This window comes from Otolemur garnettii, unplaced genomic scaffold (genome assembly GCF_000181295.1).
Source record: "Otolemur garnettii isolate 467f Iridium unplaced genomic scaffold, OtoGar3 scaffold00023, whole genome shotgun sequence".
Lineage (NCBI taxonomy): Eukaryota > Metazoa > Chordata > Mammalia > Primates > Galagidae > Otolemur > Otolemur garnettii.
The window spans coordinates 22,720,290-22,788,079 of NW_003852418.1; the positions used below are offsets into that span (position 1 = coordinate 22,720,290).

General features: G+C 54.0%; 5 protein-coding genes and 1 pseudogene across 9 annotated transcripts; 2 read left to right on the forward strand and 4 right to left on the reverse strand.

Moving 5' to 3' along the window:
- The first annotated feature begins 6,165 nt into the window (after positions 1-6,165).
- TCEA2 (transcription elongation factor A2) lies at positions 6,166-15,416 on the forward strand. 3 transcript variants are annotated; one of them, XM_023511985.1, is made up of 10 exons: positions 6,166-6,314; positions 9,908-9,970; positions 10,350-10,455; positions 11,427-11,517; positions 12,749-12,879; positions 13,140-13,211; positions 13,701-13,855; positions 13,930-14,076; positions 14,969-15,040; positions 15,244-15,416. In XM_023511985.1, the coding sequence occupies exons 2-10, from the start codon at positions 9,917-9,919 to the stop codon at positions 15,250-15,252; spliced, it is 837 nt and encodes a 278-aa protein (XP_023367753.1). In that variant the 5' UTR covers positions 6,166-6,314; positions 9,908-9,916; the 3' UTR covers positions 15,253-15,416. The 3 variants fall into 3 exon arrangements, with proteins under 3 accessions (XP_023367753.1, XP_023367752.1, XP_003787843.1); XM_023511984.1 differs by lacking the exon at positions 6,166-6,314 and adding an exon at positions 6,698-6,948; XM_003787795.3 differs by lacking the exon at positions 6,166-6,314 and adding an exon at positions 6,698-6,948 and having other exon boundaries at positions 13,155-13,211.
- A 1,146-nt stretch (positions 15,417-16,562) lies between these two features.
- On the reverse strand, positions 16,563-22,211 carry RGS19 (regulator of G protein signaling 19). 2 transcript variants are annotated; one of them, XM_003787796.3, is made up of 6 exons: positions 21,707-22,211; positions 19,215-19,312; positions 18,909-19,030; positions 17,646-17,720; positions 17,330-17,564; positions 16,563-17,236 (listed from the first exon to the last, which is right to left on the reverse strand). In XM_003787796.3, exons 2-6 carry the CDS (start codon positions 19,242-19,244, stop codon positions 17,045-17,047), a joined length of 654 nt encoding a protein of 217 aa, XP_003787844.1. In that variant the 5' UTR covers positions 19,245-19,312; positions 21,707-22,211; the 3' UTR covers positions 16,563-17,044. The 2 variants fall into 2 exon arrangements, with proteins under 2 accessions (XP_003787844.1, XP_023367754.1); XM_023511986.1 differs by lacking the exon at positions 21,707-22,211 and having other exon boundaries at positions 19,215-19,560.
- A 3,610-nt stretch (positions 22,212-25,821) lies between these two features.
- On the reverse strand, positions 25,822-26,641 carry LKAAEAR1 (LKAAEAR motif containing 1). Its single transcript, XM_012803833.1, has 3 exons — positions 26,240-26,641; positions 25,955-26,077; positions 25,822-25,881 (listed from the first exon to the last, which is right to left on the reverse strand). Exons 1-3 carry the CDS (start codon positions 26,639-26,641, stop codon positions 25,822-25,824), a joined length of 585 nt encoding a protein of 194 aa, XP_012659287.1.
- Positions 26,642-33,698: 7,057 nt separating this feature from the next.
- Positions 33,699-38,345, forward strand: OPRL1 (opioid related nociceptin receptor 1). 2 transcript variants are annotated; one of them, XM_003787797.2, is made up of 3 exons: positions 33,699-33,979; positions 37,046-37,401; positions 37,519-38,345. In XM_003787797.2, the coding sequence occupies exons 1-3, from the start codon at positions 33,735-33,737 to the stop codon at positions 38,040-38,042; spliced, it is 1,125 nt and encodes a 374-aa protein (XP_003787845.1). In that variant the 5' UTR covers positions 33,699-33,734; the 3' UTR covers positions 38,043-38,345. The 2 variants fall into 2 exon arrangements, with proteins under 2 accessions (XP_003787845.1, XP_012659319.1); XM_012803865.1 differs by having other exon boundaries at positions 33,726-33,964.
- Positions 38,346-43,923: 5,578 nt separating this feature from the next.
- NPBWR2 (neuropeptides B and W receptor 2) lies at positions 43,924-45,662 on the reverse strand. The gene is given in 9 exon segments (XM_023511998.1): positions 43,924-44,033; positions 44,036-44,068; positions 44,071-44,119; positions 44,122-44,176; positions 44,178-44,218; positions 44,220-44,272; positions 44,275-44,582; positions 44,584-44,770; positions 45,647-45,662. Coding segments are annotated over 9 exon segments (852 nt in total).
- A 548-nt stretch (positions 45,663-46,210) lies between these two features.
- Positions 46,211-46,441, reverse strand: LOC111724470 (annotated as a pseudogene).
- Positions 46,442-67,790: the final 21,349 nt, after the last annotated feature.

Consider the following 67,790-nt stretch of genomic DNA (forward strand, 5'->3'; position numbering starts at 1 on the left):
CCTCTGGACCAAAGGTGTATCCAGCCCAGTGAGCTGGGCTCTGGGGTTTCCCCCCAGATCCATGCTAGGGTCATGGCTGCCCCTATAGACTTTTAAGCTGGGCAGATCCTGTGTCTCTGTCCATGAAGACAAGTATGGAGGCCCCTGGAGGAGTGGACAAAACCTCTACCAAAGCAGTCTCAGCCCCAGGAAGATGAGGTTCCTGGTAGAGGGCCTGGTGGGGGCTTGACAGTGAGTCTAGTGGGTGATGGCTCCTGTCAGGGTCTCCCCCCAGCAACAGGTCACATCGTCCCAGTTCCCAATCTCGGCAAGCTGGGGGCAATAGGCCAGGTGGCATGGAGTGTCCTGCAACCTGTAGGCCCTTCCTCCCTTAAGGCTACTGAGCACCTAGTAGATGCCTGACTCTGTTCTCAGGGCTGAGAATGGAGCAGAGAGGGGAACACACAGGCCTCCCCCTCTGAGTACATCTGTTGGGAGATAGACAACTCACTGACCAGTCCTCAGCGGTTCCATGGGTGTGCAGGTATGTGTGTGTACAGGTGTATGCCCATGCATATGCAGGTGTGGGGTGAACAGGCATGTGTGCATGAGTGCAGGTGTGTAACTGTGTGGGTGTGTGCATGTGTGGATGCTTATATGTATGCATGTGAATGTGCTGTGAGGGTGTGTGAGTGTGTTTAGGTGCATGGGCATGTATGTGCATGTACAGGTGTGTGCATGTGCAGGTGTGTGGGCATGCATGTACAGGTGTGTGCGTGTACAAGTGCATGCATGTGCAGGTGTGTGTGCATGCCAGAGATGCATTAGAGAGGAAGGGGCTGGGATCAGTTCTAGGGACAGCAGGCTATTGCAGGTGAATGCCCCAGGGAGAACCCAATGGTCCTGATGTTATCACCTTGTTTTATTTTTTATTTTTTTTTTTGAGACAGAGCCTCAAGCCGTCACCCTGGGCAGAGTGCCGTGGCATTACAGCTCACAGCAACCTCCAACTCCTGGGCTCAAGCGAGTTCTCCTGCTGCCTCCGCCTCCCAAGTAGCTGGGACCACAGGCGCCTGCCACAACTCCCGGCTATGTTTTGGTTGCAGCCGTCATTGTTGTTTGGTGGGCCTGGGCTGGGGATTCGAACCTGCCACCTTAGGTGTATGTGGCTGGCGCCTTAGCTGGTTGAGCTATAGGCGCCGAGCCCTGATGTTATCACCTTTGAGTGCAGCTTCCTGAGGGCGCAGAAGGGTCTGGTGGCTCAGTCAGCTTGTTGGGGAGAACTCCTTGGAGGAGGAAGTTCCCAAGGTCTGTAAGGTCCAGGAGTCCAGGATGTGAATGCTCTGAGCAAGTCCTCACAGGTCAGGAGCTACTAAGGGATCCTAGGACCAGAGATTTCTAAGGTGTGGCGTTGGGAGTTTTGAGGTTGGTCAGTGCCACAACCCCCACAAGCGAGGGCCTCTTTCCCTCCAGAACCAGCTACATTTATACCCTGGTGCTCTGTTGGGAATCATTTGGGAGACATGGAAACCTGGCCAGCAGGTTAGTGGCTCGCTCCTGCCACCTAGAGGCCACTGTTCCTCACAGGCCCTGGAGCGGGGTCACCAGATTCCATGCTAGCTGATTACCCTAGCTGAGTCTAATCCCTTTCCCTTGCAATGGCTGCTTCTACTCAGTGCTGTACCATGTGAGGGCTGGGACTCCTGTGATGGGGGCTGTGGCAGCCAAGTGGGAAGCCCCCCTATGTCCTGTCCACTATTTTCTCTACATCATTGCCTCTACCATGAGCCAGGCCACCACTGACCCTATCCACACCCATCTGGTCAGGCTCTTCAGACACCCTGATGCATCCCCAGAGGCTGGGTCCACTGCGACACCTGCCTCCACCCCTGGAGGTATCCCCTGACCTCCCACCTCTTGTCCTCAAGGGGCTACAGCATCTTGGTCTTCCTGTCTGCAACCTGAGTGGGCCTCGCTGGTGACCCAGAGAGACATAGCAGGCCCTTTCCCAGCCCCAGGAGGTGGCAATGACCTGGCATCTCATGGGGAGGAAGAGGGCCTATGGCAGGGTTCTGGGACCTCCACTCTGGCTCAGCAAGGCAGAGTCCTACTTCTGTAATGGAGGCTCCCCTCAACACTATGTCCTTCTGTTGGCTGTGCACACCGTAGAATTTATGGGATGATAAAGGAAACCAATTATCCTAACACATGGTTATAAAAACTTATGATATAGAAACCTGAGTGCTTCTTTATTAGCTCACTAGAAAGCGAGCTGCACACCTATAATCCCAGCACTCTGGGAGGCTGAGATGGGTGGATTGCTTGAGTTCAGGAGTTCGAGACCAGCCTGAGCAAGAGTGATACCCCATCTCTAAAAATAGCTGAGTGTTGTGGTTGGCAGCTATAGTCCCAGCTACTCCGGAGGCTGAGGCAAGAGGATTGCTCGAGCCCAAGAGTCTGAGGTTGCTGTGAGCTATGATGCTACGGTACTTTATCAAGGGCAACAAAGTGAGACTTGTGTCTCAAAAACAAACAAACCATAACAACAACAACAAAAACCCCCAAGTTGTGGTGTTGGGCTGAACGCCCACGCAGAGTGCAGCAGCAGTGAGTTTGCGCAGTGTCAGACACAGCAGTTGCTGGTGTGAAGCAGCTTTGGCTTATGCTGTGTTGGTCACAGGCCCTGATGACCAGAGGTGGCTTGTGGCTTTGCTCATAACTGAAGGAGTGATATGTTTCCCCTAGAGGCCAGCAGACAGGAGATGGTGATTTCTTCCTGCACAGTTTTTTTCTATCAGGATATGGTTACTGACCGCTTGGACCATTGAGACCCCATCCCACTCCTCCCTTTTGCCTTATCCAGGCCCCCCACAGCTCCTAGACCCTGTCTCTGTCTCACTCCCTATCTCAACAGACAATATTCTGGAGGATGTTTGTCCCTCTCCACAGCTTGGGTGAGGTTGTTGGGGCTGGGATTTACTATCATCCCAACTACCACCCGCTGGGAACCCTCTATAGCCCTGAAACCCAACTTCCAGCCCTCCTGAGCCTCTTCCCGCCTCTGGGCACAGTTCTTCTCATACCCCAGCTGACCTGTGTCCAGTACCTCTAACCTACATGTAAGTACTACCAAGGACAAAAACCCCAGGGCCCACCCAAAGGGGCAAGGGTATTTGTTCTTGACCAGCTCCCCAGATCATGCTTTGAGAGTCACTGTGCTAGGGCATCTTTGTGGATTGAAATGTTTAAATGAGCCAAATATTTATTTATTTATTTATTTATTTTTGAGACAGAGCCTCAAGCTGTCCCCCTGGGTAGAGTGCCGTGGCATTACAGCTCACAGCAACCTCCAACTCCTGGGCTCAAGTGAGTCTCCTGCCTCTGCCTCCCAAGTAGCTGGGACTACAGGCGCCCACCACAACACCCGGCTATTTTTTGGTTGCAGACGTCGTTGTTGTTTGGCGGGTCCGGGCTGGGGATTCGAACCCGCCACCTTAGGTGTACGTGGCTGGCGCCCTAGCTGGTTGAGCTATAGGCGCCGAGCCATGAGCCAAATATTTAAAAGCATCCCTCATGGAAAGCCCTCTCCCTCGGTCAGATGATACAGGCAGGGTCAAGAGTAGGCCTCAGTCTTATTTTCCAGTTATTTCATGTGCTCCCTCTGTAGAACTCTATGCTTTTCACACAGAGACCAGCCTCAGTGCTGGCTCCATGATAGCAGCTTGGTCAGGGATGTGTGTGCTGGCATCAAGCCCCCATCCTCCTGGCACCTCTCACAACCTGCACAAATCTGTACAGACTCCTCTCACAGCGTGGGGATGCTCCAGTGAAGCCTGTCCTGGCCCTATTCCCTGACTTTAACCTTAGGGACAAAGCTGTGTTGAGATCACCTGGACGCACACTTGCCTGCTTCGTTCTCCTCCACACTGAGTTCATCTTCCTGCCCAGGAGAGGCCATTTCTGTGCCCTAGCCTTTTTCAGTGTCTTAGACTTCCAGCCTGGTATTTGGAAGTCTCCCCCAGCTTAAGGGTAGAGTTGCTACCCTTAGGGTGAATCAACCCAACCCTGTCTGTTGGAGGGGCCTGTGGGCTGCCTCCATGGATATGTCAGCGTCCCCATAGATGACAGGGAACTGGCTTTGAAGCCTTGCAGCCTGGATCTTTTTCTTTTTTTTTTTGAGACAGGGTCTCACTATGTCACCCTTGGTAGAGTGCCGTGGCATCACAGCTCACAGCAACCTCCAACTCTTGGGCTTAAGCGATTCTCATGCCTTAGCCTCCCAAGTAGCTGGGATTACAGGCACCCACCACAATGCTCGGCTATTATTTTTGTTGCAGTTGTCATTGTTACTTAGCTGGCCTGGGCCACAATCGAACCCGCCAGCCTCAGTGCATGTGGCCAGTGCCGTAACTACTGTGCTGTGAGCACCAAGCCAGCAACCTGGATCTTTGAAGCCATGTTTTCTGGGGTTCCTTCTGGTTCCTGCACGAGGCCAGCTCCTGTGCTGGTTCTGTGGGACCCTGGTTGGTTAGTTATCAGCCATCCATAGAGTGGTTGAAGAGGGAGTGGTTACAGCTTCTCTTAGTCTCCTTGGTGTGGCTGGACCCCAAAGGCTTCACATATGCTCCAACCATGGGATTCTGGCCACAAGGACTTGCTTGGTTGATCTGGGATCAGAGCTGTGGCCCCAGTCCGCAGTGAGGGGACAGAATTAGAATCAGTATCAAAACTAGAGGTGTTGTGTTCACCCATCATAGAGTCTGTGTCTTGGAGAAGTATTACTCTCTGTAAGGAATTCCATGCTTTTCCTTATGATTAAGATGAATCTCTTTTGGTGGCACCTGTAGCTCAGTTGGTAGGGCGCTGGTCACATACACCAAGGCTGCTGGGTTTGAACCTGGCCCGGGCTTGCTAAACAATGACAACTACAACAAAAAAATAGCCAGGTATTGTGATGAGTGCCTGTATCCCCAGCTACCTGGGAGGCTGAGGCAAAAGAATCACTTAAGCCCAAGAGTTTGAGGTTGCTGTGAGCTGTGATGCCACAGCACTCTACCCACGGCCACAGCTTGAGACTCTATCTCAAAAAAAAATGTGCTTCTCTTTGATTTGGCTTGGTGCCTGTGGCTCAGGGGCTAGGGCGCCAGCCACATACACAGGAGCTGGCGGGTTCGAATCCAGCCTGGGCCTGCCAAACAAGGATAATTGCAATAAAAAATAGCTGGGCGTTGTGTGGATTGCCTGTAGTCCCATCTACTTGGGAGTCTGAGGCAAGAGAATTGCTTAAGCACAGGAGTTTGAGGTTGCTGTGAGCTATGTCACAACATCACAGCACTCTACTGAGGGTGACATAGTTGACACTCTATCTCCAAAAAAAAACCCTCTTTCATCAGTAATAGGGGGAAAATTAACTTCATAACTGACCATATTTCCCTTTTCACCTTGGCTGCTGGGAAGCTCAATCATATTTAATGTTACTGAGAGCCTAAGGCATGGTTAGCCTCAGTCATCTGGACATCCTACCTGCCTCATGTTTGGCTGGTTTTAACTTCAGTGACCAGGGGGCCCCACAACACTATAGACATCAGTCCCTTGGTCTGCACCAACCCTAGCATCGCACTCTGTCCAGCAAACCAGCCAGCATCTGCTACATTACTGAGGAAGTGGCAGGTATCTGGGGGGATGTTGGCCCTGCTCCCTTCCTTTTCCCCAACCCTCCCAGGCAGGAGAAATTCCTCTAGCCACAGGCAGCCTGCACTTTCCCGGGCTGTCCAGCAGCAATGGAGATGAAAACTATTAAAAACTGCTTACGTGGCTCAGCGCCTGTGGCTCAAGTGGCTAAGGCGCCAGCCACATACACCTAAGGTGGCAGGTTCGAATCCCCAGCCCGGGCCCGCCAAACAACAATGATGGCTGCAACCAAAAAATGGCCAGGCGTTGTGGCAGGCGCCTGTGGTCCCAGCTACTTGGGCAGCTGAGGCGGGAGACTCGCCTGAGCCCAGGAGTTGGAGGTTGCTGTGAGCGTGATGCCATGGCACTCTACCCAGGGGGATAGCTTGAGGCTCCGTCTCAAAAAACAAAAACAAACAAACAAAAAAAAAAAACTCTTACGCTCCTTCCCCTGGCCTGTGTTCACTGTGCTATGTGAATCAGCAAATATCCTGACAGCGAGCCGCCGTGCACAGCCCCGGATCGCACCCCGGTGGCCGACTGCGGAAGAGGCCTTGCCCTCGCAGCCTCTCCAGAGACCCCAGGCGTCTTGCTCACCGCAGCCCGGCCCGTTGCAGCCGCCCCATCAGGCCACTGCTCGCTCAGGCCCCGGGGCCCCTGGACAGGTAAGCTCCGAGTAGCGACCTGAAGGACCCGAACGTGGGCCTGAGACTGCAGTGGCGTATAGCCGCTAAAGCCAGAGCGTGGGGCTCAGGCGGGTCATATAGAGGGGCCGTGGGCGGCGGGAGTGTTCTGCTGGCCTTGCTCCGACCGCCGCCTGTGGCCCTGAGAGGCCCAGGTGGGAGGAGGACGGCCGCGCACCCGCTGCTCACTAGCCTCACCGCTGGTGGGGCGCTCCCCGCTGCTCTTCCGCGGGGTCTTGTGGGACCGCGAGCTTCGGCGGCGCGTCAGGACTACACTTCCCAGGAGACCGTGCCCACTGCGGGGCGCCTGGGGGTTGTGGTCCGAGGTGAAGCTGGCACGGGTGGGGTGGCGGGCGCAGGGACTACATTTCCCAGCATGCAGCGCGCGGCCGAGGGGGCTGGGGGTTTGGGCCGGGGGTCTGCCGCCCGCGGCCGGGCTGTGTCTGCTGCGACAAGTGCGGGAGGCAGCGGCGGCCTGGGTCGGATTCCGAGCCGGGCGGCGGAGGCGGGCGCGGCGGGCACGGGGGCCGCTGCTCCCGAGGCGATGATGGGCAAAGAGGAGGAGATTGCGCGGATCGCCCGGAGGCTGGACAAGATGGTGACCAAGAAGAGCGCGGTGAGGGGCGCGGGCCGCCAGGACCCCGGGACCCCCGCCCCGTCGAGACCCCGTCGAGTTCGCCGACCCCCATCAGGGCCGGGAGACCACCTGAGGGGCAGGACGAGGCCCCGCCCCAGCAGAGACTCCCGGGATGCGGGGAGACCCCTTTCCTACCCTACACCCACTCCCGCAGAGGCCGCGATCGGGCCTGGACCTGGTCCCGGGAGCCACCGCTCTGGACTCAGACCCCTCCTGCCTGGCTGAGACCCCGCAGACCTGGGCTCTGCACCCTTCCCTGTCCCCTAACTCCAGGCCCCCTGCCTGGTCACTGGACAACTTCCTAGGCCCCGCCCCACCCCCACCTTACAACTCAGCCGTTTCTTTCAGGCCGCCGCCCGGAGCCTTTCCCCATTCCAGCGTGGGCACCCTCATGGGGCCTCCACTACTCCTGCTGAGCCCGGCCAACCCCACCCCCCACCCCACCCGGTCCCCATTCCAGCTCGGAGTCCTCTCCCACTATTGTCTCCCATGCCCTGTGTTGCCTGCAAGAGTTTGGAGTCTGAGATTGGACCCCCTTTTCCCTGGACCTATAATATCTCTCCTGCCTCTTTCTAGCCCTTGTCATACCCCCTTCACAGGCTGGGCAGAGGCCTTTCCTGACTGTGGGGACCGTTTTCTTCTCTATCCCCATCCTCAGGTTTCTCTAATAAATTCTTTCCTTAGTCAGGACTCAGCCAGCAGCTACTGGGATGTGGGTAGATATGTAGAGACCCTAGGGAAAAGATTGCTTGTGTAAGATGTAAAACCTAGTAGCTCAAATGAGCCTGGCCTGGCAGTGTCTGGGCACTGGAGCCTCTGGTCAGCTCTGCTCATTGTGCAGCCTGGGCCTCTGTTGTCCAGCTGCCACAGTGAGCCTTTGGAGGATGCTGCTCATGAGGCCTCCAGGAGAGGCAGGCCGGTGGGGGTCCAATCCCAGTATCATGACCATGGCAACCTGTGCAACCTCTACAACCTCTCACAGAAGCACCCTTAGCAAACGGTACTTGCCTCATGGGGGTGGGGAGATGTCCAGGAGTCATGTGGAGTGCCTGGCTGGCTCAATAAACATGACCTGGGCCCTCCCCCCCAGACTGTGAGGTTCTGGGACAGGGCTGAGTTACATGTCTGCTGGGCCAGCCCAGGGTGGTAAAGGCAGCTGAGTCATGGGTTAATGACAGCTTGTGCCACCACCCCAGGGCTGTGTGACTACAATGGGATTTGGGGGTAGCTTTTTGGGCTGAGCAAGATTGAGTCTAGATTCCTGTTGATCATGGTTGTAGGTTGAGGCCTACACTGGGAAGGGGGCGGGCTCTCATTCATTCATTCATGCTGGAAGTAGCCCCCCTCCATTGTGTTCACACACCTGGGAGACTGGGAGCACAAAGCAGGGGTGTGGGAAGGATCTACGGCTGTTTCCAGAGATGACCAGAGAATGAAGTTGCCTTCTCAAAGGAGACAAAGTACGACAGATAAAAGCCAGAGTTGGAGAGTAAATATGGGTCATGGAACCTGGGAGGTCCTTGAGGGGTGGGCAGACCTGAAGGGAGGTCTGGTGGAAGCACAGCATGGTCAGAATCTCTGCAGGAGAGTGTAGAGGGGAGAGAAGGATTGTAGAGTGAGGAGTTAGATCCAGCAGAGGGTCCTGGGTCGTTCCAGTGCCTGAGGCTCCTTGGGGGCTGTTTGGGAATTTTGATGCCTCTCTGGTTTTGAGGTCAGTGAAAACCATGTTACTTGGTGTGCAGTGCTGTCAGGGAACACTGCCTTTGACTCTGGTGATCTGTCCCCTCTGAGGTCGCCTGAGGGCTGGACTCTGCACAGCCTGAGGGGCAGGGCTTGCCTGGGGAGTTGTCAAGGAGGGGGCTGCAGCCTGGGCAGAGCTGCTACCTGGATTGGGAGTTCATCGGGCAAGTCCCTCCCATGGCTTCTGGGCTGCAGGATATCTGAGTAGCTGGGTCAGCTTATCTGATGGTGTGGGGAAGGACACACACAGGGAAACCCATTAGTATGTTCACGGGCCTGGGGCTTTTGAGAGCAAACTGGGGAGGAGGGTAAGGTGAGATGCATAGCTCAATTTCAGTTTTAGATAGGAGAGACCTTGCTGAGAAGCTTTGAAAGGATGGCAGCATGAGCCCTGAAGATATTGGGGGGGGGGTTGTCTAGGCAGTGGACGGTAGGTGTGAAGATCCTGGGTTGAGTGGCTCTGCACCCATCACTGAGGCTCTGTGCCTAAAGTGAAGGTGTGTCCTGTTTTTTCCTGGTCTCGCTGTGTAATAAGGTCTGGGAGGAAACACAGATCTTGGCAGGGGAGGGAGACCAGGGGGTCTGTTGCAACAGTCTAGGCAAGTGCATGGGGGGCACTTGGGACCCTAGAGGACTGACCAAGAGTGGGGCTGGTATTGGCGGCAGGTACTGGCTGTGGCTGTGCCAGCAGTGGAGGCATGTCCTCAGCACAGGACACTGAGGCTCCTGGTCAGCCTTACCAGCTAATGGGTGGGTCACTTTGCGGAGAGGTTGTCTTACACACAAGGGCATGGATGGACAAGGTGTGAGCAAACCTAGGGCTGCCTTCACCTGTGTGGCTCTCCAAGGCCTGCAATCTGCATGGGAGCTGGCATTTTGGGCCAGTGACCTGATGTTACAGTAAGGTCATTGCTCATGGAGGTCAGGAAGTCATGTGACCTATGACCATTGAGACTGTAGAACTGCTTCCCTTCCCATCCCTTGCTGGGGTGGGAGCAGGAAGGGCCCTTTGCCATGGTGCAAGAACTTGTGGGCAGAACCCTGGGTGCCTCCAGGTGCAGGAATTGTGGCTTTCCTCTGACCCCAGGTGGAGTCTCCAAATTGTCACTGCCTTGTGTCCCTTGCAAGTGGGCAGGAGGCAGTGTTATTGACCACTAAGATCTAAAGTCCTTTTTGAAGGTCCCCCTTCTCCTTCCAGGAGGGAGCCATGGACCTGCTGCGGGAGCTGAAGGCCATGCCTGTCACACTGCATTTGCTCCAGGTAGGTCCCTGCCTGCCCAGGCCTGGGACAGCTCCTGGGGACAGCCCAGGGGACAGCAGTTCTAAGAGCACCTGGCAGGGCTTGTCCACTGCCCCTACCCCCAGTTGTTGGTTGGCACAAATACTTGACCTTGAGGAGAGGGTCCTTGCCTCTCTCTGGTGCCTGATAAAACAGGGAGGGGGTCTGAGAACAGCCTATCCTGTCCTTGATGGGTAAGGCTCCGGGGTTCCAAATGGGGTGGTTCCCACTAGGAGAGGCATCTACCTCCCCTGCCAGTCCCTAGGCCCTGCCCTGTGGGATACACCAAGGGTCTGCTAGGAGAATCTGACTTCTGGGGCAGGCTCCCACTGCCACCCGACCCAGGCCACTTGCCTTGCAGTCCACCCGAGTCGGGATGTCTGTCAACGCCCTGCGGAAGCAGAGCTCGGACGAGGAGGTCATTGCACTGGCCAAGTCCCTCATCAAGTCCTGGAAGAAGCTCCTGGGTGCGGGCCTGACAGTGCTGACTGTGCGCTGGGGCAAGGGGCCCCTGGAAAGAGTTGGCCTCTTGTTGGTCAGCACAATGTAGGGTGCTGGTGGTGCTGACGCTGAGCTGGGCCACCTGGGAGTGGGGTGGTGGCAACCTGGGCCAGGAAGCACCTACCTCGGGCTGAGAGGTCAGCTGTTCATCAGTGTCAGCTGAGAGGAGTTGCTTTGGGGGCGTGACTGGTGGGGCAGTGTGGATGGTGGGAAGGGGGCTCCATGTAGAACAGGGAGAGAAGAGAGTGGAGGCCAGGACCTGAGCTGGGCAGGGCACCAGGAGCCCTAGAGGAGGAGGGGGTAGGGCCAGGGTACCCCAGGAAGACAGGAGAAGGCAGAGGGAGGAGGCAGAGCCACTGAAGCCACTCAGAACAAAGGGGCAGCCCCTGGCTAAGGAAGGACTGAGCTAGACTAAAGGCAGTCTCTTCCTTAGCACAGTGGCTAACTAGGGTGACAGAGGCTCCTACCTGAGACAGGAAACCAGCCCCTCCTCTGGACTCTAGGAGAGAGGCCTCCCCCCATCTTCTCCCAAACTCTGTCCACACCCTTGTGAAACAGAGACACATGTCCTTGGCCAAAAGCATGTCCTGGTCACCAGTGCAGGCTGCAGGTCCTGAGCCTGGCTCCACCTAAGGTTGGGGTTTAGGAATAGCCTTGTGAGGGAAGTGCTTGGTCTGTCCAGTCAGGATGGGCAGGAAGGTGGACCCCAATGAGGCCCCAGAGGATCATGGGGAGGCACCTCCCGGCTTGCAGAGGCTGATGAAGGGTCACTAGGCAGAGAGGGCTTCAGTGGGAAGGCTTGGTGGGCTCTTGGCCCTGGCTCTGTCTAGCTGTGTAGCATGCCAGGGCCAGGGCCAGTAGTCTAGCAGAGGTTGCCTGGTGGTCATCTGCCCCTCCCTCCTGATCAGCCCATCTCCTTTTTCTTGGGCAACTGTAGATGCTTCAGATGCCAAAACCAGGGAGCGGGGGAGGGGCATGCCTTTGCCCACATCGTCCTCCAAGGATGCCTCAGAGGCCGTGGATCCCAGGTAGCACACCTGGGAAGCAGGTGCACACACTCCTGCTTCCTAGCCTTAGTTTCCTCAGCAGGGACAGGGTGCTCATCTCTACATGCCTGGGCACTGTGTTGGGGGAGGGGCTCTCTAGGGGCTACACACAAGGTTGATGAGCCCTATGTTGGACACTGCATCTCATGCTGAGGCTCTCCTGCCCTGACTGTCTGAGACACGTGGATGTGTTCACCTGGTTGTCAATGAGCCACTTTGATCCCTCCCTACAGAGAGCATGCATGCCCTGAGTGGACTTGTAGGAGCTCCCTGCCCACTTCCCCTGAGGCTCTGTCCTGGGATTGGTTCTCAGTAGCCTGCTCTGGCTGTCTCCTCAGCCTCACTTGATGGGAGACCCTCTTACCTGCAAAGTCTCACCCAGAACCGAAGGTGCCCAGCTCCCTACTGGCTGATGTGCACTGGTGTGGACACTGCTGACCAGAAGTACAGTTAGGGCTTTGTTGCCATGCAGGCCAGGGGTGTTCACAGTGACAGGCTGTGGCCAAGAGACTGCTCTGCCCTTGACCAGAGGGGGTGGCATTGGCTGGGGCACTGAGTGGGACAAACTGAGTTCTGGGATCATGGCTGGTAGTGGACAACAGCTTGTCTGCACGCCTGTTCCAGTTGAGTCTCCTTCAGGAAGCCACCTGCCTCTGCTCATTCCCATGAGAGTGCCAAAGCCTGGGCCCAGCCTGAGAGAGGGTGTCCTTGTCCCATTTTATGTGTTCTAAGTAGGGTTACATGTGACAGTAGAATCTGGCCTTGGGAGATCTCCTCCCTGTCTTCTTGTAGGTTTCTACCTGTTTCTGAGCTAGCAGCAGCTATGGCTGCAATTAGCAGAGAGGTGTCTGTAGGAGGTCTGAGTTCTGGGCTTCCCAGAGACTGTGCACACCAAGAGATGGCAGGAGCTACGTGGCCTGTTCTGACTAGCTGGCAATGCTGCTGAGGTGTTGATTGCTGGGAAAAGATCTAGCATCCTATTCCTGTTTGAAAAGTACACCCTGACCCACTGGGGACCTTAAGTTCCCTCCCATGGCCAGTGGGCTTGCTGGCAAGGATGGAGACAGGCTCTCAGGCTGCAGTAGGGCTCTATCAGGGGAGCAAACAGGGTTTGGAGATGTGGATTGTGCCATATCTTCTCCTTTCCTGGGACCAGTGTCATACTAGGGTGCATATCCTTAGTCTGAACCCATCTGGCCCTGCTTCTCTCCAGCCGCAAAAGGTCAGAGATGCCCAGGATGCCGTCCACCCCGAGGATCACTACGTTTCCTCCAGTGCCGGTCACTTGTGATGCTGTGCGTAACAAGTGCCGTGAGATGCTGAGTGCTGCCCTGCAGACAGACCGTGAGTGCCCAGCAGGACCTGACTCCTGACTCTATGCAGACTCACAGGGTGGCCCAGGCCCTGCCTACTCACATAGATTGCTCTCCTCCCCCAGCCCATTATCATCGTGAACCTGGGAGGGGGTGGGGGGGCCTTGGTGATATCAGAGTGCCTGGATTGTGGGCAGAGTCCCCTAGAGACACAGGTGTCCCCTCTAGCTGCCAGGGTGTTGTATAGGCAGTGGGAGCAGCAGGTGGAAAAGCCAGTGGGCGTTTTGTCAGGCCTCCCTCTTGCAGATGACCATGTGGCCATTGGTGCGGACCTTGAGCGTTTGTCTGCGCAGATCGAGGAATATATCCTTTGTGCAGGGGGTTTGTGGGCCAAGGGTGTCTGGCAGAGTCAGAAGGCCACAGGACCTGCCACCTGTGGCCACCAGGGCTCCCCCTGGTGGCTGCTAGATGACACTTACAGGCTGTCCAATGCCCTGTCTGGGTCGTCACTTGCCTGGGCAATTGGGCACCCTCGCCCCAGGAGGGGTCCCTGGACCGACTGAGGGGCTAATTCTGTCTACTATCCCTGGGGCCTATCCTTGTGCTATCCCCTATCCCTACTATCCCTGTGCTATCCCTGGGGCCTCGAACCTGATGCTTCATCTCAGCCAGGAAGGGGTCTGGGGGAGACCTAGCCCTGCAGCCCCTCAACTCACCAGCAGGACTGGGGGATAGACTGACTCCTATGTAACCAGGCAGAGCCTCCCAACACCCCCAGCTCCTGATGCAGTGTGGTGGGTGGTGGCTAGAAGTGGCGATCTTGGCCTCAGAGGGGTCCTTAAATGCCTGCACGCATCTTCCGGGACGTTGGGAACACGGATATGAAGTACAAGAACCGCGTGCGGAGCCGCATCTCCAACCTGAAGGATGCCAAGAACCCTGACCTGCGCCGGAATGTGCTGTGTGGCGCCATCACACCCCAGCAGATTGCGGTGATGACATCAGAGGTGAGTCTGCCCCAGGGTGGGGGGGCTGGGGCTGTCCTGTGGAGTGTGGGCTAAGCAGCCAGCCCTTGCCCCAGGAGATGGCCAGTGATGAGCTGAAGGAGATCCGCAAGGCCATGACCAAGGAGGCCATCCGTGAGCACCAGATGGCCCGCACAGGCGGCACGCAGACCGACCTGTTCACCTGCAGCAAGTGCAGGAAGAAGAATTGCACTTACACACAGGTGAGTGGCTGCCGGGCACCCCTAGAGCTTATTCCTCTCCTCACCTCTGCTGGGTGGCAGGTCCACCCCTCACGTCTTGTGTGGCAGCAAGTTTGTGGTCCTAGCTTGGGTTTCTCCCTGAACCTCTTGGGCTTTGGTGAGGCCAGGGAGTGACATCACCTTCAGGGACCACTCCCCTTCCCCAGGACGCTCAGCCCCTGCAGTGTCTCTGGTGGTCAGTCCCACTTGTTATGGGCTGCTGAAGTGGAGGACTAGGTCTGGGCTGGTATAGGGGGTCATGAGGAGTGTGGGTGCTGGTGAGAGGGTGGTGTAATCACAGGAACCTCAGACTGTGGCATGAAGGATGATGCTGAGATGCTTGGGGGAGACTGTGTGGGCCCCATGACATGCTGGGGGGCCTGGGAAGAGGAGTTTGAGGTGGCCACAGTGCTTGGTAGACAGCTTGTGGGGGGGCGATCTCCCAGTGGGCTGTGCAGGGTCTGAGTCTGTACGAGGTTTGGCTCGCTCTCACCCCCAACTGCTGGTCAGAACTGGCCCTGTTTGTGGGGTAAAGCTCACCCTCTTGCCTTCCAGAAGGCAGCTGTACCACTGGGAATCCTTGCTAGTCCCTCCACCACAGGGCCCTTCCTACCAGGGATCCTTCTGCCCTTAGCTGAGTCTGGGCCCTGTTGGGCTCAGGCCCATGTGAGGTGCCTTAGGCCCACACAAATGCCTGTGCCATGGCAGACCACCACCTCCCTCCCTGAGAGGTTGGGGCCACTGGGTAGCCTCAGGTCAGGTCACCCACCCATGGGGGTCTAGGGATGGCAAGACCAACACAGCCCAGGTCAGGGAATGCCCTTCTCTGCAGAGAGCCTAGTGGTGACCCCAGGCTTACCCAGCCCTCCCCCAGGTGCAGACCCGCAGCTCTGATGAGCCAATGACCACCTTTGTTGTCTGCAATGAGTGTGGCAACCGCTGGAAGGTAGGTGGCAAGCCCATGTGGCAAGAGGAGGGCTCCTGGCCCTCCTCTTGGGAGGTGTGTCTTAGTTGGCAGGGGCTGCACTCTGGACGAGTGACAGCTGTGCCCAGCAGGCCTCCTGGAGTCTCAGGGGTGGTTGGTGGAGACCCCAGCCGTCTGGGCCTTTTCTGCCTCCCACCCAGCTGTCACTTACCCACTTCTTGCAGTTCTGCTGAGCCCTCTTGCAGATGTCCTGCAGCCCCGGGCCGTGGCCAGCCCTCTTGTCCTCGATGGACACAGCCTCCTTGGAGGCCCCTGAAGGCAGCCCACCCTGCCCCACCCTGCCTGCCTGGAGTGCACCTTTCTGCTTGTTTCCCACATTAAATGTCTGTTTTTGCCATCTTGCTGTCCTTGGCCCATGTCCTTTCTACCTCCTGCTGCTACTGGACAACACTCCTTCCTGGGGTCAGGTGATGCCTGGGCTTGGGCCTGGTCAGTCTGCCCTGGAGAAAGCTTGGCGGACCTCAGAGGGATCACCTCTGCCATGTGGCCAGAGGGCCTGGGTGATTTGCCTGTGCCTGTACACAGAGACAGGGAGGACTTGTGTGCACATGGGGCAGCCGGGGACCCCACATGGTGTTAAGCTACCCCACTGCTTCCCCTTCTTGGGCATGGGCAGCTTAGGGCCTAGGATGGCCTGTCCTATGTCCTGCCTCTGTTCGTGGGGTTTACTGTGCAGAATAGGTGTCTTGGGACCTTGAGCTAAGTCCAGCTTCCAATCACTTGACTTCCCAGAAATTTGAGATAATGGAGTGGGGAGTACATGTCTGCACAGTGAAGGTGGTGGTATGTTTCACACCAAGGGGCTTTCTGTTGGCCTGCCTCTGGAGGACACCCCTGATACCTCCTGGGGACCTTGGTAGGAATCCACCAAGCCTTCACGAGGTGCTGTGGCCACACCAGTCTCACCCTACATTAAGCTCAGGCACCGAGGCCACTGTTCTGAGGAGTCTGGTTGGAGTGTGGGGGTGGGCAGAGTGTGTGGTACTTTGCCTCTTCTCCAAGTGGGCACTAGAACCCATGTCCCTGTGCCAAGGCTGAATCTGGAACAATTCCTCACTCTCAAATCTCCCCACAAACATGGAATAGAGGAGAGACTTTTGCTTTAAAAATATCTTCAAGGCTCAGCACCCATAGCTCAGTGGTTACGGTGCTGGCCACATGCACCAGGGCTGGTGGGTTCAAACCTGGCCCGGGCCTGCTAAACAACATGACAACCTCAACAAAAAAATAGCCGGCATCTGTATTCCCAGCTATTTGGGAGGCTGAGGCAAGAGAAACACTTAAGCCCAGAAGTTTGTAGTTGCTGTTGTGAGCTTTGACACCACAGCACTCTGCCAAGGGCCACATAGTGAGAATCTGTCTCAAAAAACAAACAACAAAAAAAAAACAATTCAATAATAAGACATCCTATTTTAAGAGAGGATGGGGAAATGAGAGGAGGAAGATAAATATGAAAAAATTATTTTCTTTTTTTTGGCTGAAACACAGTAAGGACATATTTTCAGGTTTAAAGTCCATGGACATATAAAATACTTGTAGAAATCGGGTCCTGTCACCTTGAGCCTGATTTTGAGGTTTCACATCTGGTTCTGAAGTTCTGGGTCTGACTCTGGGGTGCAGAAGGCTCATGTTACAAAACTGGGTAACGTGGAGGTCCTGCTCCCCACCAAAGAAAGGCAAAATCTTGGCTGCTAGCTGTGTGGGACAGAGGTGCCTATGAGGCTTACAGGTCGAGGCTTCCCGTGAAGCCCCTCCCAACATGCAGGGCACTGAGCAGCCTTGAGGGGCTGCTGGCTGCCCTGCACCTAGAGCTCCTGCCGGGCTGAGGGCAGAGCCAGGAGATGAAGCCTTTCCCTCTGGGGCTGGGACTGCCCCTTGGTGTGCCTTAACATCTCCACTGGCACGCACATGTGGAGTAGCCCAGAGTCTGCCCCTAAGGGGCCTAGTGTCTGTCACTGGGGCCACCTAGGACTCAGAAGAAGACTGTGAGGCTCCCCGGAGCAGCAGGGCACGGTAGGTGGGAGAGCTGAGGAAGCGAGGGTAGGAATCCCGGTGCATGAGTGTGTAGATCTGCAGCTGCGCGTCATCAAACGTGTGCGCAGAAGGCTCCTGCATCTTCTTGTTGATGCCCTCCCGCACGCGGGAGTCCAAGCTCACCTGCAGGAAGCAGCATCCAGGTCAGGGACCTGAAGGTGCCCCCTACAGTCCCCAACAGGCCACCCCCCATGCCTGTGCTGGGGGTTGGCAAACCTCCTTGGGGGACAGGATGGACACGTAGTCCTCGTAGATGAGTCGCGCCTTCTCATCCACCACATGCTGGTTGGCCTCGGCTTTCAGGTCCTCGCATGCCAGCCAGAAGAGCATGTTTTCCTCACTGTACTCTGTGCGCAGGAAGGCCCGGAACACACTGCGCCCTGCTGGACTGTGCATCAGCTTGTCGAAGGACTGCGCCCAGCTCTGCACCTCTTCATGGCTTGGTGTGGCACTGCAGGAGGACATAAGTTTGGGCCCAAGGCCCCCCAGTCTGAGCCCACCCACCATGCACCCTCTGGCCAGTTGGACTTACCACACTTCACAGCCGGGGAGGGGCTGCAACTTGCTCTCCCTGGAGGCCTGCCACACTCGCCGCCGCTCTTCATTCCTAATGGCAGAGAGAAGGTGGCACTGCCTTCGACACACCATGGGCCCCCTCAGCACATGGGCAGACACAAGACACAGGGTACCTGGCACGCATGTAACCTGCCGTGGGGAGGAGCAGCTGCAAGCACTGGCTCCCTTAGCACCCTCCTAGAGCAGTGTCCATGCTTAGTGCTGGCCTCTCTCCTCCTGCTCCCCAAGGGTCCAGGTTGCTGTCCCTGCCACAGTGCTCAGGCCACAACCTCTGCCCCTCCTTCCCAGTTTGACCTAGTATTCCTATAATCTGTTGCCTTCCAGGACCCTTTGGGCTCCCGGTGTACCCTCCCCATTCCCTGTTAGGCAAGACCCCACTGTCAGCCTGCCCTCAACCCCCCTACCTCTTTCTTGCCCATGCATCCATGTTGCAGTCTGACATGTTAGCAGTGTGTCGTCAGCCCCCGGCCCACCTGTTCTTCCCTGCCTCAGTGCCCAGCACTCCTCCATTGCTAGGCCAAAGCCATACTTTAGGGCTCCTCTCAGCAGTGGCCCCAGGGCCCCCAGACCCCAAACCTCCAAGCTCTCAGCAATAGTCCCAACTATTCATGCCCCCTCCTCCATATCTTGCCTGGGCTCAGGCCTCAATTGCTCACTGGGCAGGACCCACTTAGGGTCCCCAACAGCTGTTCCCTCAACAGCCAAGGGCCTGAAACCTGAATAGTGCCAAGCTTCTGCAAGGCACGAAAATGTCCACCAGCTTCCCTTTACTCCTAGAAAATCCTTTTACTACCTGGGAGCCCTACTCCTGCCCTCATGGATACCCAGAGACTCCAGTGCTCTTCTCTGCTCCCAGCAGGCTACCAGGGAAGCTCTTCCCCACTGCCTAGGCCAGCTGCTCTCTCATTCTGGTCTCTGATCAATATGTAGGGTCTGTGCCCACCTTGTTCCCCTGTAGGGCCCAGGGACCATCCTGGTCTTGCCCAGGGCACCATTGTAAGTGTGTTCTGAGCATATGGCTGCACAAGTGCAGGCAGCACCCAGACACATCCTTGGCACACCAGGTGCAAGAGCAACACACAAGCCTCCGAGAGGGTTAGACATTGACCACTGGTCACGAGGACCCAAAAGCCCCCAGACAGGAGGGTGCTTCAAGGTGGCAGGGACATCCTGCCTTCAGGGTCTGCACAGTCCCGCCCCCCCACCCTCCCCCACATACCAGGAGCAGCTGCAGCAGCAGCACCAGCACAGGCAGCAGGGGTTGCGGCCAGGGGCCACCTGGGGGGCCACATCATGGCTAGTCATTGAGGGGGGCCGGTCTGCCTCCTCGGGCCCTGTGTGCTGGGGGATGACAGAGCACCTGAGCCTCTAGCCAAGGCCTATCCGACCACATTCCTCTCCCCTACCATATTCCCAGCAGAGGGCTCTTCTGACCTCTCAGCCTTCAAGGGTCTCCCAGCTTGGTGTGGCCCCTCACTTGCCCGCCCCATCTCTCCAGGGACCAGAGGCGGGGGGCATGACATACCTGTTTCTCAGCCTCATGCGGGGTGGGCATGGGTGGGCAGAGGAGGTTGCCCAGGCTCCGTGGTGCCAGCTCCTGGACCCTCACCACAGCCTGGGGGTCTGGGAAAAGGGCCCAAGGTTCTGACTGAGAACCTTTGACTCTAGCCCCCACCTGTCCCCTGGGAGGGGTCTCAAGAGGGTATCTCCTCCTTCTTCCTCCTCAGAGCCCCGGAGGGGTCTGCTCCTGCCTACCCCACCTAGACCCAGCTCTGCCCAGCCTCTGACCCCCACCAGGGCTGTTAGGGGAATGGAGTCAGGGAGGAGGTGGCTGCAGCAGCTTCTGGCCCCTCCTCCTCCCATGCCAAGCCCCAGATGAGGCTCCCCATAGGGGTTTCTGGGACACCCCCCATCTGCCTAGTCCCTGGGAAGCCGGAAGCCTGGGTTCCTCTTTCTTGGCTTCCGGGTCTTGACCCCTCCCAAAGGGGCTGGTGCATGGGGGTGGCAGTCAGATGTCCTCCTGGGTGTTTCTGCCCAGACTCTGGGTTAGGAAGGTGGGTACAGCTGTTTCCCACCAAGAGTCCAGGTCTGAGCGTGGGCCACAGCAGACTCTGACCTATTCATCTTGGACTCAGCCAGGGGCAGCAGGCTAGGCCTGGAGCATTACATTAGGTTAGGCCTGGAACACTGAGGAATTCAGGGAGAATCAGGACTTCCTGAGGGTGTGAGGGACCTGTGCCCCCAGGGAAGACAGTTCTTTGCTTGTGGAGCTTCCTTAGCCCCCTGCTATCACCCAGGGTTTCCTGCCCTCTCTGCCCACTGCCTCCAGGCTGTGCAAGGCCCCAGCGCACAGTGCACCAGCAGAGGAAGAGGCGAGTGCCCTCGCCTTGCTCCCCTGTCACCTGCTCTGAGGTGGTGCATGTCCTTCCCAGCATTTGGCTACACCTTCTGCAGTGGAGGTGCACCACTTAAGCCTACCACAGCCCAGGTAGGCCTTCTTGTGGGCACATCTACCACCCTTTTCTCTCTCTCTTTTTTGAGACAGAATCTCACTATGTCACCCTTGGTAGAGTGTTGTGGCGTCACAGCTCACAGCAACCTCAAACTCTTGGGTTTAAGTGATTCTCTTGCCTCAGCCTCCCAAGTAGCTGAGGCTATAGGCGCCTGCCACAATGCCCAGCTACTTTTTTGTTGTAGTTGTCATTGTTGTTTAGCAGGCCCAGGCCAGGTTCAAACCAGCCAGCCTCAGTGTATGTGAGCCCCACCACCCTTTTCAGCAGCCAGAGACTTGTGACCTAGTTCTACTTCATTTTCTCATTTAATCTTCCTGTTCCCCACCAAACCACTCCTGGCTTGTAGTTTTGGATACTTAGGGCACTCACTGCCCCTGGGGTCTGGGCATGCAGAGGCCACTGCCCTGACCCAAATCTGGGGGCCAGTACAGTGTTTCCTGGGGCCTTGGACCCTCATAACCTGCCCAACTTTCTCTGAGATCTGTGGGTCTCACAGGTTCCCAGCAAGAAGATGGGGAGACAGAAAGTAGCCCTGAGGCTGGGCTTTTCTTTAGGGGTTAAGTTTTTAGGGAAAGGAGGGGGTGTGCCAGCCTGAGGTCTGGTGGGGGTTGGGCTGTGACTCCCCAGGCAGTGGCTTTCTTGTCTTCGCCTCCTCTGGGGATTCACACTCTGGTGCTTTGGAGTCTGACCCTCCTGGGCAGCTATCTCCAGCTAGTCTCTCAACAAAGGAGAGGACATGCCCAGGGGGTTGGGGCCAAATGTCCAGGGTTGTGTGCTGGGGGCCAAATTTGGTGCCTACTGAGGGAGCTAGCCCCTTTTTTCTAGTTGCAGGCCCTGGACCTGGCTCCCTGCACCCTTCTCAGGTCAGTTGGGGCCACCCATATCCCCAGACTACCCAAGGGTGCCCTGGGCCATCCTTCTTCTCTCCTGGAGATACAGAGTCTAACTAGGGTCCTCCTACTCTTATCTGGTACTAGGGGACTCCTTCCCCTTCTCCAGCCCCCCAGGATTTGGTCCCCAAGTCTGGGAGGGGAGTGGCCAGACCAGCAGCAAGTCTTGTCTCTGGGGACAGAGGCTCCCTGGAGTGGCTGCTGCTCTGCTCCACAGAAGGAAAAAGAACGTCCCCAAGCCTGGCCAGTCCAAAAAAAGAATAAGAAAATGTGACAATCTCAGAAAAAAATGTCATAACCTTTGGGAGGGGGTTGACAGAGGGGCTCCACTCCCAGTCCTTCTCTGCCACCAGCGTCTTTCCTGTATGCTGCACTCCCTGTCTGGCTGGTGGAGGAGCTCTAGCCTGGCCCCTCCAAGGTAGTCCAGCCCGCCGTAGCCCTGCGACTAGCGCCCAAGCCCACCTCTGAAATGGTAGTGGCGACCCCCACCTCGCTCCTCTCCCTGCTGGGGGGCTTTCAGTCTGGAGAAGTCTGTTTCCTTGTAGGGAGACCCTCCCTCCAGCCTCTGACGCCCCCACCCCGACCTCATGAACTCGCCATGGCGCCCCACTCACCAGCGACCCAAAGGCAGGGTGGGGGCGGGAGGGGACCAGTTAGGTCTGGGCCCCACCCTGGCGGCCGAAGGGGCGTGCACTGCAGTGGCAGGGACTCAAGTCAGACGGCAGGAGATACCCCTGCGGCGTCCCGGAGAGAGGCTGGCGCCGGGGATCCCCGATCGGCTGGAGCCAGGGGTTGCAGCGCCTCCCCTACAGCTCGCAGGGCCAAGTGGCTGCCCGATCCAACCGGGTGGAGGCGGGGGATGACAGAGTGTCCTGCCCCAGCCCCTCCCCACCAGGCTGGGGGAGAAGACGCAGAAACCTGGGGTTCTTCCGGGCCCCCACCTTTGAGCAATCACTTCCCCAGGCTCTAAGCTGCAGAAAAAGGGGAACCGGCTGCAACACCCCCTCCCCCACGCGCGGGGGGCGGGCTACAGTCCCACTGCGGCCCAGAGTCCACGTGGACCCCGCCGCGGGAGTCCTTGGGGTGAGGACCCCAGGCACCAGCTCCCGAGGCTCCCGCGACTTGGGGCCGGGAGGGGCCGGCCCGCGCGCTCTGAAGTCCGGCCCGGCCGTCGGGGAGGGGGCGCGGGGGCACAGTGCGCAGGCGCCTGGTCCGCACTTCCCCAAAGCTAGCGGCCGGGACTTCCTCGCGCCGGGTGGCGCCGGGCCCGCCCTACCCGCCGCGCCCCGCTCCGCCCCTCGCTGTGCCGGCTTTGCGCCCACCCGCCCCGCCCCGCGCGGCGCATTGGCCCCCACGGTCGCTGTGTTTGCTGCACCGTGGAGAGGTGCTGACGGTGGAGCCTCTGGTACCTGGGCGGCCAGAGCTGGTACAGTAGTAAATGGGCTGTAGCCGTGACCCCCCGCTCTGCTGTGCCATTCTTGGGGGGCGTCTCGTGGAGACGCGAGAGCTGGGCCCTTTTGCTCTTTGTCCTGCTTGGGTAAGAAGAGGCTACTGGAACGGACTGACCATCCTGAGCCTCGGAAAACCTGGTTAAGAGGCTCGTGTCGTGGAGACTTATCAAGGAAGGGAGATCCCCGTGCTGGGGTGCTGGTGGACGTGCGGGCTTTTGCAACCGAAGCCACATCGAATGTCTCCTGTGGGGCCTGAGTCCTTGCTGACTCCTCCAGTTGCCTCAAGATGTCCTAAATTTTAAAGCCACGGGGTCTCCTTTTGCTCTGTCCTCTTGTTCAACTCTCATCCTTTAAGTTCCTCATCCCTGCATGCTTTGGTTCAGGGTCAGAGTGGCCCTGACCCTGCTCTGGAAATGGTCTGCGGAGAGTGCCTGCAGCCCCCCAGCCAGGCTGTGTGCACAGGCTCCTAGCGTCATGGTCCTGCTCCTAAAATGCCTTCCACTTGTACAAGTCGTTGCACAGAACTCTGAGAGATGCAAAGGAAGTGATTTCACTAGTGCTCTTCATTTATTTGGCAAGTGTCTGGGTATCTCTGTGTGCCAAGTGGTGGCACTCAGCCGTTAGCAAAACAAAGCAACCTGGGGCTGCCTGGGGGGTGAGGGTAGGGCTGGTGTGGGAAGCAGGCAAGAAAGGACTGGGAGAGAGCTGGGGAGGGGGCTTCATCCCCAGGGGGACCTTGTTGAGTAAACAACAGAGGGGGAGGGTCCGGAGAAGGAGGTCAGCAATGAAAGGGACCCTGGACAGGCTGCTCTGAGCCCAGGGTCTGGCTCACTTGACCATAGAACCCTCTAGCTGCCATGTTGGCAGGGCAGGAGTAAGGAATTCTGGCTGGACAGGTGGTGGGCTGCCTATATAGCCCAGATAACAATCCTGAGAAGTGGGCATAGGTGATGACAGCAAGGCTCAGCAAAGGTGTGCAAGGGCTTGGTGCCTGTGGCTCAAGTGGCTAAGGTGCCAGCCACATACAGCTAAGGTGGTGGGTTTGAATTCAGCCCGGGCCGCCAAACAACAAATAATAGCTGGGCATTGTGGCGGGCGCCTGTGGTCCCAGCTACTTGGGAAGCTGAGGCAGGAGACTTGCTTGAGCCCAGGAGTTGGAGGTTGCTGTGAGCTGTGATGCCACGGCACTCTACCCAGGGGGACGGCTTGAGGCTCTGTCTCAAAAAAAAAAAAAAAAGGTGTGCAAGCACCTGGGTAAGGCCACAGAACTTAGCTGACCCTGCAGTGCTTGATGTGGTATCTCTATAAGGGGAAGTGCAGGTGTGGGCAGTAGGCAATGGCCAGCTCCTTCCCTCCCCCCTTAGGTCACTCTGTGTCCCCCAAATTTGTGGGAGGAACCCAGGTGAGCTGAGCAGTTAATGGTAGAGATGGGAGTTGAACCTGGGACACTCTGCCCCCTTATAGGGGCAGTATATAGGGTCTTGGCTCACGTACTTTTTTCCTTCCAGGCCCTGCAGACACATACTAGGCCACCTTCCCTAGCCTCCTGTGCGGACCCAGAAGCCCTCCCTGGTGTGAGAACCAAAAGACCCCAGGTGCCAGCTGGACCCTCAGTGAAGTCACTTGTTTTGTTGGCCTTAGGAGGGTGCTTGCCTGATAGAAGCAACCCCTGCCCTTATGGAGCACTCACTGTGGGGGGCAAAGTGCCAAGTGAGGCCCTCATTTTAAAGATGAAGTGGAGGATCAAAAAATGAAGAAATAATATACGATTTTACTCAAAAGATGAAATCATCTTAGGCACACAGTCAATCCCTAAGAGACAGAACCCTGTGGTCCAGACTTTAGAGGCCAGCCCAGAGGACACCTGTACTGGCTGTCATCCCATGCCCCACATCAGGGTCTGAGAAACTGCCACGCCTGTCTATATGCCCCTCCTCCAGTCCCCCTTCTCCTGGCCACCTTTCTGTTTCGCCTTCTCTGCCTGAACACTCCCCACCCCCATCTGTCTCCCTGCCCCTAGGCTTGGATCAAGGCCAAGGCAGGAAGGGTGAAGGGTCAGGTGCAGGGGAAGGGCTGGCCATGGGGACAGAGGGCACAGGTTCCAATCCTGTGACTAGGGTCAGGCAGTGACAGTAACTGCCACTGAGGAAGATCCATCTGGGTCCCAGCCCTGATCTCTGCCCCTCCTTCCAGACCTGTTCTGTGTACCAGGTAGACAGCAGGAATCCCCTGGCATGGGGACAGGTTTATCTGAGTCCCTGCAATTAGCTCCCTCTTCTAGGCAGCCCACTGGGCAAGGGCTGGGAGGAAAAGCAAGAGATGGCCAAGGTAAATTCTAGGTTTTTTTTTTTTTTAAGATAGAGTCTCACTTGGTCACCCTTGGTAGAGTGCCATGGCATCTTAGCTCACAGCAACCTCAAATTCTTGGGTTCAAGTGATCCTGTTGCCTTAGCCTCCCAAGTAGCTGGGACTACAGGTACTTGCCACAATGCCCGGCTATTTTTTGGAGACAGAGGTTTCACTCTGACTCAGGCTGGCCTTGAGCCTGTGAACTCAGACAATCCACCTGCCTCGTCTTCCCAAGTGCTGGAATTACAGGCAAGTCCTAGGTTCTGCAAAGACCCCATTCAGGGGACACAAATAAGATCTGCCCAGAAACCTGGGGGCTTTTCAGAGTCCAGGGGTTTGTAAGTTGTGTGTTTGTCAGAATGGGACAGGGGTGATTTTCTTTCCACATTCTGTGTGTGGGAGACGCCAGAGGCTATTCAGAATGGAAAGGAAGACCAGAGAGTGGGTTTTCTGTCTTGGGCAGCAGGACTCCCAGAGAGGGGCTCCCTTCCCGTTTCCTGGTCCTCTGAGTACTGATGGCTTTAGCCTTGTGCACTCCCTCCGCTGGCCAGAATGGCCTCATCACTGATGAAATGACCTCATTGGGGCCTTCTGTAGCCTGAGGCTGCCCTTATTCCTGGGGTGTGAATGCTGCTGGAGCAGGCTCTTCCTCCAGACTTCCCTGGACTGGGGTCCTTCCGTGGACCCCCAGGGCACCAGGCTGTTCGAAGTGGGCAGGCCTGGATTAGAGGATTAGGGTGTCCCTGTCCCCTGTTACTGTGGTGCCCATTACTGGGGAGAGTCCTACTCCCTGTACCCTGATGATGTGGAAGAGGTGGCGTCCACATTTCCCCTTTGCTCTTTGAGGGGTCCTGGGGAAAGTAACCAGAAAGACCAAGAAACCCTGAGAGAACGAGAACTTTATATGCGAAGGTGGGGGGAGCCGCATATTAGCGCGGGAAGATGCGGCCGTCGGCGCTCTCCTCCAGAATGGTCTCTACGCGCCTCCGCTGAAAGAGAGAGAGAGAGAGAGTGGGGAGGCAGACGGTGCCCCTCTTTGCCCCTTCCCGGGTTTGCTGGTACCTCTTGGCGGTCCAGGGGGTCCGGGATCCGCGTGGGCTTTAGCTGCGGCGGCAGAAATAGCTCGAGCCGGATGGCGGCGCGCGCAGACTTCTGCCGCTGGATGAGGAGCGAGATCTCTTCCGCCTGCGGATGCCGAAGGTCTCAGAGCAGGCGCTGCACATTGCCTCGTCTCCTCCCCAGGGGTGCCCCACTCTGTCCTCTACATTTGCCACCTCCTCCTCCCGCAGGTGACCTGCTGGTCTTGTCTCCCGGTCAGTCCCTCCGCCCTGGGCCCCCTAGCCTCACCCGCATGCGTGTGTAGCGCAGCCTCAGGGCGCGGACTCTCCCGCGGGCCTCTGCTGCCTTGAGGACACCGAGGAGCCTTTTCTGGCTCTCGGCCGGCAGCTCAAGTGACTGGGTGCACGCGTGCGGGTCGGGCATGCGGTACCCCAGCTCCACTGAGTCGCGCGGGAAGATGGAGGCCGTTGCGCCCACGTCCTCCAGCAGGTCCCCGAAGAGCAGGTGGCGGTGGCGCTGCGCAGGGAGCATGGCCGCCAGCCCCTCCAGCGTCAGGGCCCAGCCCGGCTTAGGGGGCTCTGTCGGAGGGGCCCCCTTGGCACGCTCCTCCTTAGGCCTTGCGCCTGGCGCACTCTTCCCAGTCTGCTCCCGCAGGCCCTTGAGCCCGGTCTCTTTAGCCGGCGGTTGCATCCTCCTGCCCTGCCTAGGGGAGAAGGCGTTCCATTCTCGCCTGAGCTGGCACTGGGCCCTAGCCTGGCCCGACTCCACCGTGCACTCCAGGTCTGGCCTGGCTGGATTTTCCGAAGTGGGCCTTAGGTCCCGCACCTTGGGCCTCTGCTCCTTCTCCCAAGCGGATTCCTCCAATTAGCACATGTCCCCAGTAGCTCAGCCTCAGTACTACAGCCAGCTAGTTTTAGGAAGTACCTTTCCCAACCTACCGGCTGTTCTGTTTGAAGAGAGAAAATGCAGAGACCTCCGGAGTAGATCTCAGGCCTTACCCAGGAGTGGAGACCACATAGGAGATGTACGGGGATCATGGGTCAGCCAGAGCCTTCCCTGTCCCCTGGAACCCTAGGGACTGGTCTGATCTATCCTGCCCGGCACTGGCTGGGGGACCCTCAGCCTTAGTGTTAGGGACTGGGGTGGAGGGCCATGGGCCTTCATTTTGTCCTGAGCAGAAGACCCAGGCTCTTGGGGAGACGTGTGTGAACATCTCTGAGTGTGTGTGTGTCTGTGTGTGGTCTTCATAGCTATCTTTGTGCATATGTTTGGTGAGGCTCAAAGCCCAGGGGACAGCTGGCTCAATGCAAGGGGAGCCCCCATCCTCTGGAGGGGGGCCGTAAAGGAAAAGGGAGAGAAGGAAACGAGCCCGAGGGTCCCGGTACAAATCTCCAGCCCACCTGGCTCCCGGGCCCCAGCCTACAGCCTGTCCCCTATCTGGGTCCACACACCTCGTACTTTTGCCTTCTCAGTCCGAACCAGTACCTGAGCCAGGACTCTCAGGGGCGTGTTGACGCTGTTGCCCGGCAACCAGGAATCCCGCCCCTCCATCCCGGAGGAACCAGGCGGCCCTTTGGCGTCGGGGAGTGGGTGGGAGCTGGGGCGATTGCGTAGGGGACGCACGCAAACAAAGAACCATTTTCAGCCCCTGTAGCGTCATTTTTAGACTTCTGGTCCCAGAGGTCTTTGGAGCTAGTGTGTGCTCAGCTCTGAGACCTTTGGGGCTGAAGTCCTTTTTCCCTCTGGCGTTAGCTGAGAAGGGTAACTGGGGCTCAACTCAGGACCCCTCAGCTCTTCTAGGACAAATTTCTCCAGCTCTTCTAGGACAAATTTAGGATCTCAGAGGTCCAGGTGTCCGCCTGAGTTTTACTAAACTCTAAATCTCTGGATCATGGGTCCTAGGTCCTAGATTTCTGATTTGTACATTCACTAATTTCATAATATTTTGTAACTAATTCATTTCTCAGTTTGTTAATTGATACTATAATTTTTCTTTTTTTGAGACAGAGTCTCAAGCTGTCACCTTGGGTAGAGTACTGTGGTGTCACAGCTCACAGCAACCTCAAACTCTTGGGCTTAAGCGATTCTCTTGCCTCAGCCTACCAAGTAGCTGGGACTATAGGAGCCCACCGTAACACCTGACTATATTTTGGTTGCAGCCATCATTGTTGTTTGGTGGGCCCAGGCTGGATTCGAACCGGCCAGCTCAGGTGTATGTGGGCTGGTGCCTTAGCCACTTGAGCCACAGACACTGAGCCACATCTGGCTATTTTTAAATTGTAGTTGTTATTGTTGTTTGGCGGGCTCAGACTGGATTTGAGCCCATCAGCTTGGTGTATGTGGCTGGTGCCCTGGCCACTTGAGCTACAGGCGTGGAGCCTGATTCTATAATTTATTCAAGCATTAACTGGTGTATTTTATAATTCATTAACTTGTGCTCATTCCACAGTTTAAGTAAGGCAAAAGGGTAAATCCATAATCTGTCACTTGCATAGCATATACATAGATAGCTCTCCCTACATTCAGAGATGTTCCTGCTGAGGTCAAAGGATGGTGCCCTTCTGGGAGTTTGGGGCCTCAGCATCTGCGAGTGGGGTCAGCGTGGCATAGGGGTGGTGTCTTAGCTGAGGCTCTGGCCTTTTGGCAGGAGGCATCAACATGACTTGTTGAAGATTCCTGCGCTCTGGGAAGAAACAGTAAGAGTTTAGAGAGGCTCACTAGAGGGTACCTCCTCCAAGTTTCCTTCCAGGATACATGAAGCACAGCTTGGGACTGCTTCTATGCTTCCATGGGGTGGGGGGGGGAGTCCTTTGAGACGAGGACCCAGACCCTCCACCCTCCTTTCAACTTCCCAGGGTCCAGACAAGGGGGATGCATGAGTAGCTCCTTGTTGTAGTGTGCAGGTCACACAGGATGTAGAAGAATGTTTTGTTGTCCTACAAGAAAGAATTTATAATCTTGTGTTTTTGTAGGCTTGGAAAATCGTCTTCTAATTCCCAGCAAGGTACTCCCAGGGCCTAACCCCTACTATTTCTCCACACATTTGCCTTCTAGCCCAGTGTGTCTCCCATCTCTTTCTGTCCTCAGGACTCATAGATTTTTCCAGGGGTAATGGGAATGCTGAGATCTAAGAGCTTGTTTTGGTGCCAAAGTCTCAAAATAAAACTTCAAAATCAGATTAATAAGCTTTATTAAATGACTAAAAAATTTAACATTGTATGAAAAAGCTGCAGCTTAATTCTTTTGTCATTGTTTGTGAATTTGGTTAAAATCACAAGGACACAGTAATTTATTTTGATGAAGCTCAGAATTGTTAAAATTCTTTCACTTTTTTAACACCACAAATGGCCCAGGATGGCTTGGTGATTGGATTCCCCAGGGGACAGCTGATCTGTGTGGGGCTGCTCTCAGCCCAGCCCAGGGATGAGGAGGTCTGGGGAAGAAGGGGCTGGCAGAGCTGAGCCACTGTATGGGAGAGAGGCACATTTGGGAGCTAGGCCTGCTCAGGTACGGAGAAGCACCTAGTGTAGCCCCTGTCTGGCTTTAACCATAATTTGTGGACATGTGTTCTGTGGTGTCATTCCTGTGAACTTCAGGCCTTGGGCTGTCCTTGGTGTCCTTGCATGTTGCAGTTCTATGACATGAATTTGAGGTTTTCTTGCTTTGAGACACATGTTCTCTCACATAGCTCATCCCCTGTATCCTTCAAGTAACATGTATATTCTGTGTCAGACCCTGGCTCTGTGTTTGGCCCTCGGGAGGGGTCATCCTGCCCTTACCATACCGTACCGTATTTGCCACTGGGCTATCTCTTCTATACCACCAGACCCACAGTGGTATGGGAACCCTTCAGGGTCTGGGGCTGGCCCCTGCTAACCCCAGAGAGTGTGGTCAGCAACCTGTACTGGCCATCCAACTGTACTGGGTGATCAAACCTGTCCTTCCATTGCAGATTGCACCTGTGAGTGGCTGGATATCTGCCTCCAACTGGGCTCCATTGGACACACTTTCAGGGGATGTTGACTGAGACTGGAGCTCATAGGCTGGGCCTGGTACAGCATCATTAAGTCATGACCAAGGCTGCAGAGCTCCCAGGGCTGGAGGGAGGTGGGTAAGGGCAGGGAAGGCTTCTTGAAGAAAGTGGGTTTAGTGCTGGCTGGGGTTGTACAGGCTCTGAGTTGGGGGCAGGCTGTGTGGGAGGAGGACAGGATCTCAGCAGGGGTGAAGGATCTGGGCAAAGTATGAAGGATTTGACCAGGGGTGGAGGATCTGAGCAAGAGATGGAGGATTTGAGGAGGCGGGGTGGAGGATCTGGACAAGGGTGGAGGATCTGGGTAGGCGGTGGAGGATCTGGGCAGGGGTGGAGGATCTGGGCAAGGGGTGGAAGATCTGGGCAAGGGGTGGAGGATCTGAGAAGGGGAGTGGAGGAGTTGAGCAGGGGCTGGAGAATCTGAGGAAGGGAGGAGATGTGGCTTACATCTGGGCAGGATGTAAGCAGTGTGTGCAGGATATTAGCAGGGGGTGGAGGATCTGAGCAGGGGGTAGAGGGAGGGGTGGAGGATCTGGGCAAAGGGTGGAGGATCTAGGCAAGGTGGGGAGGATCTGGGAAGTGGGTGAAGGATGTGAGGAGGGGAGTGGAGAATCAGGGCAGGGGTGGAAGATCTGAGGAGGGAGGAGGAGGATCTGGGCATAGGTGGAGGATCTGAGCAGGGGATGGAGGATCTGGTCAGTGGGTGGAAGATCTGGGCAGTGGGTGGAGGATCTGGGTTGGGGATAGGATCTGGGCAGGACATGCAGAACAGGCAGAAGGGAGGGAAGAGCAGGCCCACATCTGAAGAACACAGGTGTCATGCTGGCACATGTGTGCTCTTGGTTCTGCATGTGTGTCAGGGCAGATAACACAGAACACACAGGCTACAGGGGGAGAAGGTCTGGAGTGAGGGTGCTGAGGCCTGGCTGTGGACCCTGCTCGTTTCCCACATCATTAGAGGCCTCTCTTGACCCCTGAAAAATGAGGCCAAGGGGGAGTTGGAGACAGCCTTGGCATGTGTCAGGTGGGTGCTTATTGCCTGGGGGAAAGAGACCAGAGTTGAAAGAAGTGGGGGCGTGGGGAGCAAGATGTGACCTTTGCTGGGTGACCTCTTTCTTCCTCTTCCTCTCCCGGTCCCTTCCTGATCTCTCCACATGTTCTTCCCCCCTCCTTTCCCCTTTCTCCGTCTCCTTATCCCAACCTCCATCTTCCCTCTATGTGGCTGCAGTAGGAATTTGGAAAGGGGAGGGGTCTGCAGTTGCAGGGGTTAAGTATCCCTTTCTCCTACCCTACCGTGGTCTCTGACACTGGCTCTTGCGCTGGAGTACCAGGTGGTGCTCCTTTGTCCCCTTCCCCTGGGAGTCTCTGCCCACCCTCACAGTGCCTATGGTGACCCCCCTCCCCAGTGTGGGGGGCTTGGCCTGGGAGACAGCTGAAGGCTATTAGGAAATGAGGTGGATTGGCAGATAGGCACAGGCAACTGGGGCAGGAGAGTCTGGGGTCTCCTGCTCAGGCCTTGGTGAGCCCAGCTAGGGGAAGCTGCAGAAGTCCTGCTTGGATTCTTGTCTCTCCTGGGCACTGGAGGTCAGCACAGGTGGGACTTGAGGTTTTGCATGGGGAATGTGTTTGTGCATGTGTGTGTCCCAAGACCTTGGTCTGTGTGTGCCTGTTCCCAAAGGTGTTCATACCCTCTCATGTCTACTGGTGTACATGTGTGCACCTTGGTGTGGGCTCGCATGAGTGTGACCCTTGTGTTTGTGCATCCCTGTGAGTGCATGTATAATTCTGAGTATGGGCCTGTGTCTCTCTGTAGTCACCCATGTGCCTGTGTGGGTGTTTGCAGGAATATATATCCCCATCTGTCCTTGAGTGTCTCTGTGCATGTGCTTATGTCTTCACACGTGTCCCTAAGTCCTGGTTGCTATAAAGATGCAGAGGTGACTCTTGGGGGACAAGTTGGGATGCTGTGTCCCGGGGCATCTGCCTTTGCTGTCCTCTCTTGATTGCTGAGTATCTTAGCAACGCTGCTGCCAGTTGCCTAGCAACCAGGTCCCCATCCTTGGAGAAGGTGCTCTGAGCAGGGTCTGGGCTGTGTGTGTGGAGAGGTCTGGCTCTCCTCCAAAGTATGTGCAGGAAAAGCAATGCCATGACTGGTTGGGGGCTGGTGACTCAACTCAGGGGTCCCCCACATGGCCTTGGCCTGTGATTTTTTATCTCAGTGGACTGTACAGGTGACCCCAATGCTGAGGAGGCTACTCTGGAGGAGCTGTTCAGCTGTGCGGGTGCTGGGGGCTTGTCTGATGCTCTCATGTTGCTTTGGGACCCAGCCATGGCAGAGAGATGTTCTTGGTGTGTCTCTAAACAGACCTGGGTTTTAACCCTGTCTTTGCCCCTTGACAGGCAGTTCTGCCCCTTTGAGGCTAATGCTGTGGTGGCAACAGCCAGATGTGGTGAGGATTAATCAGCTCATGTCTGTGCCAGGCTTGGTGCAGCAGGAATGAGGCACACACAGTGAGACAGCTGATGCTGCGTCCTGGATCCCAGCGCCCTGCCCGCTTGTTTACAACGAGGCTCTGGTCTGCTGAGAGCTGCCAGCTGGGGGCGCTGCTGCGCGCCTGCTCAGCTGCCTGGGGGCTGGGCTGCCTGTTCTGGCCAATGAGCCAAGGCCGTTTCTCCATGTGAGATGTGGTCCCACGCCTGTGTGTCCAGGTCTGTGAGTACGTCTCTGTGTGTGTCTGTTCGAGTCTCCGTCCTCATGTCTGAGTCTGTGTGTCCTTTTGTGTATGTCTGTCCCTGTGTCTGAGTTCCTATATCTCCATTCTTGTGTCTGTGAACCTGTGGGCACTTCTGTTCCTGTGTGTCTGTCTGGGGTCAGTGGCTTTGAGCCTCACTGTCTCTTATGTGTGTCCTGGTCCCATGTCTATCTCTCTCTAGTGTGGGGCCCTGGGTGAAGTGACATACCTTCCCTGGTGGCCCCCTCCTCCAGCCAGCAGAGCTCCTCCCCCATCTGCAGCCTTTTCCCCTCCCCCAGCTTGGCTGCTGCCTGGTCTGTCTGCAGAGGAGAAGAAGCCACACTGCTGCAGCTGCCCCATCCAGACCCCATACAGGTCCTGTCCTGAGGCAAGCAACAAATCCCTCCTGCCACACCCTACTCTGCCCTGTCCCTGTCTGCTGTCTACGGTCCCAGCTCCCAAGGTTTCGAGGTAAGGACCTGAGCCTTGGTGGTGGAGGGAATCTGCTGATGGCCTGCAGCTGCGTGGTCAGGGCTGTGCAGCATGGGAGGGAGCTGTGCTGAACTGCCCTATGTCCTGTGTGCCTGGCACTTCTGAGTGTGTCTCAGTCTGTCTTGTGCTGCATGTGCATGAGGGCAGGTTTGTGTGTGGGTACACATGTGTCCCTGTGTGTATGGGAGTCCCTGTGGGTGGATATGTGTCCCCATGTGTTGCTACTGTAACACAGCCCATATTTGAATCTGCAAGTCAACTGAGAGCATGTCCTTGTGGGTGTAGTGTGTCTCTGTTTTTTGTGAGTCCGTTTGTGTGCACTTGTGTCTTCATGTCTCTGTGTGCCCCTACATGTGCATATATGTAAGCCCAGGTGCCTCGGTGACTGTGGAGCCCATGCAGTTCCTAGGGCTTGCTGGGCTGCATGTGCTGTGTTTTGAGGCCTCAGCTGGACTTGTGTCTGGTGCTGCAGTCACGTGTCTGTGACCTGTCCCAGGTACTGTGCCCAGCGGTTTTGTAGGACAGCAGCATGGAGTCCCTCTTCCCTGCCCCATTCTGGGAGGTTCTCTATGGCAGCCACCTGCAGGACAACCTATCTCTCCTGAGCACTAACCACAGCCTGCTGCCGCCCCATCTGCCACCCCATCTGCTGCTCAACTCCAGCCACAGTGCCTTCCTGCCCCTTGGGCTCAAGGTCACCATTGTGGGGCTCTACCTGGCTGTATGTGTCGGGGGGCTGCTGGGGAACTGCCTCGTCATGTATGTCATCCTCAGGTAGGCTAAGCCACCAAGGTCCTTGTTTGGGGAAACTGATGAAGGCTGTTAAGGATGGGTCTGAGCAGGTGGTGGTTTCTTGTTCCCCCGACTACTTTATTTTTCATTCTGACCAGGGTTAATCCAGGGAGGGTGCTGACAAGGGGGAAGGGGAGAGCAAGGGAACGGGACCTGCCCTGCCTCACCTAGGTCTGTCCCAAGCAAAGGAGCTCCCTCCCCGAGCCCTGGGTTGAGCTTCAGGCCTGTTTTGTGGTGAGATGTCTGTAGGAATGACCTTGTAAGCTTTCTAGTGACCCCCTGAGACAGCTCATGTCAGCCAGTTCCTCAAATGGACAGAGGGAGGCACAGGGGCAAGTGCAGGATGGTCCTGAAGCCCTTCCTCTCCTTTGTGCTGCATCTGTGAACTGCTGGTGTTCAGAGGGGAACAAGTCACAAGAACCAAAGAGATGGCAGCTGCCGGTACTAGAAAGTTGGGTTTGGGACAGCCAGGGGTGGGGAAGAGGGTAGGGAAGTTGGGGACAGCATGGGGGGGACATTGATGAGGAGGACAGTGTCAGGGGAATAGATTGGGGGACATGATAGGGGAACATTGAGGGGGACAGTATGAGGGGACAGCATAGGGGAACAGTACGGAGAGGACAGTATTGGGGGAACAGGTTGGCAGGGGCTGTATGGGGGGACATTGAAGAGGATAACATGAGGGGACAGTGTTGGGGACAGTGTGGAGAGGACAGTGTTGGGGGAACAGAATGGGGGTAGGGTGGAGGGACAGGTTAGGAGGATAGCATGTGGGGACGTTGAGGGGGACAGTGGGAGAACAGTATATGTGGGTAACAGGAACTTTTCCCATAGAGTTTCCCCAAGCAGAAAGAGAAGGTTTCTGGGCATAGGCAATGAGTTACCCTGTCCATGCAGATGACAGAGCTGAAGGGGCTGGGGAGAGCAGGTGGTGTCTGGAATGCTAGGTTGGGGGAACTTTGTTTTTCAGGCAATAGGGGGTTGCAGGAGGTTCTTGAGCAGGAAAACGGCAGAACAATTTCTTACTGATCCATGACGGTCCCCTTGATCCAGAAAAAGGTGATTAAGAAGAAAACGTTCAGGGCTCTGAACAAAGTTGTTCCTCAGAGGCCCCAACCAGAAGTGTTAGGTGGGAAAGGTGTTGGTGGAGGCAGGACAGGGAAGTGGGGGTGTTCATGCTCTGCCTCCCCAACTCTATCCTCTATGTGTCTCTGAGCAAACCTTGTTTCCCTTTGGGCCTTGTTTTCCCCATCTGGACATTGTGGAAGGTGGACCATATAACTTCATGTATGTGTACATGTGTGTGTTTGTGTGGAGCATGGTTAGACAACAGGGTGGGAAGAAAAGCTGCCCCCCACCCCAGTGCTGACCTCCTGGGGAGTCTGTTTCATGATCTACATGCCCTTTTAGGGCTAGAGGGTGTGTCATGAATCAGAAGTTCAGCAACCAGGGGCAATCCGTGTGTCTTGACCACCCTTCTAGTTGTTAGTGTTTCGCTTCTATGTCTTTCTTCTACAGTGGGATATTAACATTCTTAGAGCCACTTCTGGACTAGAGCAGACTAGGAAGGTCACCTTGCCCGTCAGAGTCCCCAGAGAGAATGATGCTCAGGAATTGCTAGCCACATTGGCCTGAGAGGGGCAGCACACATTGTGCTCTGAGCCAGTGGACTGGAGTGTAGTTCCAGAAGTCATAAACACCTTGTTCTGAGCCCTGCCCTGCTATTTACTGGCTCTAAGGCCTTAAAAAAGCACCTTAGATCCTCTGAGCTTCAGTTTTCTCCTTGATAGAGTGGGGTTCAAAATATTTTATAAATCTTAAGTGAGATAAAATCCATGTGAAGATCTTGGCACAGATATCTGATGTAATCATTTTCATTATTATTTGGTTGTAATTGAGGCCTTTTTATGCTTATTCATAATTGCCCTGTAAGAGACAGAACTAAATCTCACATTTCCTCAGGGCAGCTAAACTGATATTGTTATCTCTAGTGCTGCTGCCACCACCACTACCATCGCCATCATCACCATAACTACCATCACCATACCACCACCATCACCACCATTATCACCACCATCGCCACCATCACCACCATTATCACCACCATTGCTACCATCACCACCACCATCACCACCATCACCATTACCACCATCATCACCGCCATTAGCACCATCATCATCACCACCATCATGATACCACCACCATCACCATCACCACCATCACCATCATCACCACCATCACCATTAGCACGATCACCATCATCACCCCTATCCCCATCACCATCACCACCACCCTCACCACCATCATCAGCATCATCACCACCACCATCACCATACTACCACCATCATCACAACTACCTCCCACTACCATCACCACCACTGCCAACACTATCACTATCATGACTACCACTACCACCATCATAATTCCCTCTCTAGTACTACGACATTAATTCATTTAACAAAAATTTATTAATCACTTACAATTTTCCCAGCCCTATTCCAGGTACTTGGGTACAATCAGTCCCATTAGCATCCCTTCTGTTCCTGTAACCATTTTATGTCTCCATTGCTGGACAACAGTGTGGGAAGGACTTTGATATTTTCTTATGGACTCTGAACTCTGGAGCCCTCAGAAACCTCTGTCAGCTGTAGGGCCAGCATTTGAATCCATGAGGGGTCTTTAGGGAGACTCAAAATGGAGGAAGACAGGTTCTTTCTCTTATTATTCTACCCTTTGGTCCTGCACAGAGTCCACTGTGAGCTCCAGTACCCTACATGTCCCAACTATTCCAAAGCAGACCAGTCTTCAAGGTTTGGAACCCTTTTGTGTGTGTCAGAGTCACTTGAGGAGCTTGTTAAAATGTTTGATCCCAGGCTCTATCCCCTGAGACAGACTCAGTGGGTCTTAGGTTGTGTCCAGCTCCCTGGGGGACTCAGATGTTGAGGGAATCAGAGATGGTGACCCTCATTGGTGGCCAAAAAGATGAATCCCTTGCCCTTTCATGCCAGGGTGGCCAAATGAAGTCTTTCCTTTCCTTGTCCTCTGCAGGCACACCAAGATGAAGACAGCTACCAACATTTACATCTTTAACCTGGCCCTGGCAGACACCCTTGTCTTGCTAACACTGCCCTTCCAGGGGACAGACATCCTCCTGGGCTTCTGGCCATTTGGGAATGCTCTGTGCAAGACAGTCATTGCCATTGACTACTACAACATGTTCACCAGCACCTTTACCCTGACCGCCATGAGTGTAGACCGCTATGTAGCCATCTGCCACCCCATCCGTGCCCTCGATGTCCGGACATCCAGCAAGGCCCAGGCTATCAATGTGGCCATCTGGGCCCTGGCCTCTGTTGTTGGTGTTCCTGTTGCCATCATGGGCTCGGCACAGGTTGAAGATGAAGGTTGGTGGGTGGCCCCTTCTCCCTGCACCAGGCTGCCTGTGCTTCTGGGGTCTTCACTGATCCCACCTGCCCTCCCATTTCCTGGGGCCCACTCTTACCTTGTTTCTCCTCCTGCAGAGATCGAGTGCCTGGTGGAGATCCCCTCCCCACAGGACTACTGGGGCCCTGTGTTTGCTGTCTGCATCTTCCTCTTCTCTTTCATCATCCCCGTGCTCATCATCTCTGTCTGCTACAGCCTCATGATCCGCCGACTCCGTGGCGTGCGCCTGCTCTCAGGCTCCCGCGAGAAGGACCGGAACCTGCGACGCATCACCCGGCTGGTGCTGGTGGTGGTGGCCGTGTTTGTGGGCTGCTGGGCACCTGTCCAGGTCTTTGTGCTGGTGCAGGGCTTGGGTGTTCAGCCAGGCAGCGAGACTGCAGTGGCTGTTCTGCGTTTCTGCACAGCCCTGGGCTATGTCAATAGCTGCCTCAACCCTATCCTGTATGCCTTTCTGGATGAGAACTTCAAGGCCTGCTTCCGGAAGTTCTGCTGTGCGTCTGTCCTTCGGCGGGATGTGCAGATGTCTGACCGTGTGCGCAGCATTGCCAAGGATGTGGCCCTGGCCTGCAAGACCTCTGAGACTGTCCCACGGCCTGCATGACTAGGCGTGGACCTGCCCATGGTGCCTGTCAGCCCGCAGAGCCCATCTACACCCAACACAGAGCTCACCCAGGTTACTGCGCTCTAGGCTGACACAATGTGAGCCTTGAGAACCCAGAGCCTTGAATGAGCTTTCCCTTTAGCCCAGAGATGCTCGGTCCCAGAGGAGGACCTAGTGACATCATGGGATAGGTCACAGCATGAAGGCTACCTCTGTGCCCCAGTTAGATTAAAGCTGCCTTCCCAGTGTAGGGCTTAGAGGGACATAGGACTTCACCTGGAAGCATCCACTGATGCCATGAGCTGGTGGCATGTCTGACTGGATCTTGCACACTTGCTCCCACACTTCCAGAGACTCCTTGGCCCCTGTGTGTGCTGTGTCTGAGGAGCCCCATGTCTTCTGATGGTGCTACAGGTGTGACTGTAGCCATGCAGCCATGTGTTGGGCACTGTTGTATAGCAAGTTTCCCACTGCCCTCAGCCTGGTGGTATCCCTTCAGGGTAGCTGAATGGGCATGGTGCTGCCCAGGAAGCGAGTGGGCAGCTATTCTTTGGGGGTGGGCCTGGCTCTGAGATCAGAGCTGCCAACTGGAGCACCCAGCTGTTCTGACCCCACCTGTGTAGCCAGGTTACCTGCAGAGGGGTGTTGGGTGGCTGCCTGCCCCTGCCTGGAGGCCCTGAGTGGGTCCTTGTGACATACCACAGATTGTGGGTATGGATGCGCCTGTGCCTCAGCACTGCTGACACTTGTGGCTGGGCTCTGGGTCTGATGCCTACTTCTCCTTCAGGAGACTAGCAGGAGGTTCTGGCCTTCATCTCCAGAAATGTGATGGATTGTCCAGTGAGCTCTGCCTCTTGTATGTGGGAAGCGGCCCCGAAGGAAGATCCCACCCCCTCATTCCCAAAGCAGAGGGCCTGTGTTCCCAGTCTTGGCTGCTTTTTAGGGCAAGGCAGGGAACATTCTCAGTCTGGGGATCCCCATGTCCTCCCGTGACCCCCTCATAGCCTCTCCTTTGCTTGAAATCAGAGGCCAGCGGCTATGCTGGGTTTGGGGGGAAGACTGTGCAGAAGGAGACCCTGGTGGTCTTGGAGAGTGGCAGCACTGTATCCTGTTGCACCTCAATGACTGCCTGCTCCCTTGCAAGCTTTAGGGGTCTCTGGGCAAGGCCTGAGCTTGCTGCCAAGTTGGAGGACAGCTTCATGTGCAGAACCAGCATGGGGGAGGGGGCTGGCAGAGCTTCAGGATGATGAGAGTGTCTCTATATCATGGGAATGCCCCTCTGTGGCCACTCATGCAATTACCTTACTTGGTCTACAGACAGAAGTTGCAGGTTGGTGACTCTTCCTGCAGAAGAGCTATTGTGATACCTGCTTGAGAAGGTACTGAGAAGACTCTGTTTTTTAACTGAGACCTTAGCCAGGTGACCTTAGCCACCTGCAAAGAATAGGAAGCACTGTTTGGCTCAGCCACAGAGCCTGGGTTGGATTCTGCCTTGGGGAGCCTTTTTCATAGGGGCTATTCCTACAGAGGTTGGGCTCTCTCCCAATGCCTGTGGCCGGAGGCTCTGAGGACAGGAGCTGGCTGGCAGCACTGCTTTCTTGCTAAGGCTAAAAAATTTGTGAATTTGTGCTGACATGATATGCATCTTTATGTATTTCTGCATGAGACAAGTGTCATTTCCCATGCATGTAGCCAACCTTGAACCTGTCTCTGTGGTAATGAAGGAGCCTGAAACAACCACCTGCTCACAGAGAACTGGGTGTTTTCAGCAGGAGTTCTGAGTCCTGCCACGAGGGGGACTGGCCTGTTGGGGTAACTTATCTGTGATCCCATCCCATGGGTGGGAGGGGCTGGGGAATCCTCTCACCTGCTCTGTGCTTTCCACAGATCAGGCTCAGTCCTTAGATGGGGGGTCACCCAACAGGTACCAACACCAGGAGGGGTGAGTCCCGCTCATGGTGAGCTGGCTGCCACATTTTTTTCAGCACAAATTGTTTCTCCCTAAACAACCAAATGCTGTGACTCTTTCTTGCCCTCTGGGAAGAGAGAATCCTGTAGGTCTGTGAGTCTTCATTCAGTCTCAGCAGAAGTCCCACCCCTGACCATTTCCCCTTTCTCCAGCAGGTCCACGGAGACCTCTGGTGAAAAATGAACAGAATGGTCCCACTGGAGGCTGAGCAATCTCTCTCTATGATGGGGCGTTGCCTTCTGGTTCCTGCCTGGGTCCAATTCCACCCAGGTTGGCCTGACAGGTGGACGACTCTGTCAGATGGGCTTGGGTGCATCACTGGGTGTGCTCAGGTCAAAGTGCTTGTCTGCAGGGCATAGGCAGATGGGTCAGTGTCTGGCTGTGGCCAAGTTTTTTTTTTTTTTAGAGACAGAGTCTTACTTTGTTGCCCTGGGTAGCGTGCCGTGGTGACACAGCTCACAGCAACCTCCAGCTCTTGGGCTTAGGTGATTCTCTTGCTTCAGCCTCCCAAGTAGCTGGGACTACAGGTGCCTGCCACAACGCTCAGCTATTTTTTGTTGCAGTTTGGCCAGGGCCAGGTATGGGGTCAGCACCCTACTCCTTGAGCCATAGGTGCCACCCATGTGTATAAGTTTTAAGGACGGACACTGTCTTATCCTGGCTGCCATAACAAAACACCATAGACCAGGAGGCTCATAAACAGCAAACATTTATTTCTCACTGTTCTGGAGGCTGGAAGCCTGAGGTTAGGGCATGTGTGTAGTCAGGCCCTGGGGACAGCTGCCCCCAACTTGCAGAGAGCTGTCTTCTCACTGTGTCCCTTAATGAGTGTCCCTAATCCCATGCAAGAGGGGTCTACCCTCATGGTCTAATGCCCCACCTCCTAATGCCCTCAAATTAGAGAATTTCTTTCTTTTTTTTTTTTTTTGAGACAGAGCCTCAAGCTGTCCCCCTGGGTAGAGTGCTGTGACATCACAGCTCACAGCAACCTCCAACTCCTGGTCTCAAGTGAGTCTCCTGCCTTTGCCTCCCAAGTAGCTGGGACCACAGGCGCCCGCCACAATGCCCCGCCATTTTTTTTTTTTTTGGTTGCAGCCATCATTGTTGTTTGGTGGCCCGGGCTGGATTCGAAGCTGCCACCTTAGGTGTATGTGTCTGGTGCCTTAGCCACTTGAGCCACAGGTGCTGAGCCAAATTAGAGGATTTCAATGTATAAATTTTGGGGGGGACACAAGTAGTCTGTAAAAGACATAGTGCTGTTACAACAAAAATTTAGCAAATTTGGGAGAGGTAGATAAGCTGCATGGGGCAGCACAGTGCCTGTGGGCTCAATGTGGTCCTGGCCAAGGAGGTTCAAGTGTGTGGTCCTGGACTGCTGACCATCCTGCCATGGGATGTGGGTCCAGAGCCAACACCCATAGCTAGCTTCTGCCAGTAGCTAGGTCAGGCAGGGCGAGAGGTCACCGGAGGGGGGCTTCCCCAGGGCTGTACCCCTTTGGCTCATCCTCATCTTGCTCCCTCTTCCTCCCCAGCACCCCTCCTCTGTGGCTGGGCTTGGTCAAGTCATCTAGTTCCTCTGAGCCTCAGTTTTCTCCTGTGTGCCAAGGGGACCGCACAGCCATCTTGTGGGGTTGTGGGGAAAACTGGGGGTATCCTTAGGACTTGGGGCCCTGTCCCACCTCAGGAAAGCCTGAGTCGGCTGGTGGCTTTGGACTCTGCCCACCAAGGGTGTGGTGGCCCTGCATGTGCCCAGCTAAAGATGCCAGAGAGACTCCATGGGTGGCAGTGAGGTCTGGAGTCTGGAAGCCAGAACCAGGCTCTCCCAGACCTGTGGGCAGGGCAGAATGAGCCCCTTAGTGGGGTTCCATGCCCCCAAGTGTCAAGAAGTCAGGGAGCAGATCCTGGCGAGAGCCTGTCTCTCTTCTTGGCTGGACATGGCTCCTTAGTTCTTGAGATCTTTCTGGTACCTGGGGGAGGACCCTCTCTCTCTCCTTGGCTGGAAGTGGCCTGCAGTCCACTGGCTGTGTCTGATTTGCTTTGGGCTCACCTTGGTGGGCTGTGGATATGGAAGGGTCTGGGTTTTTAGAGGAGCTTGCTCAACATCTTCCCTGCTGTGGAGATGTCCTGCTGGGGCCAGAGGAACAGGGGAAGGCATGGGGGTGGACACTGGCCATGAGGGCTGAGGGCCTTTGTTGGGCAGGCGCTCTGCTCCCCAAGCCTCCCTGGGGGCCCCAGTGTTTGGGCCTCATCACTCCTCATACCTGGTCTGGATCTCCATGGCATCTAAGAAGTGTAACCTGAGTGAGCCTCTCAAGGAGCTAGCAAGGTGCGGGAACAGCAGCAGGCAGATGTGGTAATTAGGCTGTGGTATGAGGTGTGATTAGCACTGCTTGTTCTGTGGGCTGTGGGTGTGGGTGGTGACTCAGAGTAGCCACAGCTCCTGAGTGGGGGCTGGCCTTGGTGACTTGCTCTAGTGCACAGAATGTGGTGGAAGGGACCCTGATGTGACCGCTGAGATGTGGTCACCAAAGGCCTTGGAAGTGTCCTTTTGGCTCTCTCCTGGACCTCTCAGCTGCCATGTTGTGAGGACACCCAGACAGCTCTGCAGAGGGGGCCTAAGGCCTCCTGCCAAAACTGTGTCAGGGACTCCTTCTTAGAAGCAGCTCCTCCATGTCCTGCCCAGCCTTCAGATGACCAGAGTCTTGGCCAATGTCTTGACTGAAAACTCAAGAGACACCCTGAGCCAAAACCACCCAATAAGCCATTTCAAAATTCTGACCGACAGAAGTTGTGAAATAACAAGTGTTGTTTTAAGCTGCTCGGTTTTGGAGATATTTTTGATGTTGCAATATGTAGGTCCTACAATGCCATCAGGGCAGGTAACAGGTAACATTGAGAGGGCAGGTCCAATAGTCCAAGAACACTGGAATGGGCTGGTGAGAGGTGGGCAGTTACCTCATGGCAGGAAACCTCAGGGAGTGGTAAGTGGTGGGTCTGGTGTGCTACCTGGACAGACTGGTCAGAGTGCTGGGTCACGAGGACCAAAACTACCCCAGACAACTCATGCTGTGCAGCAAGGTTGGGTGCCTGTGTGGGGCCAGATGAGAGCCATGGCACTAAGAGTGGGGGACTGGTCAGAGCACACTTGGACTTCTGGGACCTGCTATCACTGCTCCCACCTGGTAGCTGATGGTTCCTGAGCAGCCTGTACTTCAGAGCCCACAGTGTCTGCTGGCTAAGTCTAGGCCCAGGCCACCCCAGGCAGGAAGGAATTCTAGATACCAAACTTTCCAGGTGACAGATGGCACCTAGACTGTGGTGGCCTAGAGGCCCTGACACAAGGGCTCTGTGTCCTGTAGCAGAATATAAGGGGGGCATAGGCCACTGCATGGGGGCACAAAGGGACACAGACCATAGACTGGGCACACAGGAGGATGGATTGGCCTTGTGGGAAAATGTTGCTTTGGCTTCAGGCCATGAGAGTGAAGTGCATGATCTCATTGGATGTGCGCACCCTTAGTGTTTACAACGACACTTGGCGTTGCTGCCTGCTGTGCCTATACTTCTGTCACTTCCCAATCATGTCTTGGGAGGAGCCCAACAAGTCCTGACTGTGGAACACAGTGCTGGCCCAAGGACAAGGTCACAGTTCAGGTTCTTTCCCCCCGAGACCTCTGTTCACTGCCTGGGGGCCTGTCTATCTGTCTCCCTGTGGGCGGGTAAATCCAGGATATCTGACCTTCTGCCAGGACCTGAATCCCTGCTGCAATCCACCCAGGGGCTTTCTGGGGAGTAGAGACACAGCTGTCTCACGGGTCTGGTGGCCAGGCTTCAGAAGTCTTTGTCTCTCTGTATGGAGAAGATAAAATTTGGTTGTGAACAGGAAAGGTGTTCCCTAAAGGCCCCTCAGCACTAGAATGTGGTGTGAAAATTCTCAAAGAAGCTACCATCCAGGGGGGCGTAGAGGAAGGGGTTGAGGCCCACGTTGGCATAGCTGAGGCTGCTGATGATATATGACATGCAGACATTTGGGGGAGGTCTGTGGTCAGAGCCCGTTGGAGGACAGGTGGAAGAGTGTTCAGCAGGGGAGGCACACGGACAGCACCACATCACAAGGACTAGCATGGTCACTTTCCTCCGGGCCTTGCTCTGAGCTGCACAACTACAGTCTGTATGGCAGGTCAATGTAGAGCACACAGATGGTGTCACACCGGCACTGAAAAGCCCAGGGCCAGTGTGTAGATATGGCTGGCCTTGAACTAGTCTGCTTGGGCTGTGGGCAGCTCAGCCCATAGTTTGGGACCTACAGCTCATTGCTGTAGATGCCAGTGAAGGAGAAGAAGGGCAGGGCTAGGATCATGACACCCAGCCAGATACATGGGCTGGTGATCTTTGCTCCCCTGTAGGTTCACCAGGGTATGGGGTGTGACTGTGCTGTGGCCAGCTAGGCCGTGTAGTGGTTCATGCTAATCACGGCCAGGAAGTTGACATTGGAGATGTTACAGTGGTTGGTGGCCAGTGCCAGCATGCAGAAACCCTCCCCAAGGGGCTGGCACTGCAGCTGGTGCTTGCGATGTTGGCCGCAGTACCAATGAGAAGAGCCTGTTGGTGACAGCTGGGTTCAGGATGAACACGTTACTCACTGTCTTCATCTTGGGTGCCCTGAGGATCACAAGGACAATGGCCTCGTTACCAGTCAACCCTGCAGCACAGGTGGCAGAGTACACTGACAGCAGGAGCACAGAGAGGGGAGCAGTGGCTCAGCAGGTGTCATTGGTGCCTGTCTCTGCTGTTGAATGGCTTGAGTGCCCAGTGGCCTATATTGGGAGCTAGAGCCACATAGTCTATGACTTGGGGGTGTCTTGGAGCCAGGTGTCTCCAAGACACCTGGGAAAGAAACAATCAGAAACTTTGGGATCTGTGGTCACAATAGTGGCCACCTTAAATTCTCTGGCAGAGCTTGTGGCCACTTTGCCAGGGCAAGGACTCACAGGCTTGCACCGTCCAATCTGGTTCTGGGGCCAGAGGGAGCCTGGAGGGACATGTGGGGGCATCTTCCAGCTTCCTCCTGGGGGGCACTTTTGGTGCATCAGTGCTTCTCCCCAAACTCACTCCTGCTGATCACATCTTCTTGGGAGCAAGAGACATGAATGTGCCCACTGCCCCTGCCCTAGCAGCCCTTGAAGTGCAATCTAAGCAAAACTAAGGCAGTTTCCTGGTAAATGTGCCTCCTGGATGCATTTCTGCTCCTTTGACCCCAACTGCCTTCTTCCTAATGTCTCAGAGTGCGTGCCCTCCCAGCACTCTTCCTGCTGGTGATGCAAACCTTTCCTGCTAATCTGCTTTTCTCTCCACTGACCTGTCCTATGCTTTGTGACCAGAAGTTGGTGGCCTTGGTGCCAAGAGGCAGTGGCTAGAGTAGGCAGTGTCAGGGGTGGAGGGGAGGTATGGCCCTTACTGACAGATCCCAGCCGAGGTCTCAGCCTGTGCTGCTAGATAGGGAAACAGGGGGCCCTTTTAGGACCTGCCTGAGCCTCAGCTAGCTTCCCTGTAAGAGTCCAGTGCTATGTGTGTTGATGGAGGGAGGCAGGTCCCACCTGCTAACGTGCAGCCCAGGAGGCAGGGGTGTCCTCACAGCACTGAAGTGGCATCTAAACTTGGCTGTTCCAGGGCTTTCTCGGTGCTCTCTAGCCCAAGCAGACTCCCCAGTGGGCCACTGTGGTATGTGTACCTGTCTGTGCATGTGTATGCCTGTGTATCACGAGGGCACACTGTGCAGGGGCCTCTGGTTGTGCCCAGGTCTAAGGGAAGTGGGCACTGAGAACATTTGTGCTTCTGCCTGTGAGTCCCTATAGATCTGGCCACCCTTATCTGCCCATGTGGGAGTCATGTCAGGTCTCATGTTTGGCTCTATGCACATGCATGTGTAAATGTGTACACACATGTGGGCCTGTGTCTGCTGCATGGGGTGTCTGTGGGCAAGGTGGTCTGTGTGTTTCCTTAGATGAGTTTGGGGGTCTAGGGAGGTCTGTTTGCCCTCTTGTGGATATAAAACTTGTTGGCCACAGACAATCCAACTTTCTTTTTCAAACACAAAGTCTCACATATTTATTACTGCACCAGCTTATTTGTGAACAGCACATAAACAAAGAGAAAACTCATTTTCCTAATAAAGTGTGGCCAACTGTCCAACTGATGACATTTTCAGCTTGATATGGTAAAATGATAGTGACCATAATACAGCATAAGTATGTGTCATCTCATGTGCAATTTCTTATAGACTCCATTTAGTTCTTCTCCAGTATCTCCTCTTTGAGTTGTATCTGATTTTATTACCAGTTTTCATTCGAATCCACTGGGGAATGGGATGATTTTGTTTTTGTTTCTTGGGCAAAAACTGCTTAATTCTAAAAGTCTTGTGAGGGGACATGGTGGCAAACGGGACTAATCACACTCACCACAATGGAGGAAAGAGCGAGAGAGAGCCCAGCTTCTTTTTGTCTTTTGCTAAATGGAAAATGCAGACTCCTGCAAAAACCTGGCAAGCTGCAAGGGGCTGCAGAGCAGTGGTTTGCTCCCACCCTGGCACTGCTCCTGAGCTACACTGTTCTGGGTTGGTCTTCACTTCCCTCCCACCTCCCTGCTTCTCTTCCTTGGCTTATTCAGCTGAATCCTGACTTATTCAGCCTCAATTTGTAGACAGCTGGGTGGTTTCTGGCTGTGCTTTGCAGGCAGCACTGCAGATGACATGTGTAATCATCAGGGTTCAGAGCCGTTCCTCTGTGTAGACTTTGGGTCAGGGGGTTACAGAGTCTGTGCGTTTTTAGTCTGGGGAGACTTTAGTCCACTGCCCAGAGATTGCAAGGCCATCACCGCACACTCTCAGGCCAGCTCCTTTCATGAGAGTCATTGAGCCTGCAGTCAGGTGAACCTTGGATGGGGCCCTTGCTCCCCTCCAGTGTCCTGTGCCCTTTGAACATTGAGCTCAGAGATGGGCATGTCAGACTGAGGGGCTGTGCTTGCTGAGGTATCTACACACCACCCTTTAGTTTCGAGATCAGGGACTAAGGTAGGGGGCCACTAAGTGGGTGGCCACCAGGGAATGTGGAGCTTGTGTTATCCAGTAGGAGGAGACTGAAGCTCCTTGCCTAAGGTTAGGGGAGAGGTTGTGTTGGGGCTAAATTTTGTGATTGGGGTGTGTTTGTGGGGTGGGACAGAGATGCAGCTCAATTCTTGCTCCTGGACACCAGAGAGGCAACAGAGAGAGGTACAGGCTTGGTGCATGGTGGCCTCCCTCATCCTCCTCAACCCCTGTGGCCCAGGGGTCTGCAACCAGAGCTGGACCGGTCTTGGCTGGAGAGTGAATGACTGACCACAGCCCCAGCATAGTGTACCCAGCTGTCCTAGCGGTGGGGCTGACCACATGTAGCTTCACTCTGGGCCTCCCTGGGGGAGATGCTAGAGGACCCTGTTGCTTCCTGTGCCTCCTAGAAGGGACCCAGGGCTACAGCTGGCCTCTCTGCCTAGATCCCTGTGCTGCCTTGAGCCCAGAGCCTGATATCACACTCTCTCTAGAGCTGGACTCTCTGCTTAGGCCTTGAGCCTGGGGCCTGAGCCCACACTTTCTCTAGAGCTGGTTGTTCCAGATGGGATTTTCCTCAAACCCTAGGAGGGGAGGAGCTCAGATTCAAAGAAGAGAATCACTCCCTTAGGGTCTCTCATGATCAGTAAGTCTGGGACCCTCCTTTATTCCACCAGTGTCTGGCTGAGTTGGGGACCATGAGCCCTAACTAGGTTTTGTCTCTGTGCTTCTAAGCCTATCTTAAGGGCTGGTCTGGCTCCTTGTTAAGGAGGGATGGGTACCCTGGGGGTGGGAGGTACAGGAACCCTGGGGAGGGGGGATGGTAGGGGTGGGGACCTTTGTAGCAGCAGGGTAGGGAAACTGAGGGGCACCGGAGGTGGGCGCTGTACTTAGGACTCTGGGAAGCCGGCTGCAGGGTCATTCTAGCTCCAGGGCTTTAAGTGAAGAGTCTCCAGGAGCCCCTTCTGCTGCAACCCCATTGCCTAATCTGGGGCTGCTGTGGTCTGTACCCTGTGCCCTTGAGGCTCAGAAAGGTGGCTTTGTCCTGGGTAGGTTGGGCTTTATTCCAGCCAACTGTGAGCCTGTGAACACCATTCTGTGGAAATGTCCATTTTCAGAAATGAATTTAATTTTTCAAATCATCCTATGAGGCATTTTTGGGGTATAAAGGAGAGGCCGGGAAGGAGGCTGAGCTGAGCTCTGTATGATTGGGGGGCCTGCCTCAGACCATGAGTCCTGGGCAAGTCCAGGGGTGTTGGGGAGTAATAGGACCTGGGTGTGCATCAGTGTGGGGGAGCAGACCCACATGTATGCATTGGCGAGGCCATGCCCAGTGACTTTGTCCCCAGGTGTGCTGAGCACATAGTTGAGTGTTATTCTCATTGACACTTCATGGAAGTGTGGCAGACATCCTCCACTTCTGCTTCAGCACTCCTGCGACTCAGGAGTTCATACTGCATGCACCAAAGTATGCACATGCACACAGCAGACACACGTGGAAACACTTGTGTGCATGTGACCACTTCAGCTCCAGCCATGTGAGCTCTGGTAGGTAGGGGTGGTACCCTGACCCTCAGAGCTCAGGACTGTCCTTCCTGCTCCCAGACTCCCATCAGCTCCTATAGACAGGCCTCTAGCTGTAGCTCTTGGTCCTGAAGGGTGAGTGCTCCCAAGAGTGCCTGGCCATTAAGACTAGCAAGAGGCCCTGCCCAGCTGCCTCTAAGTAGGTAATTGGGTGGCTTTGCTCTTTGAAAAGAGATGAATGATTCTGGGCCAGTTTTCCCTAGGGTGGGAGGTAGATTCTCCAGGGAAACAGAGAGAGAGAGCACTCTGTGTCTATAAAACTGAGAGGGCCATCCTACACCCTGGGGTCTAGGATGCTTACCATGCCACTGGACAACCAAAGCCTCTCTGTCTTCCACCACCAGTCAGCACTGAGCCATCTTCGGGGAGGTCATAGCTTAGGGGTTCTGCCTCCCTGACCCTCCTATGCAGACAGGGTCCCCAGGCATGGCTGAGGGAGGCTGGCCCTGGACTGGAGCAGTTGAGAGGGGCCAGATAGGGTTCCTGCAGGAGCTTCTCAGTCACCTCCCAAATACCCTAACCCTTAGGCCCTGAGTCATTCACCCACTTCACAAATATTTTCCTAGGAATACAGCTGCGAACAAAGAGAAAAGGACTCTGGCTCTCACAGGGCTGACCCTTAGTGGGGGAGGCAGGAGGTGGGCATAGCAGAGGGGACTCTGGGAGAAACAGCAGGGAGGCTAGCAGGGGAGGCCAGGAAATTGGGGGAAGGCAAGGGCCCCAGGAAAAGGAGGGCCCAGGAATCAGGTTCTCAGGTTAGAGGTTGGGGAGTAAGGGGCTGAGCAGATTGAGGAAGAAGCGGTTATAGGGTACTGCCCTGGGGAATTGAGTGGGGAGAGAGGTCAGAGGTCAGAGGTCAGGATGGCATGCAGAGTCTTGTGGGCAGCACCCTGGTCAAGGCCTTCAGGAGTCAGGGTCTGCAGAGCAACTGGGGTGTGGAGTCCTCCATTTTCTCTCTAAAGCTAAGCCTGCCTTGCCATGTGTCCCTAGCCCCATGGGGTGTATGTAGGCAGCAGGTTCCAGCTGAGGAAACCTGGCTGCAAATCTTCCATTATGACTGAAATACACAAACAGGAAGAGGGTAAGATTGCTCCTTTGAGGGCCCAGGACCAGCTCAGGGATGAGGGTGGGTTGTTTGAGTCAATTACCAAGGCATGTGATGCTTCCTCCCACCCCACAAGAGCCCCAGTCTAAGCAGAGGAGTGCAGCCCAGCACTGGTTGTGCCCCTCCTCCATGCCCAGGCCCCAGCAACCAGCAATTGGTTCTGTGCTCAGAGCCCCAGCACTCTGGGCCTGGCCTTGGGTGGCCTCATACACACAAAGTGATAGCCAGTGTGGTTGGAGATGTAGAAAGGAATGACAGCATCTCATCCTGTTCCCAGGCTGGAAGAAGTTGTGGTCACTTGGGGGTCACAGGTATGGTGGGCATGGACCGGGATCACTCGGGCACTCCATGCAGTGAACTTGCATGTGGTGGGCAGGAATGTGTGTATGTCCTGTGACCTGGTGCTGGTGCCTGTAGCCCAGGATGGGCCTGGGAGCATCGAGAGCTGATGCTGGCTGACTGTGATCCCAGTGCCCAGTCCGTGTACTCTTGCCAAGCGACCCCTGTACAGCAGGGCTGACTCATACTTAAATCCTGGGGCTTTAGAGTTTGTGGTTGGCTCCTGCAAATCACTGTTACTTAGACAAGAAAACTAGGCCTTGAGAGGACCTGCAGGCTGTTCATCCTCCTCCATGGGGCCACACAGTTTGACTGGCTTCTGGGTCTGAGAAGTGCGAGCTCAGCCCTGGGACACTACAGTAGCCAGAACTCTTGACCACAGGCCAGGCTCTCCCTCTGTGGGCATATGAGGCATGGGTGGAAGTTTGGGGAAAGGATGGTGTGAGGCAGGTACTGTCTTCTGGATACCTCAACTTGGGGCTCCTGGGCAGGGGAGAACAGATCCAGGCTGGCAGCTGGTAGGGTCAGAATGATGGGCTCTTTTAGGGAAAGTGACTTTCTGGCCTGGCCCATTTCCTTCCCCATTCCTTCTCGCCTGGCACCAGCCCTGATACATAGAAGGGATGCTGCCAGAATCTATTGCAGAAGCTTCAGCTATCCCTGAGGACACACACACACACACACACACACGCACACACCTGTACACAGATTCCAGCACACATCACACTGACCTTGGCCTGCACATGTGCATACAAGCACATAGATTCTAGCACACATAAACAAGTGCACACAGACACCAGCACATGCACACATGTGTGCACACAGAGGCCAGAACTTACACACACACACACCCCCACACCAGCACACACTTGTATGCACATAAATGCCAGCAATGCACCCATGCACAGATGCCGGCACATGCCCACACATTTGCTCACAGACATGAGTACACGTACACATAGGCACAAAGACACTAGCACACACACAGATGCCACAGCACACACACATGTGAACATACAGATGCCAGCACATGCACACACATGCACACACAGACACCAGCACATACACACAGGCACATACGCACAGATGTCAGCACATGAACACATGTGCACACACAGACACCAACACACACGTGCATATGCACACAGAGTCTGGAACATGCACACGTGCACAGATGCCAGTACACACATGCACATGCACACACAGACGCCAGCACACACTCACACACCTGCACACACAGAATTCAGCACACACATGTGCACACAGACACAGATGCCAGCACACACACATGTATACACAGATACCAGCACATACACACACACACACACAGATATCAGCACATGAACACATGTGCACACACAGACACCAACACACATGTGCATATGCACACAGAGTCTGGAACATGTACACGTGTGCACAAATGCCAGCACACACATGCACATGCACACACAGACACCAGCACACTCACACACCTGCACACACAGACTTCAGCACACCCACACATGTGCATACCCAGACACAAGCACACAAACACATGTGCCCAGACAAATGCCAGCACATGCACACACAGGCACCAACACACACACACAGACTCTAGCACATGCACACACATGCATACATAGTCGCCAGCACATCCACACACACACAAAGATGGCAACACATGTATGCACATTCACACAGATGCCAACACACGCACACACACAGAAACAGGCACATGCACACATGTGAACATGCAGATTCCAGCACATGCACATGCACACACAGATGCTGGAACATGCTAGTGTGTGCACATGCACACACAGAAATGCAGGCCTGTGTACAAATGTGCCCACACAGGTGGCAGCACACACATGCACACACAGATGCCAACACCCCCCCACAGATGCCAGCACACACACGCACACACAGACAGCAGCACACTCACACACCTTCACGAAAGACATCAGTACACCTACACATGGACATACATAGACGCCAGCACACGAACACATGTGTCCACATAGATGCCAGCACATGCACACACCTGCACACACAGATGTCAGCACACGCACACATGCACAGATACCAGCACATGTACACAAACACAGGTGCCAGTACATGTATGCACATGCACACAGATGTCAGCATATGCTAGCATGTGCATATGCACACAGATGCCAGCACACACACACACACACACACACACACATGCAGACACATGCACACATGTACACACACAGATGCCACCACACACACAGACATACAGATGCCAGCACAGGCACACATATGCACATACACACAGATGTTGGCACACGCACACATGTGCACACACAGATGCCAGCACACGCACGCACACAGATGCCACACACATGCATGTACACATACAGATGCCAGCACATACACACATGTCCTTCCACACAGTCACACACTCATAACTCTTGTTTGCATGAACATCTTCAGATTGATTCTGGACCATGCACTGACCTGTCCTGCTGGCCCCATCACATGTGAACAGTGGAGTAAGGATCTCTTGGGCCCCTCATTGAGAGGCTGGGCCTTGGCTGGAGAAGGCTGGGCAGCTGTGGGGCCAGCTGGAGCGGGGCGCTGGAGTGGGAGGAGGTGGTTAGGACAGGTGCAGAGCCCCATAGTCACATGTTCGTTGTTTCATATGCATCTCATCTGTACCCATCTACTCACACTAGGCTGAGATGTGGGGTCCGCACACATTTATACACATGTATGCACTTGTCACTGCAGTTCCACCTGCCCCCAGGCCTGCACATGCTGGCTGTACACCTGTCTTGCGGACATGCCCTGAGGCTCTCTTCCGAGGTACAGAGCCTGAGAGGTGCCTCTCACTGATGCTTGAGCCTCGGGAGGGGTGATGGGCAGGCAGCAGGAGGAAATGGCATATCAGGGATGGTAGGGCACGATACACTGTCCACCTGCTCTCTGCAGTCCCTTTGTCCAGTGAGCTGCCCTGGGCCCCACCTCATCCCTTTGCTCCTATGCCCCTCTGTTTGTCTATGGAGCAGAAACTGGTGTCCCCACTGAGCTCCATGAGGGGGTCTCAGCACTGAGAGCCTGGACTGGGCTGGAACATGGGGTGTAGGGGTGGTGCTTCTGTCCAGGGTTGCAGGAGGGACTTTCTTGCTACTACCCTGGCAGTGATCAGGAGGGCAGGTGAGGGCTGCAGATCTACCCAGTCCAGTTCCCTGCCTGCCTGTCTGGGTGAGCCCAGAGGGCACCTGAAGGTGGGTGCTGCCTGTGACTTGGGCCCAGAGGCTGCTTCACAGTATAGTGGTGCTTACTGCATGTGGCTGAAGGTCTGGTAGGAACCCTATGGATCTGTGCTCCAGATCTGGGTTGGCTGAAGATGCCATCATGGCTTAGACACTATGTTCTGAGGAAAGCAGACTAGGAATGCAGGGCTGGAGGTGCCTCTACCCTTGCTGCGTGACCCAATGTGAGTCACCCAGACTTTCTGAGCCTCTGTGTCCTTAATGGTCATCCCTGCCTCAGAGTGCAGAAGGGATTTGGTTTAGATGACAAACATACAAGGCCTGTACATGTAGGGCGAGTGCTGGAGGGAATCCCACCTACCCACTTCACTCTGGACTTGGGGTTTCAGCCTTGGGCCTGGGCAGCTCAGATAGGTGCCTGAGTGAACAGCGACTTCAAATCAGCTAAAAGAGACAGGGGAATGGTAAGGGGTAGGCTGCAGCGGGAGGACTTCCCAGAGGTAGTGAGTGTGTGTGTGTGTGTGTGTACATGTTTGTGCATGTTTGTGAATATGCTTGTGTCTATGCACATGTGGGTGCATGTATGTGTATATGTGCAAATGTGTGTGCATGCACACGTGTGAGTGTGAATGTCTGCACATGTGTGTATGTATGAGTGTACACGTACATGTTTGAGTGTGAATGTGTGCACATGCATGAGTGTGAATGTGTACCTATGTATGAGGGCGTGCATGCACATGTATGAGTGTGACTGTGTGCACATGTGTGTATGTATGAATGTGCATGTATATGTGTGTGCATGTCAGTCTGAGTGTGTATGTGAGTGTGCGTGTGTGCATGCACATGTGTGAATGTGCATGCATGAGTACATGTGCATGCTCATGTGCGTGCATGAGTATGCATGTTTGAGTGTACATGTGCAAGTGAATGGGACTGTGCACATGAGTGTTCATGTCAGTGTGTGAGTGTGCATGTCAGTGTGCTTGTGTATGCATGTGCATCTGTGTGTTTGCGACTGTGTACATGTATATGGATGTACACGAGTATGTGAGTGTCCATGTGTGTGCATGAGCAAGTGTGACTCTGTGTGTGTGCATGTCAGTGTGTAAGTGTGCATGTAAGTGTTCTTATGTGTGTGTGCACCTGTGAGTGTGCACATGTGTATGAATGTGTGTGCTCTATGTGAATGTGCACGTGTGCATGAGTGTGCACCTGTAAGTGTGCACGTGTGTGTGTGTGGTGAGCCTCAGCCTGTGAAAGGAGCTAGGCAGTCAGGGAGCTGCTGGCTTCAGGCCCTGCTGTGCTCTGAGGGAGGCACTTTGCAGACTCCTTCCTCCAGGAGGCCTCCCAGGTCAGCCCTGTCCACCCACAGAGACAGGCATCTTTCCTGGTGGAGGGGCAGGGTCTTGGTGGGTCCTGGCTGAGCCAGGTTCTACATGGTGCAGCTTGAGGCTGAACCCCAGTGGTCACTTCTGAGCATGCAGAAGAGGAGGGGGACAGTATCCTGTGACCCCAGCCCAGCTTCTTGACACCTTCTAAAGTGTAGGCTGCGCACACCCACAGGAGGTCCTTGGTGCTAGACCAGGACCAGGCCAGGTGGCTGCGGCTCATTCAGCACACATCTGCACACAGGCATGTGAGGGGGCATACTTCATGTCCCTGAGGCTTTAGGGCTGCTGTGGTTTGGATACTAGTCTTCTCTAAAACTCATGTTGAAATTTAACCCTGGCGTGGCATATGAAGAGGCAGGGCCTTTATGAGGCACTTGGGCTGTGAGAGCTTTGCACTCCTGAGGAGGGTAACCTTCTCACAGATTAATGGGTTATTGCTGGAACAGGCTGGAGGTTTTATGTGATGAGGAAGAGAGACCTGGGCTCCTACCAGTCACCCCAGCTTCTGATGGACTTGTTTGGGTGAAGATCTTGGCATCTATATTTTTGAAGAATTCCTGGGTGCTTCCAGGTAGGGTGGAAACCAGGCTTTATGCTCTGAGTGCATCACAGAGCTCCCATCAGGACTCTTTGCTCTTTAGTCAGCAACATTTTGAGAGCCTGAAGAAGACTTGGGACCCTCTCCTCCAATAAAGCCACAGAATCCTTATCCAGTTTTAGGCCATTGTTTGATCCCTGAAGCCCTTTTAACCTCCATGTATTTTTATTTTTTTAGACAGAGCCTCAAGCTATTGCCCTAGGTAGAGTGCCATCACATCACAGCTCACAGCAACCTCCAGCTTCTGGGCTCAAGCCATTCTCCTGCCTCTGCCTCCCAAGTAGTTGGGACTACAGGTGCCTGCCACAACGCCTGCCTGTTTTTTGGTTGCAGCCATCGTTGTTTGGTGGGCCTAGGCTGGATTCAAGCCCGCCAGCTCAGGTGTATGTGGCTGGCGCCTTAGCTGCTTGAGCCTTAGCACCGAGCCCCCATGTATTTATTCATATCTAGATTGATTCACCATCTATGGCAATTGTAGTTGCTCTGTTAGCTCCACTGCTGCCAAATTTCCACATATTTTTTATCTTATTATTATTATTATTTTTGAGACAGAGTTTCATTATGTCACTCTTGGTAGAGTGCCATGGTGTCACAGCTCACAGCAACCTCAAACTCTTGGCCTTAAGCGATTCTCTTGCCTCAGCCTCCCAAGTAGCTGGGACTATAGGCGCTTACCACAACGCCCAGCTATTTTTTGGTTGCAGTTGTCCTTGTTGTTTAGCAGGCCCGGGTTGGGCTCAAACCTGTCAGCTTTGGTGTATGTGGCTGGCACCCTGTTTGCTGAGCTATGGGCACTGAGCCAAATTTCCATATATTTTTAGTTATTACCCAGTTGTGAGAACGTGTTAAGCCATGACCCCACAGGCTTGTAGGCAAGACCACATGTTCCGGGGCAGGCTGCTGGGCTCAAGTCCTGTTCCCCATATGTCCTTATAGATCAGAGCTTCTCGGTGCCTTGGTTTCCCCATCCATGGCCTCACAGGGCATGCTAAGTACTGACAAGCTCCACTTGGCAGCTGAGTGAAAGCTACCTGTGTCTATAGTGTGCCCTGAGCACTTCTGGATCTCTGAGTGCCCTGATGGTGGCTAGAGAGGACAGGGGGCATGGAGGGGTGACCTGGCGTCACCTGGGCTTTGTCTGCCCAGAGCAAAAACCTCATCTCATCTGAGATGAGAACCTTCCCCACACCAGCCACTCCCTGCTGTGCCCACCCATGACTGGTCTGTGACAGGCCTCTGTCCTGAGGCAACACAGCATGGCAGCAGTTTGTTCCACCAGTCGCCTGGACAGCTTGAGTATCTTGTGGTGGTCTGAAGGGCTCTGTTAACATGGCCACAGGGTGGACTGAGCCACTCAGAGGACCCCACACCTTCTTTCAGGGACTGTCCCCTCCTACCCTGCAGGGTACATTTTGGCGTGAAATTACCAATAGTCTCATTATGCAGTGGCAGCAGGAAGGGGTGGCAGAACCTCTCCTCTCTGATCCTCAGTTTCCCCTTCCAGCCCTAATGTGGACTTGCCCCTTGCTGCAGATAGAGTTGCTGGGAAACAGGTTTGAGGTGGGGTTTGAGTGCAGGAAGGTAATGGGAAGTCTCTGTGTACCAGCCTATTCAAGGGCATCCCAGAGCCACCACACACATTTTTTCTCTTTCAGCTATGGTGAGCTATAACTGCCACAGGTTGCTGTGCACTGAGTATGCATTTGTAAACACTTGTGTGTAAATGTTCACATGGGTATGTATTTCCTTTTCTCTTGTGTAAATGATGTCTCAGATTTGGGGGCTGTACCAGTCTGGTTCCAAAGTGACCTTGATGGAGCCCCAATTGCGCCAAACCCTTGCCCACCTGGTCTGGTTGTTCTCCCAGTCTCAGGCACCCTGATAAGTTTTGGGATGCCTCTTTGTAGACTTATGTCCTCTGACTGGCCATGTGGAGCTTTGTACCTGTTCATTTGCTGCTCACCTGTTTCCTTAGGTGAAGCCTCTCTTCATATCTTCCCCCATTTTAATAATTAAGTTGCTTGTTCTTTGAGGAAAAAACCCACTGTCCTCCATCTGCAGTTACCCCAAGACAATCAATGCAGAAGACTTCGTGCCCAAATGTGTGAGTTTTTTTCCCACATACCAGTAAAACAATTCAGTTCTGCTGAGAGTTCCTGCCCCCAGGAAGTCCTCCAATTGAGGAGGGCTCAGTCTCACAGACTGGCTCCTACTTCTAATGCCAACTGCAAGCTCCAGGTGCTTCTGACTGACGAGCTATATGTTGGGGTTCCCATAACCCCCATTGGGCTGAATTAATTTGCTAGAGTTGCTTACAAAACTTAGAGAATCATTTATACTTTCTAGTTTATTATGAAGGATATTATTAAGGGTATAGATAATAGCTAGGAGGAGATATGTAGGGTGAAGCGTGTGGAGAGCTGGGATGCTTCCCTGCCCTCTCTGGCGTGCCCTTTGTTCAGCCAAGGCAAGACTGATTGAACCATTGTCCACTGATGGTCAACTTAACCTTTAGCTCCCTTCCTTCCTCTCTTCTCCCTTCCAGTCCAACCTTCTAATCATGTCTTGGTCTTTCTTTTTTTTGAGACAGAGCCTCAAGCTGTCCCTCTGGGTAGAGTGCCATGGCATTACAGCTCACAGCAACCTCCAACTCCTGGGCTCAAGCGAGTCTCCTGCCTCCACCTCCCAAGTAGCTGGGACCACAGGCGCCCGCCACAACGCCCGGCTATTTTTTGGTTGCAGCCGTCATTGTTGTTTGGCGGGTCCTGGCTGGGGATTCAAACCCGCCACCTTAGGTGTACGTGGCTGGCGCCTTAGCCGGTTGAGCTATAGGCGCCGAGCCAGTAGCATTACTTTTAAAGAACTTTTGTTTGGGCTTGGTGCCTGCAGTTCAGTGAGTAGGGTGCCAGCCACAAACACCGATGCTGGTGGGTTTGAGCCTAGCCCGGGCCTGCTAACAACAATGACAACAGCAACCAAAGAATAGCTCAGTGTTGTGGTGGGTGCCTGTAGTCCCAGCTACTTGGGAGGCTGAAGCAAGAGAATCGCTTAAGGCCAAGAGTTTGAGGTTGCTGTGAGCTGTGATGCCATGGCACTCTACCCAGGGTGAATCTGTGAGAATCTGTCTCAAAAAAAAAAAAAAAAGAACTTGTGTTTGATTATATTTTATTAGGATATAGAAATGCCATAGATTTTGTATCCTACAACTTTGCTAAATTTACTTATTAGTTCTAATACATTTTTTGTAGATTTCATCTGACTTTCTGTACAGATGATCATATCTGTGAATAAAGGCAATTTTGCTTCTGTCTTTTCCAATCTGGGTGCCTTTCATTTCTTTCTCTTGCCTTATCTTCTAGTGCAATGCTGAGCGGACGTGGTGAGAGCGAGCACCTTGCTATAGTGTGAATCCAGGCAAGCATCCACCTCTCACCAGAGATTATGATCAGAGTCAGGGCTCATTTCAGGCTGGTGAGCTCCCTTTATTCTTAGTTTGCTAAGAATCTTTATCAGGATTAAATGTTAGATTGCGTCACATGTTTTTTCTGCATTTATTATGATAATCATGTATTTTTATATTTTAGTTCGTTAATATACTGAATCACACTAACTTTTGAAATGTTAATCTTGTATGCTGGAATAACCTGATTTGGTCTTGATATATTATTCTTTTATATGTTATTGAATTTTGATTTACTAAAACTTTGTTAAGAATTTTTGCATCTCGGTTCATGAGGAATATGTTGGTCTGTAATTACTTTTATCTTGTGATGTTTTTGGTATCAAAGCAATGCTGGCCTCAGAGAAGGAGCTGGGAGGTATTTCCTCTTCTTCAATTTTCTGGAAGAGTTCTGTGGAATTGGCATTTTTTCTTCCATAAGTATTTTGTATGACTCCCTGGTGAAGCTCCTGGGTCCTCCCCCACTATCCTAGTACCAGGCAAGAGGGGGCAAGTGTGGGGCAACCCCAGGTGGTAGGGGGCAGGGCCCTCTGGGTGGGTGGCTCTGGGGGGCAGGGAAGGCAGCCTGAGGCCTGCTTCTAGGTTGTCTTGGCTGAGGGTGTTGTTGTCGCTTTGGGCTTCTCTTGGCTCCAACCCTTTGGCCCCCTAACTTCCCCTCAGTCACTGCAATGCTCTGCAGCTGGGCCCACATCCGGGCCCCACTAGCCTAGACCTTCCCTCCTCTCAGAGGAGGTTCAAGGGTTTGTGAGGAAGCCTCCAATCCTGGGCCTCAGAGGAGTCTACCCAGCTGGACAGGAGCAGTGTGGAGCTCTTAGAGCAACACTGGTGGTCATGGGCCATATCTGGAATAGGAGAGGAGCTGGAGGAGAGGTATCTGGCCAGCAGGAGGCCTGGAGCTAGGAGGGATGGTGGATGAGACAGGTGTCACACACAGGTAGGAGCCTAAGGATGGCCACAGGGATCAGGCCTGAGCAGGGTCTACAGAAGCCTGAAGGGCTCCAGGAACTGACAACCAGAAGGGCTTTGGGGACTTGATATTTCTATGTGGTCTATGTGACGGTGTCATCCCTGGGGTGGGGGATAAGCTCTGAGAATACATATGTGGAAGGAGCTTGTGTGCTGGGCACAGGAATATGCACCCACACATATTCTCTCGTGTGTATGCACATGCAGATGTGTGTGCGCACACTTGTGCAGCCCGTGTGCCCGTGGCAGGTGGGAGTTCTCCTGCCTCCCCTCTTGGGTTTTCCCCTCCAGTCTCCTGCCTTGGCAGCCAGACTGACATTTCTAAAACCCAATAGGGTCATGTCACACCCACTCTAACAGTCTTTAAATAATGCCATTAAGATATTTATGAATGAAATGAGATGGCTATGTCTGGGACCTGCTTCAAGACAACCTTGTGAATGTGAGTGTGGGGACAAACAGGTGCGTCCAGAGCTGATCACTGCTGGAGTTGGGTGGTGGCACAGAGGCTGCCTTGGTATTCTTACTTTTGTGTACATTTGAAATTTTTCTCAGGAAAAATTGCAAAAGACTTTGACATGTCAAAAAAAAATTGCATGCCCTGTTGGTGCCCCCTTCTAGATATTCTGTGTTTTCACTATCTTTGAACATTTTTTATCTCTGTAATTACAGAAAACTAATAGTAATGCAAGAAATCCTTGTTCATAGAAATGCAAAGAAATTTTGTCCAGAGGGATACAATTGATAATTACACTGTGGACACTGACCACTTTTGTACCTATTTGCAAACTTGTTCCTGCACCCTTGATTGTACATGTGGGACCCCCACCCTCCCCTGTCCCAGCCTGTTCTGCCCCTCTCCAGTGTGCAGGGACCCCTCACTGACCACTCTTCTGGCCTTCCTGGGCCCTCTGTGACTGGGATGTTGGGCTGTATTTGCTTGCCCTGGGTCTTGGTTCACAGCTACTTTGGAAAGGACCCTTGGTCATTTGTGTCAGCTGCCTCTGCGGAGCATGTGAACCCTCAGATCTGACCCCCACTGGCAAGGCAAATCAAGAAGGGAGCTGGCACTTGGGTTATTTATTTATATATCAAAGCACAACAAACACACTGCTACACAGGTATGGCCCAGGGGACTATCACAATAAGCTCTGGGCCACCAGAATGTGCCCTGAACACCTACCTGTGAGGTTTTAGGGGTCTGGCTTCCCACTGGTTTACGAACTGCCACCTGAGTGTCTCATCCCGCATCCGCCAGACGGTGGTGGTGTCTGCTCATGTTTATCCACTAGGACACCTTCCTGGAGATTCTTACCAGTAGACCTGTCCTAAGGAGCTGGGAGGGGGAGACAAAGGTGCCCGGCTGTAATGGGAAGTCACAACCTGAGAATCCTGGTCTTAGAAAGCAGCCCTGCCCCAACATTCAGGGTCACTCTGGGGCCAGGAGTCAGCTACAGGTTTAGGAATTTTACTTTTTTTTTTTTTGCAGTTTTTGGCTGGGGCTGGGTTTGAACCTACCATCTCCAACATATGGAGCCGGTGCCCTACTCCTTTGAGCCACAGGCACCACCTGGTTTAGGAATTTTAAAATGTATTTTTAAATATTCTAATATTGGCTTGGTGCCTGTAGCATAGTGGTTATAGCACCAGCCATATACACCAAGGGTAGTGGGCTCAAGCCTGGCCTGGGCCAGCTAAAACAACTGCGACAACAACAATAACAACAAAATAGCCAGGCACCATGGCGGGTGCCTATAGTCCCAGCTACTTGGGAGGCTGAGGCAAGAGAATCGTTTCAGCCCAAATTGCTGTAAGCTGTGATGCCAAGGCACTCTACTGAGGGTGACATAGTGAGACTCTGTCTCAAAAATATATATATATATTTTTTAAATGTTCCCTGTTCTTTGAGAGATCGGTCATACTAAGGCGCCAGCCACATACACCTAAGGTGGCGGGTTTGAATCCAGCCCGGGCCCACCAAACAATAATAATGGCTGCAACCAAAAAATAGCCGGGCATTGTGGCGGGCGCCTGTGGTCCCAGCTACTTGGAAGGCTGAGGCAGGAGACTTGCTTGAGCCCAGGAGTTAGAGATTGCTGTGAGCAGTGAAGCCATGGCACTCTACCCAGGAGGACAGCTTGAGGCTCTGTCTCAAAAAAAAAAAAAGAGAAAAGCAAAAGGTTTAAACAATAATTTTAAGAAAAGCAAAAGGCTCAGAGACACAGCAAGAGGGAACTGTCCTCCTCTGTTCCTCTGCTGTCCCCATGGGCACCACATGGTAGATGTGGGAATTACATATACTCTCCCACAGCCGAGCTTCTGCACCATCCCACGTGGCATTGGGCCTTGGCCATCCATCTTAGGACATCACAGCCATGGCATGGCTGCCACCTAACTGATTTCAATCTTATTGATGGATACTTGGGTTGTTTTCAACCTTTTCTTTTCCTGGACACATTCTTTAGTATGTGGGTGAGTACATCTTAGGGTAGATTTCTAAAGTAGATGTGCTGGACAGAAGGGTTTGTATAGTTTCAACTTTGAAGGGTCCATTGTCAAAATGTCCTCCATAGAGCTTGTCTCAATATCCATTCTGTGATAGGTGAAAGTGTCTTGTTCCCCACACCCTCCTAACATATTTGTGTTATGAAACCTTTGGCTCTTTACTGATTTAAAAGTTAAAAAGAGAAAATTCGGCAGCACCCATAGCTCAGTGGGTAGGGCACCAGCCACATACACTGAGGCTGATGGGTTGAACCCATTTTGGGCCCGCTAAACAACAATGGCAACAACACCAACAGAATAGCCGGGTGTTGTGGTGGGCACCTGTAGTCCCAGCCACTTGGGAGGCTGAAACAAGAGGATCACTTGAGCCCAGCAGTTTGAGGTTGCTGTGAGCTGTGATGCTATAGCACTTTATTGAGGGCAACAAAGTGAGACTCTGTTTAAAAAAAAAAATGAATAAAATAAAAATAAAAAGAGAAAATCTCTGCAGTGTGAATTTATATTTCTCCCTCTCTGAGCCAGGTTGAACAACTTTTTATTTGTTTAAAAATCATTTTTTTTAGGCTGGGAGTGGTGGCTCATGCCTGTAATCCTAATACTCTGGGAGGCTGAGGCAGGTGGCTAGCTTGAGCTCATGATTTGAGACCACCCTGAGCAAAAGCAAGACCTTGTGTCTACTAAAAATAGAAAAACTGCAGCAAGTGGATCGCTTGTACCCAGGTTGGAGGTTGCTGTGAGCTACGACACCACAGCACTCTACCCAGGGTGACAACTTGACACTCTGTCTTAAAAAAAAAGAAAAAATCATTTTATCAGGCCAACATAGGTGGATTGCTTGAACTCAGAAGTTCAAGACCTGCCTGAACTTCTGAGATGAACTTTAAGAGTGAGACTCCATCTGTACTAAAACTGAAAAACTGAGGTAAGGGGATTGCTTGAGCTCCAGAGTTTCAGATTGCTGTGAGCTCTGATGCCATGACACTGTACCAAGGGTGACAACATGAGACTCTGACTCAAAATAAATAAATTAATTAAAAAAGCAATTTCTTTCTTTGTTCTGAATTTATATCCTTGACCCACTTTTTAATTTTTTTTTTAAAGAGACAGAGTCTCACTTTGTTGCCCTTGGTAGAGTGCCATGGCGTCACACAGCTCACAGCAACCCTTAACTCCTGGGCTTAGGTGATTCTCTTGCCTCAGCCTCCCAAGTAGCTGGAACTACAGGTGCTGGCCACAATGCCCTGCTATTTTTGTTGCAGTTGGGGCGGGGCTGGGTTTGAACCTGCCACCCTCAGTATACGGGGCTGGTGTCCTACCCTTTGAGCCACAGGTGTGGGCCCTGACCCACTTTTTTATTGAGTTGTTGGACCTTGTCTTATTGATTTGTATAGTCTTTTTACATATTAAGGGCTTTATCTCTAAATACTCGCACATATTTTTCTTGGTTTGTTGTTTGACTTTTGCTTGGTTTTTCTGGCTTGTTACTTGTCATGATTTTTTTCTAGTACACCCATGGTTATTTTTAAAACTTTAACATCTTTGATCCAGTTAGGATTTATTTTGGCATAAATCCAACTAATTTTATTTGGTATCGGATCCATGTCAGATAGGGTCTAGGTAGGAGACAGACATCACCTTCAACTTGGGAAATGTGAGGAGAGTTGAATAAAGGGGATTAAGGTGCCATGAGGGTATAGAGAAACTCAGAACAATAGTGAGTAAGTTCAGGCCTGAGAGGACAGGGGAGGGGATAGGAGGGCTGTCTGGTAGGAGCTGAGACCTGTGGGTGAGAACCCTGCCACAGGGCTGGAGAGCAAATACCTACTCCACTGCCTGCAGGGCTCCTGTTGGCCTATCTCTACCAGTAGCCAGGATGCAGGTGGCTCACAGGCAACTTGCAGTCCACCTGGGGGCTCTGGGTAGGGCAAAGAGGTGGAAAATGCTATAGGTCTGGTGTGGAACTCAGACCCACAGGGTGCTGGGCACTCTGCTCAGTGTGAGCAGTTACTGATCCAACACACCAGCCTGGAGAAGGGCTTGGACACAGCCCCCTGTGGTGCAGGGTGGGGTCAGGTATTGAAGGCCAAGGGAAAGGCTAGTGTGGGATGAGCTGACCACAACCTGGTCTGGACAGTTCTGGAGAACTCTATGGACCTCTTGATTCAATTTGTGTTTTGGACTGGGGGTGGAGGGCCAGTGAAGCTGGGATGCTGGGGAAGATAGGGCTGGATCTGTGGGGTTGTGAAGAAGGCTGTTGGTGTACATGGGCACCGTGACATACCTTCCCTCACCCCCTCTTCATTCAGCAGCTACTGGGGAGACCCTGTTCTAGCCAGGTGCTGGGCCAAGGCTAGTGTGTTTCGTGAGCTCATTTAAAGCTTACAACAGCCCCACCCTCTCAGTGGGGCTCAGGGCTTAGAGAGGTTATGTAACAGAACTGGGAGCTGACCCTGACTGGCTGACTTGAGGGCTGAGGTTTCCTGCTACTCTGGGCTGCTGCCTCCAGAAAGGCTGGTGGAGAGAAGCTCAGGATGTCTCTGCTTTGGGAATTTATCCTGCACTGGGTGGGGGAATTCATTGACTCCCAAGGACAGTGGAAGATTAGTCCTGAGCTGGAGGCATCATTCATTCATTCATTTATGCAGCACATGTGTATTTGATGCTTTGCCAAAAGTTATGATGCTCCTTGACATAAAACTCAACATAAAGGCTTGGCGCCCATAGTTCAGTGAGTAGGGTGCTGGCCATATACACTAAAGCTGGCAGGTTTGAACCCGGCCTGGTCCTGCTAAACAAAAATGACAACTGCAACCAAAAAATAGCTGGGCATCGTGGTGGGCACCTATAGCCCCAGTGACTTGGGAGGCTGAGGCAAGAGAATCGCTTAAGCCCAAGAGTTTGAGGTTGCTGTGAGCTATAATGCCACTGCACTTTACCAAGGGTGACCCAGTGAGACTCTGTCTCAAAAATCCCCAAAAAACTCACTATGAAAACAATATTAAACCATAAAATCAGTGTAAGAAAGGTCAAAACTGCAGATTTCCCCCAGGTTGGCAATTTGTAAATTTAAAATAAAAAGCCAGAATCTCAAAACATCTGATTTGGTACCCTACTTTGATAGGGTACCCTAAACACTTGTCCTGTTAGAAATTCAGTGTCCAGGTAGGAGGGGCACCTGTGGGTCTAGATCCAGGAGAGAAAGTGGGTGTTTGGTGCCAGGGAAGACTGTCTAGCAAGAGCGACTTGGTCACTGTCCTATAGGGGCTCTAGTGCTAGAGGCAGAGGGGCCCAGCCCTGAGGATGCCTGATAGGCAGTGTCTATGTGATGTCAGAATGAGGGACATCCCAGCCCCATGGCTGGGTCAGGAGCCCAGGCCAGCTATTAGATTTTCCTTTGGAGTACCTGGCAGAAGAGGGGATGTCTTTGACAGAAGGACAAAGGGAGATGGCAAGCAGGGCCTTGGCAGATGCCTGGCAGGCAGGCTGGGGTCTGGGATCCATAGGAACACCTGCCCCGGTAAGGCCAGGAGCCCTGGGATAGGAGAGTCCCAGGACAGAGAAGGGTTTCACTTGTGGTGAGTTGAATTTGGGTTAGAATTAGGGTTGAGATTAGGTTGAGGGCCCAGGAAGGTGCACTTGTGGGCAGACAGCGACCAGAGGACTGACAGGCTGCTTGTCCAACCCTGTGGTCTACTGTACTGGTTTGCCTGGGTGAGGGGCCTTTTAGGACTCTTGGCTTTAAAACCAGCACAGTGTGGGGAGACTGGGATAGCTGGCTGCCCTGCCATATGTCTGACCTGCTGTGGCCATAGTCTGCTGCTGCTACCAGGTCAAAGTGCAAACTAAGGGGGCAGGGATAGAAGGCAGCCCCCACCCTGAGGTGCCTAGCACCTTCCTCCTCCTGGGACCTCCCTACCCCCCTTCCAGGGAACATTTCTTCACATACCCTTGTCTTGCCCTTATACTGTTTCCTCTTGGTGGTAGCAGGAGCGAGGGTCTCCTGTGTTCTTTTTTACCTGGCATGAGGCCCATTTCTCCTTGCCAGTAGAAGGCTGGACTTCTCTGCATTTTCATGGCAAGTTTATTTTTTGAGATGTTGTTAAAATACTGGAAGCAGAGAAAATGCATTTGCTCCATCACCTTTCCTGATGTGACAAGTTCTATAAAATCTATTAAAGCCTTTAATAAAATCCCTGCTCAGAGCTGTTCCATGAATGAATGTGGAATTGGAATTTAAATTAAAATATTGTTTTTGCAGTCTAGAGGCTTTGCCTGGAAAGAAGTTAAAGGGACTGCTCACCTTCTGCCGCCATTCTCAGGCTGGGTGAGCACCTTTCTTGGCCTCAGGCCAGTTCTGGGAGCTGCCACTGCCTAGGCTTGGCTGAGGTGCTGGCTGGATGCAGAGGGGAAGCAGATGCACCTGGGGGCCAGGTGGCCTCTTGAGACTGGAAGCCGTATTTACTCAGAAGTAGACAGGAGATCGCAGGCTTGCAGCTATAGTGGAAACAGACATCCTGGAAGAGGAAGGAGGAGCATGAGAGTCATCTCTGGCTGGGGGGAGTGTGGATGGGTTGGTGCAAAGTGGAAGTGAGTCAGGGAATATCATCCACCTGAAGGGAATGCACATGGAGGCTGAGGCAAGAGGCAGTAAGGGCAGAGAGTGTGGCCCCTGCCTTTGGGCCTCCTCACTGCAGCTGTGCACTTTTCCCCTCACTCTCCTTGCCCTTTGGACTTCAAGCACATTCAGAAATCTGTTGTTAAAAAACAAACCACAGGCCTCTCTTGTCCTCTTCCTCCTCCCTCCACCCTCCCCTCTCCAGAGCAGCCCTGGAGGTGGGAGAGGCAGACAGGAGTCAGAAGAGCCAAGATGTGCTCTGCTCAGCTGCTGTGGGTGTCATCCATGGGCAGTTGTGTGGACATGCGCTTAAGGACCCTACAAAGTGCTTTTCTTTCCTATTTTCTAGCTTGGTAATGCTGTCCTCTTCCTTCTATGATAAAAACATTTCTAAAAAACCTCAAAACATTTTAAATGTGTGTAGCAGCAAAGTGCTGTGAGGCTGCTGGGTCCAGATTCCAAAGAAGAAGCCAGGAGCCCACCAGGAGGGTAGGGAGGCATCTGAGGCAGGGCCTGTGTGGCAGGCACGAGGCTCTGGGAGCTGGTCTGTGGGCCAAAGTACAGAAAGCTATAACCCAAGAAGTGAAAGGATCCACTTGTATGAACTAGTCTCCAAAATACAGGGGCAAATGCTTATAAATCAAGAGAAAAGCCACAATCAAATAGGAAAAAAGGACAAATGTGGGTTAAGCAGAGATGAGTTTTCCAGAAGACAGTGGAGGTGCAGAAATGATTTGGGGGACTCCTGGGAGCTTCTTCCCTTTCTCCCCAAATGAAGAGGGGGCTGCAGGTACTGAGCTGCATCTGAGATGCTACAGACTCTGAAATATGTGGGCTCTGGGGTGGGTCTCCTCAGAGGAGGCACAGTGCATTGTTGCTCTGGTATGGAGAACGTTCTAGGCCCCAAGAATCCT

Bases quoted from the DNA above. Each gene is read 5' to 3' on its own strand.
- TCEA2 (XM_023511984.1), top strand. From the start codon at position 6,709: ATGCAGCGCGCGGCCGAGGGGGCTGGGGGTTTGGGCCGGGGGTCTGCC. The intron at 6,949-9,907 runs GTGAGGGGCGCG...TTCTCCTTCCAG, and splicing joins TGGTGACCAAGAAGAGCGCG to GAGGGAGCCATGGACCTGCT. The intron at 10,456-11,426 runs GTGCGGGCCTGA...GGGCAACTGTAG, and splicing joins GTCCTGGAAGAAGCTCCTGG to ATGCTTCAGATGCCAAAACC.
- RGS19 (XM_003787796.3), bottom strand. From the start codon at position 19,244: ATGCCCACCCCGCATGAGGCTGAGAAACAG. The intron at 19,031-19,214 runs GTATGTCATGCC...GTCATCCCCCAG, and splicing joins CGCATGAGGCTGAGAAACAG to CACACAGGGCCCGAGGAGGC. The intron at 17,565-17,645 runs GTAAGTCCAACT...GTCCTCCTGCAG, and splicing joins CTCCCCGGCTGTGAAGTGTG to TGCCACACCAAGCCATGAAG.
- LKAAEAR1 (XM_012803833.1), bottom strand. From the start codon at position 26,641: ATGCAACCGCCGGCTAAAGAGACCGGGCTCAAGGGCCTGCGGGAGCAG. The intron at 26,078-26,239 runs GTGAGGCTAGGG...CGGCATCCGCAG, and splicing joins TGCGCTACACACGCATGCGG to GCGGAAGAGATCTCGCTCCT. The intron at 25,882-25,954 runs GTACCAGCAAAC...TCTCTCTTTCAG, and splicing joins ACCCCCTGGACCGCCAAGAG to CGGAGGCGCGTAGAGACCAT.
- OPRL1 (XM_003787797.2), top strand. From the start codon at position 33,735: ATGGAGTCCCTCTTCCCTGCCCCATTCTGGGAGGTTCTCTATGGCAGC. The intron at 33,980-37,045 runs GTAGGCTAAGCC...TGTCCTCTGCAG, and splicing joins GTCATGTATGTCATCCTCAG to GCACACCAAGATGAAGACAG. The intron at 37,402-37,518 runs GTTGGTGGGTGG...CTCCTCCTGCAG, and splicing joins GGCACAGGTTGAAGATGAAG to AGATCGAGTGCCTGGTGGAG.